We start from the raw sequence: 60,948 nt of genomic DNA, 5'->3' as shown, positions 1-60,948 counted from the left end.
CCAATCCTGCTGTCCTGGAAAGGAAGGCCCCTCTGTCACTCTCCCTCCGAGGCCTGGCAGGTCCACGTTCACCAGGGACGCAAAGGGCTGATGTGAGCTGCTGTTTTCCTGGGAGTGAGGCTGGATGGAGCCGTGCCGGGCAGGCGGGAGGGCCCCAGGCTGGTGATGCGGCACGGGGGTCAGGTGAGGTCTTGAACACGAGCAGTGCCTCAGAGTTCCTGCTTCTGCCCCTGACAGGTGTGCCATCGATGATGTTGGGCATGTGGTCCTTGCTCCTCCTCTGGGGTCTGGCGACTCCGTGCCAGGGGCTACTTGAGACAGTGGGCACGCTGGCTCGGATTGACAAAGATGAACTTGGCAAAGGTGAGCCCAAGACGGGCAGTCTGTGAGGGGCCCAGCTGCAGTGTAGACATCTGCATGGTGATGTTAGAGTGGCTGCTTTAAGGAAGTGCTGGAAACAGGCTGTGATTCTCATCTGCTCGGAGAGCTCAGGGGTTAAAATTTGCTTGCAGGCCCCCTTGGGTGATCAGTTGACCTCCTCCGGAGAGGAGGACTGGGTGAGGCCTGTGAGGGCTGTGTCTGCCTCAGGGATGGGGCCGGGTGGGATGGAGGAGGCTGGCGGGCCCAGCGTCTCTGCCCCACGTTTCCAGGGTGGGGGGACTCAACGAGGCATTGCATGCTCTGGGGCCCAATGGCCCAGGGTGACTGTCTCGGGGGTAGAGTAGGGCAGTCGTGAACAGGAAACTCTTCAGGGAATCAGCCTGGCCTGCCCCAGCCCTCCCAAGGAGGCCTCTTCTGTCCTGCCTTTCTCTGCAGAGCCAGGCCAGGGGGGCCCAGGAAGAGCAGGGGTCACCTCCTCCATTTTGGTCAAGCCCTGGTGGCTATGTGCTCCCTCCTTTGCTTCTGCCCTTTCTTTTGGTGCTATGAGATGGCCCAGAGTCAAGGAGCTCTAGTCATACTATTGGCCCCAAACCCAACTTGCTGTATGAGCTTGAGCAAGTCTCTGCCCTCCTCTGGACCCTACTTCCCCTTCTGTAAAATGAACTTCCCCCTTCAATCCTCCCTGCAGCCATCCAGAACTCGCTGGTTGGAGGGCCCATTCTGCAGAACGTGCTGGGCACAGTCACATCTGTGAACCAGGGCCTCCTGGGCTCTGGGGGACTTCTCGGAGGAGGCGGCCTGCTGAGCTATGGAGGGATTTTTGGCGTTGTGGAAGAGCTTTCTGGGTGAGTCTTCACTGTGGCCTCTCAACTGCCCACATGCTATGTGTCCTACAGGAAGGCTGGTCTTTTTTCTTTCTTTTTTTTTTTTTGCTTCAGGGAAGAGAGGAGAAGTTGTCTTCGATTTGTTGGCAGGCAGTGGGGGTGATGTGGGGAGCCCTGCATAGGGAGTCCCAGGGCCTGAGTCAGAAAATAATGAGTCTACAGTGTACCAGGAAACACAGGAATGACAGCATGTCCCTGCGGTTGAGGGTTCCAGTTCCGGGTTGACTTCAGTTATTCACTGTGCGACCTAGGGCAAGTTGCCTAGTCTCTCTGGGCTAATCTAGGTATCTGCACGGCTCCCTCTCACCTCCTTTGGGCGTTTGCTCCAAAGAGCCCTATGCCGACCAGCCCCTCCTTTTCCCCTCCCGTGCCTTCAAGTTCTCCAGAAGATGTATCACTCCCCTGCACCCCCTATCTTTACTGGTTTGTTTCTTGCCTCCCCTGCTAGGTTATAAACCCCAGGAGGGGTAGGGCTTTCGTCTGACCTGTTCATTGCCATATCCCTAATATCATTAATATCATTAATACGTAATAGATATTCAAAAAATATTTTTGAATGAATGAATGAAATCATATAACAGCTAATATTTATAACTTAATCACCGCTTAGCCGGGTTTTCTATGTAACCATCACTGTGCTGAACACTGTAAATTAATTATCCCATGTAATCCAGAAGAGGACTGTTATCAATGGCATTTAACAGGTGAGATTGAGGCCCCCGGCAGTGAGGGGACCTGCCCAAGTTCACCCAGGTAGGGAGTGGTGGGTGGGGGTTCGGGTGTTTAATCACCGGCCCTACGGCCTGCCCCAGGTGGGTAGGAACCATTCCCTCGTTGGTGGTGAATCAGGGGAAGGTCAATCTGGATAGCCAGGAGGAGTTAGTTAGCCGAAGGCAGATGCAGAGTGGAAGGAAAGTCAAAGGAAAAGTGTTCTAGACAGAAGGAACAGCCTGGGCAGAGGCTCAGAAGACAGAGAAAACAATCAGCTGTCTTGAACACACAAAGAGCTGTGTTCAAGAAGCCACCTGAGTTGCACGTGCGTGAGCCTGGAGATAGGAGTAGGGAGACAATGGTCCAGGTCAGAGACTGAACCAGGACTGAGGCCATGAGGATGGGGTGGGGAGATACACTGAGCCTCTAATGAGGATGATATTACATTTATTGAACACATGCTGTACCAGCATCAGTACCCACATCGTGTTACTTGTCTTTGCAACATTTGAGGTGGGTGTTTGTATCGTCCCACCTTCCAGATGAAGAAACTGAGGCCCAGAGAGGTGAAGTCATTGGGCACACAGTTGGATTTATGAGTTACAGATGGGATCTGGGACACCTCCCCGTCCAGAGGGTCTAGGCACCACCTGGTCTGAGATGGCCCAGGCACTAAGGGACTGACACTGGAGGGTGGCTGGGAATGAGTGGCCCTCCCCCTGACTCCTGTCGCCGTCCCAGGCTGAAGATTGAGGAGCTCACACTGCCGAAGGTGTCGCTGAAGCTGCTGCCTGGGTTTGGGGTGCAGCTGAGCCTGCACACCAAGGTGGGCCTGCATGGCTCTGGGTGAGTGCGTCCCGGGGAACCTCTACCCCACTGCTCCCCAGCCCAGCCCACTGCTCCACTGGGGACCCCCACTCTGTTGTCCTGTCACCCCCATCTCACTGACCCCCCCCATTTCCTCCCAGCCTACTTCCTCCCGAAGGGACACCCACCATATTGGATCTCCCCCCTCTCCCCCCCATTTCCCCTCCCGGAGACCTCCATCACACTGTTCTCCAGCAACTTCCATCTCACTTTCCTGGAGACCCCTGCCCCGTGGCTCAGGGCTCACTCGAGGAGGTGGGAGAAGAGGATGCAGGAACATGAAAATGGGGCAGGGAGTGGCAGGAAGGCGTGGGGACCAGCCAGCTCGATGGGCCCTACTCACTCCTCAGGGCCCTCGCAGCCCCCGGGGGGGCGTGGCCTGGGCGGGCGCTTTCGGGTGGGCGGGGCATCCTGGCCACGCCCCCAGCAGCGGGTCTCGCAGGACCCTGGGGGGCCTCCTGCAGCTGGCCGCGGAGGTGAACGTGTCGTCGCGGGTGGCTCTGGGCGTGAGCTCTCGGGGCACGCCCACGCTCGTCCTCAAGCGCTGCAGCACGCTCCTGGGCCACATCAGCCTGCTCTCGGGGTGAGTCCGCGGGCTCGAGCCCACGGAGGGCGGCTTCCACGCCTGCACGTGCGGGGGTGTGTGTGTGGGGCTCCTCGAGGGGCTCCTCTCCGGGGCGCACACTGGGGCATCTCCTGGGTCTCCGGCTGGGCGGGTCCTGATACCACCCAGCTTCCTGTCGGTCCGGCCAAGTTCAGCCGGCTTCGCGGACCTGCAGACTGAGGCCCAGCACGGACAGGGGGTACTGCCCAGCTCCTAGCTAGCATCACCCACTCCTGGGCGTCCCCCTTCTCCACCCTAGCCACCCTGGCCCGAGATCCTGTCGTCCCCTCTCCCAGATAGAGCAGACCCTGGCCATCTCAGTTCCCCAACTCAGTACATCAGAGACCCAGCTCTGCCTGTGACTTGTGTGACCCCAGAGGAGCCTCCTCCTCTGGGCCCGTCTGTATAATGAAGACCTAAATTTGATGATCCAGAAGGCTCTGGCACTTTTACCTCCCTCTCTTTCCCCAACTGTTCGGGACACAGTGGCCCTCCCTACACCTGTGTTGAACCATCACTCCTATGAGACAACTGAGGCCCAAAGAGGGCAAGAGACTTGTCAAAGGTCTCACACAGATTGCAGCAAGGATGGACACGGGCTGGTCTCTGGACTCATCCAAGGCTTTTCCCCAGGGCTCTGAACCCACCCCACACCCCTGGGGCACCTACCCCTCCCCTACCTCACATTTTGCGCCGCCCCATTAGTTTCTAGATTCCAGGCTGATTCCCACACTGCCAGCTCATCTTTGCTGGGTGGCTGTAGCCGCAAAGGGTAATCAGACAGCTCTGTGTTAGCTCCCATAAATAGGGGGAACCAGGGATGCCTATGTTTCCAGAAGGGCTTTCCAGAGTTTCTAGGTGGGGTCTTTGGGCTCCTTAAATTCCAGTGGCTCCCTCCCGCTCCTCTGGGCTGGAGGAGGCCTTGGAGGAAGTAGAGCCTGGATGGTGTTGGCGACCTGTGGTTGTGGTTCTGTGGTTGCCACCCCTGCTCTCCAGGCTCCCCTAGAATCCAAACAGACTTGAACATCTTCTTCTTATTCATTCAGTCATTCAATCATTCAACAAATGTTCATGAATTCACTCAACAGATATTTATTGAGCCCCCACTCTAAGCCAGGTCCTGTTCTGGACCCAAATGTCATTTGTCTATAAATGTTGGAGGAGATGCAGGGAACAGACATTTACGGAGCACAGACTGTATACCAGACATGAATACATTCCCACTTAATCTCGGCAGCAACAATTCTTTAAGGTGGGCATTGTACAGATGGGGAAACTGAAGTCATCCCCCTGATTTCCATGGCAAGACAGAGCCAAGATTTAAACCCAGGTCTCCAAAGCCTGAGTCAACCCCCTCAGCCCCAGGAGAGGAGACAGGAGACATCCAGAGCCCCCAGTGCCCACTCTGCCTTGTCATCCCAGTTGGTGCTGTCCCTGTGTGGTGGCCACACCCTCACACTTCTCTCTCTACCCAGGCTGCTGCCCGCACCGCTCTTTGGGGTCGTGGAGCAGACCCTCTTCAAGGTGCTCCCGGGATTGGTGAGTGTGTGAGTCACAGGCCAGGCATGCCCCTCCCCATGACTGTGCCTCTCCTTCCTCGGCTTTGAGTAAATCTGGGCGCCAGGCAGGATTAGGCTGTTCCTCCCTTCCACGCCCACTGGGTAATCCCATCCTGGCCTGCCCATGAGTCCCCCAGGTGCCTCCGGCAAGTCTGCAGGTGGCAGGACACAATCCATCCCCAGACTTCCGGATCCTGACTTTATAGCTCCAGATGACCTGAGTCCCCTGCTCCCAAATCCAAGCCCCTTTCTTCCTCCCTGCTCTGTCTTTGCCTCCTACATTATTGACTTAATAGTTTTCTTGATTTCTTTATTTTTTAAAGTTTATTTATTAATTTTGAGGGAGAGAAAGAGAGAGCAAGAGGGGGCACAGAGAGAGGGAGAGAGAGAATCCCAAGCAGGCTCCACACCGTCAGCGCAGAGCCCGGCACAGGGCTTGATCCCACAAACCCTGAGATCGTGACCTGAGCCGAAATCAAGAGTTGGGCGCTTAACCAACTGAGCCACCCAGGCGCCCCTATGGTTTTATTTAAACTAACTTTGAATTAAATTACAGCAGAGCCCTGGGCTTGGCAAACATGTTCAGGAAACTGCATACACATATATTGATACATCAGAAGTTAAATGTGTTATAATTAAGCTGCTCTAGGATGCCTGCTCATGGCCTGCCCCAGCCGTCCTGGTTTCCTCCAGGGGACGTGAGCCACACCTGAGAAAAGCTGGTCTGTCCACAGCCCCCTTTCACTGAGGCCAGTGAGGGGATGGTCTTGCTGGGGTCATACAGCCAGCAAAGGGCGGCCAGACCTCCAGACCCACAGTTCTGGCAGGACCTCTCTTGCGAGTCCTTGTGAGGAATAGCTGTGGGAGCCTGTGGTTGGCAAAACTGACCTGGGCTTGACAAAGCCAGTCGGGAATGAAGTGCAGGAGGAGGAGGGAAGGTCCCGGCGGCAAGGACCCTGACCCAGGCCCATTTCAGGCGGATTTCAACAAGCGGGAGTGAGTACGTTTAAATCACCGTCCCTAGGGACACCTGGGTGGCTCAGTGGGTTGAGCGTCCGACTTCGGCTCAGGTCATGATCTCGCCGTCCGTGAGTTTGAGCCCCCCGTCGGGCTCTGTGCTGACAGCTCGGAGCCTGGCGCCTGCTTCGGATTCTGTGCCTCCCTCTCTCTCTCTCTGCCCCCAACCCACTCGCCTTCTGTCTCTGTCTCTCAAAAATAAATAAACATTAAAAATAAATAAATAAATAAATAAATAAATCACCACCCCTAACCTGGACAACTGACTGCAAAGCAGGATTTGTGTAGCTCTAAGAGGTTTTAAAAATAAGACTTAGTTACTAGCATTTAGAGATTGGAGGTTTCTCGTAGCAATCCAATTTCTGGCTTCTCTGGTGCAGCCAGCCACCCTAGCCGCACAGAGCCTCCTTCCTGCAGGTGACACACGCTGGCACCCAGGAAGGAGTTCCTCCTGCCCGGCCCAGGCCCTCTGGTCTCCTCCTCCTGTTTCTGTGACACGCCTGACCCCAGAAGCCCTGGAGTTGGGGGCTCTGAGTGTAATGAAAAGGCAGCCCTCTCTTGTCTCTCTGTGACCTTCTTGTCTCTCTGGGACCTTGGGCCAGTCACCTTTCTTCTCCTGTCCCAGCTGTAGAATGAAGGGGCTGGACTGGGTCACTCTGGGGTTCCTGCTCTGGTGGACTCAGATTCTATGACTTCCAGACCTGGGATTCTGGAAGCCACACCACTGTCTCTCTGTCCTCAGAGCCCAGCGAACACACAGTGGTGTTGTGTGTGCAGCAGATGCCCCAGGGCACAGGCCTGACTCTCTGGGGCTGCCCCCCCGCCTCAGTGTCTGAATCCTAGGTTGCCCAGTGCCCCCCCGGATAGCGGGAGGGGCCCGAGACCTCAGAGGGGGCAGCTGCCTTTGCTCACAGTAGAGGGCTCTGTCCCCACACCCCAGCTGGCCTCTGAACAGTGCCTCCCCTGTTCCTCCGGCATCCTTCGAAGTTTTCTGAGGGGGCCCATGGAACTGGCCCTCTGTACCACCCCCTGCCCCTTCGGACACTTCAGGCTCCAGTCCCCCCCTTGCCTCCCGCCCATGTGTCCCCCAATCTGTCTCACGTTCTGACTTGCCTTGGTCCCCAGGACCACAGAGCAAATCATCTAGAGAAAATGTAGCCTGTCCCCTGCACTGGGCTGGGGCCACTTCCATTTTCCTGTAACACTTGTCTCTTCCGGACACAGCTGTGCCCCATGGTGGACAGTGTGCTGGGCGTGGTGAATGAGCTCCTGGGGACTGCGCTGAGTAAGCAGGGGCCCAACCCCCTCCCCCTTGCCTCTTCTCCTACCCCTCCCTCCTATCACCCGGGTGGGTGGGGGTACCAAGGGAAACAGGAAGGGGCAGAATTCCGGGACCTTTCACTCCCTCCTCAGACTGATGAGGCCGCCACATGGAAGAGGTCTAATGGTGGGGTTCCGGGCCGAGGCCAGTTCAGCAGGGCTTAGAGGCCCTGAGCCACCCAGGCCTCTCCCTGCCAGGGGCTGCAGGCCACTTGTCCACACTGATGGTGTGTTTGGCACCGTCCGGAGCACGAGGCAGATATTATTATCTGGACAGACCAGATGACTGAGGCCCAGAGCTTAATTTAAGTCAGGAACCCAAAGTCCCACAGCCACAGTGGTCCCCAGTCTCCCTGAGCCTTATGGAGACAGGGATGCCTTTGAAAAATACCAAACGGCAGAACCAGGATAAGGAGAGAGAATTAGGGGCACCTCTGTCTCTATACGTGGCGTTGTGTGACCTTGAGCTGGTGACTTCTCTGCCTGAGCCTCAGTTTCTTTATCTATAAAATGGGGATGACCATAGTGTTCAAGTGAATGCTTAGTGGAAGGCTAGGCACTCAATAAATAGTAGTTGGGCCTATTGTTATTGGGGGCTGGGCTCACGGCGTCTTTCTCCCTCCTCCCCTCCCCATACAGGCCTGGTGCCCATTGGGGCTCTTGGGTCCGTGGAATTTACTCTGGCCACGCTGCCTCTTATCTCTAACCAGTACATAGAGTTGGATATCAACGTGAGTCCCCGCCAAGGCCCTGCCCACAGCCGGGGTGTGCTGGGGCGCTGGCAGAGGCTGGGTAGGGGATGCTGGCTCAGAGCGAGGTGGATAAGCCATTCTGTCTCCTCCCATACAGCCCATCGTGAAAAGCGTAGCCGGTGACATCATCGACTTCCCCAAGCCCCCGAAACCCATCAAGGTGCCCCCCAAGGATGACCACACATCTCAGGTGGTTGTGCCTCTGTACCTCTTCAACACTGTGTTTGGGCTTCTGCAGGCCAACGGTGCCCTCGACATAGACATCACCCCCGAGCTGGTAAGTGTGGCTCCCTGTCCCACTATGGCTTGGCAGTGCTAGTGATGAGCTAGCCCCATCGTCACTGGTCAACCTTGACTAGCCCTCTTCTCTATAGTTGGAGAGGGCTGGACAATTTATGGCATGCATGTGCCCACTCTTGTCCTTGTGGCAGGCATCGCTAATCGATAATGGCCCTCTGCTTGGCTAAATCTGAATGGGACCTCTGAATCCTTCTCAGTGTGGCACTCCAGGAAGTGACCTTCGATTGGTCAGAACTGGCATATGAAATGTAGCTAGTTTTTCATCCCTGTACTTTATGAGTTCTTCTGGAGTCAGAGCCCGATTTTATACTAAAGTGTGAGTGGCTCACATTTCCACTGCTTTCTCAAGAGCAGAGTTGAGTTGGAAAAAAGAAAACTAGGGCTGGATTATACCAAAGGTCACTCGGACATTTGTTCTAAAACTTCTCGGACATCTCTGCTTCCATTCTGGCCCTTTTCATACCCTCACGGATGTCTGGAAGGCCTAATCCCCAGGAGCCCCACCCAGAGACATTTTTCTTGGTCTCACCCTTTCCAAAGGCAGTGAGTCTGAGCCACCTGGGGCCCTTGCCTGCAGCTCAGGCTGAAGGGAGCAAGGGTTGATCACTCACTTCCTGAAGGTAGGGGTCCAGAGAGCACTGTCAAGGCCTGTGGGAGGTGGGAATAGGGCCCTGAGCCGGGAGCCAGGTGTCTTCTAGCTGGGGGGAGGAGACTGGGAAGGCCAGGGAGAGACCGAGTGTGAAAATGTGTGTGTCCGAGCAGCTTGTGGGTGTGCGTGGGTGGCAGGAGAAAGGGACCATAGTGGTTATGTCCTGGTGCTGTCCTCCCCTGTGGGTGATAGCTGTGTGTTGGGTAAGTGTCTGGGAATCCTCTGGTCAGGAGAGAACGTGTGTATATATTTATCCTGTGTGAACAGGCATGTTCTGAGAAGTAGGCACGTGTAGTTCAGGGACCTCAACCATCAGGGCTGGGGGTGCTGGGCCATTATCAGTGAAAGCCTGCCTGATGGGACTGTAGTGAACGAGGGAGTCTGTGCCTGCCTGCCACTCCACTTCCCCAAGGGGATGGGGTACAGGCCCAGTGTGACCAGGTTTTCCAAATTTTTAGCCAGAGCCTGGCATATTTATATGAAATTTCTTGATTTGTTAACACTGGAAGCAAACTCATCATTTTTGAAAATACTGTTTGGATAAAGGGCAGAAATGTCTGGGACCAGATCCCTGGACCTTCAGATTGTGAGCTCTGGCAGAGGAGTTTAAAAATTCTGGAGTTAGCCTGCCCAGGTCAAATCCTGCAGTACGACTCCCCAGCTTATGACCTTGGGCAGGAGCATCAGGCTTCCCGTCTGTAAAATGGGAGTAATCATAGCACCTACCTCTCTGAGTTAATGTCATAGATGCGGAAATGAGCAAAGGCACACAAAACCCTTAGCGTGTGCCCGGCAAGTAGTAAACACTCATCGTTGGCCAATAGGAGGAACATGAGTGTGTGTAAGGTTGTGTGTGCGTAATTGGCAGGGGTGGGGTGGGGTGTGGGCAAAACAGCTTTGTGTGTGCTCAAGAATTCCTGTCTTGTCTCTGTATTCACCCTACACCCCATTTGGTCTTGGGTCCAGGTTCCCAGCAACGTGCCATTGACAACGACAGACCTGGCAGCTTTGGTCCCCGAGGTGAGTGACCCTCTCATGGGCTTTGATCCTTGTAGCTCTTTCCCGATGAGCCTGAATGAACTCCAGAATCTTTCCCAATACAGCTCTCCAGACAGCTGCAATTGAATGTTGAGTCCAAATCCCCACTCAAGTTTGAATCCCTTACACTTAAACTTTCCTGACAGCAGATTTTTGCTTGGAGAGGAAAGGATCAGAGTTTAACTGCCCAGAAGTCAGCTGGGTATTTGTCCTCTCCCTGACAGAGGACAGGAGATTCTTCCCCTCTTTCCACCTGCCCAGCTTCATCCTGGTCTCGGTCTTCTCTGCCCCCAGGGAGAAGACTCTGGGTGCTGGCCTGGAGGAGGGAAGGAAAAGGAGAGGACTCGGCAGGGGGGTTTGACTAGTGCACATCAATCAGTGTGTGGCTTCAGGGCCTGGCTTCAGCTTTCCTGACTGTTCCACTAGGGCTGGACCAGCCACTTGCTAGCCGTGGGCATCCGAACTCATACTGAAGTTGAAATGACTCCTGCAAGGTCCTTATGTAATAGCAGATTCTGATAGAGGTGGGGGTGAGGCCCAGAAGGTTTCCACTGGGGAAGATCGACGGGGCAGCGGAGTTTGGAGACACAGAGGACAAATTGAACTCTTGGTGGTGGTGATTCAGATCAGCCTTGGTGGATGTCGTAGAAGCCTCTGCTTCCTGGAGTCCTTGGCTAAAGGGCACAGGAGTCTTAGGCAGAGGGAGAGATGGGGCTAGACATTCAGAAGAACCTCCTGAGAGCAGGAGTTGTAAGATGGAGAAGACTTGGGGAGGCAGAAGTGGCAGGAATGGGGACCCATGCCTGCAGTAAGCCGGCCACGTCCCTCCAGCTCGGGGAGGCTGGGCCTGTCTCGGGAGGTTGTAGCCTTTGTTCTCACAGCGTCAGAGCCCCATGGCCCCCGCTCTCAATCTGGTTCCGTGGCTTCAGAACATAAGGATGGAATCTGGTGACTCCCTGTCCTTATGACCCTGCGACTCTGGGAGTCTGGGCTTGGATTGGTCCCCAGATCCCAGTATTCAAGTGATTCTAAGCTTCTGTGATTCCGTGGTTCCCAGCACTTCTATCATTCTATGACGTCATGATTATGAAACTTGGACTCTCCTGAGTGTGTGATTCATACAGTCAGTCAACTACCATTCACTGAGAACCTACTAAGTCCCAGGCCCCGTGCTAGGTACTGGGCACACAGACGGAGCAAAAGACAAAAAGCAGACAAAAGGCCTCTGCTTCAGGAGCTGCCGTCCTGGTGGGGATGACAGACAAATGAATAGGTAGAATATACATAGCATCAGAAGGTGGAAGAGAATGGGGCAGTGAAGGCAGATTAGGAAGGTGGGGATAGTGCTTTTAAACAGGGTGCTCTGCAAAGGCCTCACCGAGGTGACATTTGACCAGTAGGCTGAAGGAGCTGAGGGAGGGAAGCACGCAAGTACCTGGGGGAGACATTTCCAGCAGAGGAAACAGCAAGTGCAAAGGCCCTGAGGTAGGAGTATACCTAGCAGGTTGGAGGGACAGCAGAGTGGCCAGTGAGTCTGGAGAGGAGAACGAGGGGCCAGTGGTTGGAGGTGAGATGGAGAGGAGGGCAGAGGACGGGTCATGTAGAGCCTGTGGCTCTTGCAGGGATTTTGACTGCGAGGTGGGAGTCTGATTCAGCTGTCCCATGGGTTGATGTCTCCCCACTTGAATGTTAGCCTCAGAGGGCCGGGAGCAAGACAGTCTGGTTCAGGCTATCACCTTAGCACCCAGCATGGTGCCCAGGGCCCATTAGGTGCTCAGTGAGTGTTTGTTGACTGATTCTATTATCGGGGCATTGAAGCTGCCCTCGTGCCCCCTGCCCGGCCCCTGCCTCTCTCCAGGCCCTGGGAAAGTTGCCCCCGGGCCAGCAGCTCCTGCTTTTGATACGGGTGAAAGAGGCAGCCTCGGTCACTCTCCAGAACAAGAAGGCCACAGTGTCTATCCCAGCTAACATCCGTGTGCTGTCCTACCGCCCTAAAGGGACCCCTGAAGCCCTCTTCGAGCTGAATGCGGTGAGTGCCCGAGGGGGCCTGGCACCGGGGTTCTGAGCAGGGCTGCCCTCTCCGGGATGCTGGGGGGCCTTCCCCCTGATTTCAGAGTGGGACGCCCTGCGTGGCGCAGCACAGGAAGTGCCCCCTGCCATTGTCATCGTCTGGACCAAGCCCCAGCGCCCGCTTAGACTCCTGCCTGCTCCCGTCACACATCTGTCCTGGCCCGAGTCCAATCCGCTCTGCTTTCCTCGGATCTCAGGAGAGACTCCCCATGTCCTCAGCCTCTGTGTGCTCAGACGTCTCTCGGGTGACCCTCGGGCTTCCTCCCGGCCCTCCACCTCTGCTAGTTTTCCCCAAGGCACCTTGGGGCAGAGGCAGGTCCCTCCCCTGCTCACTCTCTGCCCTGCCCCCCCCAGGACCAAGCACCTTCGCCTGGCACTCAGTGCCCTCCTGCCTCATCCTCTGCCTTTCCTTCTCCCGAAGCCGCAGTTACTCGGGGCCGCCAGGTGCCAGCTCCCCACCTTTGTCGGGCAGGGTCCACCACCTGCAGTGCCGTCCCCTCCCCCCACACTTGGCTTCATCTTTCAAGATTCAGTTCAGGCGTCACCTCGCTGGGGACACCTTTCCTCGCTGTAGGCTGGATTGAGGGTCTCTCCAGGCTCCTGGAGGCCCCGAGCTTCCTCTCATACAACGTCAGTCACTCTCAGTCCTCCGGTTTTTGAACACCAGAACCTTCAAGTTACCTCCTCAGAGCCCAGCACGGGCCCTAACACACAAGAGGGCCATAGCAAGGATTTGTGGAGGGGACGGGTGGGTCCCTTGTTGGCCCAAGGGGACCTGCCCTCAAGCTCCTCCTGCTGAATTCATGGGTAACCTCCACCTGCTTTCCCCATGTAGGTTTTGACTTTAAATGCCCAGCTGGCCCCCTCGGCTACCAAGCTGCACCTCTCGCTGTCCCTGGAACGGTAACATTGGGTCCTGGGCCTTGTCTTTGGGAACAAGAATGAGGGCGCTAGAACCGCCTCCCATTCACTGAGCATCAACTAAGTTACCAGCATCTTCCTTGCCTCCAGGACCTGCCAGGGAGGGGTCGGTGTTAGCCCATTTTACAGATGAGACAATAGGGGCTCAGGGAAGCAGGATCCGGAGCAGGCTTCTTCCATCGCACCTGCTCCAAATCTGACCCTGGGAGATGCACCTGCTGCCAGGACACGGAGTCTGAACTTCCGAGTGATCAGCCGCAGAGGCTAGCCACAGAGATGGCTGTGCCGTGCTTTGTTATTCATGCAGACTGCGTACTTCTCTCAAGGGCCCACCCCCGTGGTAACTAGGCCCCATGGTAATCACAAGAGCCGAGACAGCGATGTTGATGGCAGTCCTTCCCGACACACGCCCAGCACTTTACAGTCGGCAAAGCCCAGGCTCACACAGTGGGTTGTCCCCAGAAGCAGGTCTGCGGTCTGGGCCTCCGCTCTCCAGGCCCAGTGCTGTCACGTTGGCCTGAGGCCTGGGGACCTGCCTGTCCCTCCTCTGGGTGCGGGGGATTTCCCAGGGGCCTCTGGGATCTGCCTGTCCTGAACCGTAGGCCCCCAGTGCTCACCTGACCCCACGTTAGTGTCCCCTGCACCCCCCTGCAAGGCTCCGTTACCACCATTTCCAACCTTGCCCACTGCCTGGGTTTGCCTCCCCTTCCTGGTGGCAGTTCATGCCTCAGGCTTCAGGAAATAGAGGCGTGCATCCGGGCTCTGGCCCTGGCCCTGGCCCTGCATTTGGGTCAGCTGGGATCCGTCGGTGCTGCTGTCTTTAGTGCTCGCGTGCTGGATGCGGGGAACCCTGTGCCCAGAGCTTGGTCTGTGGGAGGGCCACTGCTTAGAGAGGTTCAGCCACTGGCCCGGGGCCAGCTGGGAGTGACACCAAGGCTCCAGGGCCAGAGCATCAGAGGGGGCAGTCATGATATCTCAGAAGGAAGTTAGATCCCTTCAGGCCCATTTTACAGGTGAGAAAACTGAGTGTCTGAGTCGAGGCCGGATAGAGGCAGAGTTGGAGCTGTCACCCTGTTTCCTGATCCTGGAGAGCTAGGAGTGGGGTGCACTGGGGGTGTGGTGGGCAGCGGGGCCCCCCAACACCTCTCTTCTCTCCGCCAGGCTTCATGTCAAGCTGGCCTCCTCCTTTGCCCACGCCTTTGATGTAAGTTCCTGGAAGAGTGAGCAGCTTGCCAGTGGTGAGGGTCTGCAAGTGGGGGGTGGAAAGGGGCAGGATGAGCCACGGTCGTACGACTGAGCTGGCCTCAGTCTGGGTTCTGCCCCAGCAAGCCAGAGTGGCCAAACGTCAGAGCAGGTGTGCATGTGCGTGTATGTGTGTGTGAAAGAGTCATCGTCTTAGGAAGGTGAATCTCATCGTCTTGCCAAGTCTTGGAAGCTCACAAATCGTAAACATCCAGAATCTCACAAGGGTTCAAAATTCTGGAACTTTGCACAAGTAATAATGTTCCGGAACTCAGAAAGTTCTAGCGCTTCAGAGCCCCAGAGAGCCCTTAGTGTCCTGCTTCTCAGAGTTCTGAGGTCCCAGAGTCTCTCAATGGTCTCAGGTTCTAGAACATTCTAAGGGCCCCTAAATGAATAAGAATCTAAGAGCAGACCGCTCAAAGTTCTACTGGAGCTGGACATGGGAGCTGGGCATGTTTTCTGCTCTCTTTCGCAGGCACTGCCCCTTCCAGGCCCCACAGACCCTTCCTCTAGGAAGGCAACTTTTCCAAGCTCATGGGGCCTGCGTGAAGCTGTCCTAAATCAGAGTCCCCTTTGGGGTCATTGGCAGCCACCCCAGTGGGCCCTGTGCCCACCAGGAACTGTGTCCTCAGGCTTTGGGGAGGCTCAGAAGCTGGACCTCTGGATTCCCTCCCTGGGGAGGGGTGTGCTGCTCCCTGTGAAGCCACACCTCCCAGCCGTCCCTGTGCTCTGTTGCAGGCATCCCATTTAGAAGAATGGCTCAGTGATGTGGTCCGGGTGGCCTATGTGCCGAAGCTCAATGGTATGGGGGGACTTTGCTATCTTCTTGGAAACGTGGAGTGTCTGAACTCAGGATTGTTCATTGCTCTGATAGAGACACTGAGGCTGGAGGGGGGTTGATCCCCATTTCCAAGATGCAGAAACTGAGGCACCAGTGTTCCATTTCAAACCACATCGATTAGTACCTCCATCACACCAGACCCCGGGCCCTGAGAACTATCTGACCAGTGTCCTGTCCTCAAGCTCACAATCCAGAGGGAAATAGTCACATAAACGAATGACTAGAATATGGACTCAGGGGCTTTTGCGTGGCTCAGTCGGTGAAGGGTCCGACTTCGGCTCATGTCATGATCTCACCGTCCGTGAGTTCGAGCCCCACGTTGGGCTCTGTGCTGACAGCTCAGAGCCTGGAGCCTGCTTCAGATTCTGTGTCTCCCCCTGTCTGCCCCTCCCCTGCTCCCACTCTGTCTCTCTCTCTCAAAAATAAATAAACATTTAAAGAATTAAAAAAAAAAGAATATAGATGACTCAGAGTGTGCAGGGGGCTGACAGAACCTGAGGGGAGACTCTGATGATATAGATACAGAAAAGGAGCGCTTTTGTTTGGGTTTAGTAGGATGGGTATGAGTCCGCCAACAAGGGAAACTGAGTCCCCAAGAACAGAAATGGCTGGCCTAAGGAAACTGGTCCCAGCCTCCACGTACCTTTGCTTTTAACCATTTCCTTTTCGCAGTGGACCTGGATGTTGGAATTCCCCTGCCTAAGGTTCTCAATGTCAATTTTGCCACTGCAGCCCTGGAGATCATAGAGGTGAGCCTCCCGTACAGGTGTGGCCTCGCCAGGCCTTCATCTTGTCTCTGGAGAGCCTCACTTAAAACTCCTGACACTGTCCGTCGGTCACAGAGTCCTTTCCTGTTGAATTCAGACACATGTCTGACCTATAGAATAGACTCTCAGATTCGCTCCCAGAACCACAGCTCTGCTGCCCCAGGGGTGGCAAATACATGTCCTGTCTCTCCTTGACCCTGTGCCTGTGGCAGGCACGGCTAGTAGGTCATGACAGTTTTTTTTTCTTGCTCGATAGCAACATGGCCTCACAATCCTTTTCAGTGTTGAGTCTTGGAATGGCTGTGGGAGGTGGGAAGAGCCAGGAGTTATGGATCCATTTCTCAGATGAGGATCAGGGATAAAGGAGGCCAAATTTCTGGCCCAAGGCCACGCAGGAAATTAGCAGGAGAAATGGCCCGTGAACTTGGGTCTCTTGACTTAAGTTCGAAAGTCAGTGACCTCTCCCGCACTGGATGTCATTCATTCATTCATTCATTCGTTCGCTCATTCATCCCGTTCCTGAGTGCCTGCTGTGCTCCAGGTTCAGTGCTAACTCCAGGGCGTGGGGCCAAGGGGAGAATTAGGAGGACGACACAGAGGTGGCTGCAGGGATGGAGGGCATGGCAGGGGTCTTGGGCACAAGGACCCAGATGATGTAATTGAGAACCATCGCTCCTTGCAGAACGCTGTTGTGCTGACCGTGGCATCCTGAAGCTGAGAGACGGCCACCTTCCCTCCCCGTTCACTGCCAGAGTCTGTACACCTGCCCACTCTGCCTCAGTTTCCCTCCCAGCCTCTAGCCTGTGTCGGTGACAGTATTAGTGTCCCTTACCCACCCAGGACCACCCAGGTGCTCTGGCCCTGCAGCTCTGCCCCCGGCCTGGGGTGGGGACTACAGGGCTGGCCACAGGACTCCGCTTCGAAGAGAGCTCTGGCCTCAGGAGAGAGTTGTGAGCTTTCAATAAACCACTCCTCTATCTCAGTACCTCCCGGCTGGTTTGTTCCCCAGTCACACAGGGGCTGCCTTGGCCTCCGTTTCTGGACCCTCTCCAGCTCCAGTCCAGGGCTCCTGGGAGGTGAGGGACTTGGGGCCTGGTCTTTGTAGCTTTGCGTCCCAGACTTACCCGGTTGGCCTGGGAAGGCTCTGTGTCTTGTCCTGCCTTCCTTCACCTCTGCCTCGAGCTCCTCCTGTCCCCTCCCCTGTCCTCTACTCCCCTCCCCACTGTTTTTCAGGACCTGTCTTTCACCCTGTCTCTCTGAGCTGTCTGATTCTGCGTCTGTCTGTCTCTGTGTCTCTGAGACAGAATGGGACTTCTCTCTGAGCCAAAGGGTGAATAGGAGTCCTCTAGGGAGAAAAGGAGCCAGCATTCCAGGAAGCAAGGGTGACCTGGTCCTGCCCTGGAGGGATCCCTACTGTCTGCACATTGGCGGTGGACTTACCTGGGGACAGAACAAAGCTACACTAAATGCTCATAGTGCGGATGGGGAAACTGTTGGCGGACCCCAGACCATACAGCGGCAGAGTTGGGGTGGGAAACTGGGGGTCCCGCCTCGGTCCTGGCTCCTCCCCGTTGCTCAGGATGGGCCTCCTGGGTCCTGGGGAATGACCTCAAGTTGGCATTTATGGGTGGGCTCAAGGTGCCAATAAAGTTTTGGGAAGTGACACAGGATCTGGGGAGACAGAAGAGTTGGAGCCCATCTCAAAGTTTGTCCACCATAGGAATGACCCCGTGACCACCCATCAACCCTCCCACCTTCCCACCCTCCTTCTCTCTCTCCCTTCTGCCCCCCTTCATCCACTCACCCTACAGTTATGCGAACCTATCGGCATGTATGCCAAGCCCGGTGCGAAGTGGCATGCTGGGATTTATCTTGACTCTTTTCCCACTTCCATTGTCCCCCCACTCCTGTCCAGAGCAGGGCAATGGTTAACTGAGTGGCCCGGGTTAGCTGTCCGAGTTAAAATCCCATCCTACCTGCTGATCAGCCACGTGACTTTGGGCACGTCATTCAGTCTCTCTGACTCTTGGTTCTTCATCAGTAACTTGGGGATAATAGTAATAAGGTTTTGAGGGTTACCCAGCACTTAGCATGGTGAGCTCATGCACTGCTCTGCCCTCTCACCATGGCTTCATCTACTCCCTCCTCTCCGCCTGCACCCCGCACACCCTCCTCATCAATCTGTCCCTCCCTCCTCTCTCCCGTCCCATCCTCCACCAGCCCCCCCTTGTCCTCATCTGACCATCTCATCACCGTTGACAACCCTTCATTGTCTGGATTCTCACTGCCAGCAGGAAATCACCCAAAATCCCAGGGTGGCATTTGAGACCGCCCGTGACCTGGCCTCCGCCGACTCCTCTGGGAGCACGGAGAAGGAGCGGAGTCGTCTCTGTGTCTCAGGCTCCTCATCTGTGAAATGGGAACACTCTCAGACTCACTCAGAGGTCATCTGAGGATTAAATGAGAAAATGTGAAGCACAGAGAAGAGCGCCTGGCCTGTGGTAAATGCACGTGATGTGGAGCCAGGCCCTTGGACGGCATCTCCGTCTTCCTGAGCACCAGACACTCCCCCCAAGTGTGCCTGGCAAACTTGCTGTCCCTCAACACGCAGGGCACCTCAGCCCCCAGCCTCTCTGTGCCACAGGCAGGGTCCATTATTGTACCCACCACATTGGATTGTCACCCCTTGGTCCCATTGTCCCGCTCGACCAAGAGCGCCGCCAGGTCAGGTATCTGCTTCATTATGGTGAGTCCTGTGGCCTCGTGGAGTAGCAGTGAGAGAAGCTTGTCTCCGCTGGGCCCCAAGCGTGTATCAGTCTCGTGTTACATGCTTCACACCCCTTACCTCACTTCATTTTTATCGCGACCATAATCCGTGGACAGGGTCTCTCTGTTTTACATGTGAGGGAACGGAGGCTCAGAGACGCGAAATTGGACAGCTTCTCAGTGGTGGAGCCAGGACTTGAACCAGATCCTTCTGACCCTAGTTCCAAAGCCTGGATTTTTCACTGCTATGCTCTAAAAGTAATACTTGCTGCATTTTTATGTATTTACTGTTCCAAGTGCTTTAGATACACCATGTTTTTGACTCTGTGAGCCAACCGTGCTTCCTAGGAACTGCTTTTACCCTCATTCTATAAGTTAGGATGCTGAGGCACAGAGAGGTTAAGTGACTTACCCACAGCCACACAGCTGGGAAGTGACAAGACCAGGATTTGAACACAGGCCCCCTGGCTCCACAGCCCAGCTCTGAACCTCTGCACTTAGAGTAGAGGCCTGAAATGAGATGTGCAGGGAGCCCCCCCCCCCACCATGGACAGCTCCCTTGCAGCCCTGGCCGCTGACCATTCATGACAGGAACGGGCTGAAGGAGGGGTCAGGAATGGGAGCAGTTCTGTTTCCTGCTCCCTCAGCCCCCCTGCGTGAGCCCCCCACTTGGCCCCCTGCGTGACTCAGTCACCTCCCAGGGCCTGGCTACTTCAGCCCCAGACAAAGGAGCCTTTTGGACACTAAGTCCAGGTGATCTCCCTGGCGCCAGTGCTGTACTAATCCTCTTGGTGCCCCAGGGGACAGGCCAGCCTCATGGCCCCCAGGGTCTGGCTGGTCTTGGGCCTGAGGAGGGCACAGAGCCTCAGGCGACTGAGAGAACCACCTTCCTGTGTGCACCGCCCTCTATAGTTTATAGTGCACCCTGTGGGGAGTGAGAGCATGCGTGGTCCGTTCCCTACACTGGCGTCTGTGCCTGTGCTGGCTGGCGGTGGGGCACACGCCTGGTTCGCCAGAGCCACACCATATCACATGGGCTGTCGAAGGTGCTGGGTGGGCCAAGGAAGGGGCAGGCTTGGGGTTGTCACAGAAAGCTTTGCAGAGCAGCTGACATTTCTGTATGACTATGACCAGTGGAGTCTAGAGAAGGGTGTTCTGTGGCAAATATTGCACGTGCAAAGGCCCAGAGACAGGGAACGGAAGTGGGGAGTGGAGAGAGGAGCAGACCCACCTTGGATGCCAAGGAAGGGACCTGGGCTGTGTCCCAGCAGGTCTTGGAGGGGCAGTGGCTGCCTCTGGAGGCGTTGCCTGGGAAGGGGCAGGAGGGAACATTCTGGGGTGATGGAAAGTTCTATATTGAGACAGGGGTGTGGGCTCCATCGTTGAATAAAATTGTCAAAGTTCAACAAATAAACACTTGGGACTTGTGCATTTCACTGTCTGTAAGCTTTATACCCAAAGAAAACAATCGCAATGGCATACGTATTGAAGTGTTTACGGGGAAATGTACCACTCCCTGAAGTTTACAGTTCTTCCAAATTCACTGTATGTGTGAATAGTTCATAATGAAATATTGGGAGAAAAATCTTCAGGTCAAAAGAAGCCCATCTACTTGTTCTCTTCACACCAGCCCCAAGTTTGGAGAGTCAGATCTATATACATCTCCCTGAATCTTCAAATCAGTCCTGTGAAGCAGATGTTATACCCATTTAGCAGATAGAAATGATGAGAAGCACAGAGAAGGGAAGTGGCTGGCCCAAGGTCATGTGGCGAGTTGGGGGTTGAGCTGAGTCTGAATCTGAGTTAGCCTGCTGCTGAGTCCAGTCTGGGGGCACTTCCTGGCTGCCCAGGCCATCTGGAGTGGACAGAGCCTGACTTAGAGCTGGCAACCAGACGCACCTGTAGGGGTTTTTGGTTCCCCCACGTGGGGGCCTAGCTGGAGTCTCCAGTAACGTGTCCGGACCAGGGGCTGATAAACCTCAGCTCATGTGACACCATCCGGGAGTGAGTGAACGTAGCTCTCGGAATTAGCCACAAACCGCAGCTATTTGTGGTTTTGGAGCTCGATGTCTGATTTGCAGAGCAAATCTGGATTCCAGTCTCTCATAATTACATGGTGTTTCCCTCTCTAGGTCTGGACTCAGACCCAGCTGCTATATAAGGCCAGCCTCTGAATAGACTCAGGCAAAAGCAGAGGGCCTGGTGAACAGGACCTCTCAAAACTGAGCTGCCGGGACCTTGCAGGGTAAGGAGGAGCCCCTTCCCTATTCAGTGTCTGGGCACTGGGGAGGCTGAGGCCTCAGGAGGCAATGAGGAGAGTCTCAGACTGGAAACCTGCCTGCGTAACCCCTCTCTGAGCCTCTTCTGTCTTTCCTATAACATGGACATAGAAAAGCCTCTCAGGGAGGCTCTGAAAAGGGCCTGAGTCACCCCAGTGACCTGAGTTAACAGAGCTGCACTTACACTTCTCAGGGATTTGGGGTATCTGGTGCCTTTGCTGTTTCTCTGAGACTCCTCAGCTGCTTGCCAGATCTCCCTCCATTGGTGCCATCTTTTTAACCGAAAGTGATGATCCCTCTTTGAACAGAGAACTTTCTGGGTAGTGGGTTAGGATGAGGTAAGGAAACCAGAAAAAGATTTTTTTGCACATGTTAACCCTTCATATTCTAGTATAAATGAGTGCTTCCAATATTCTGGGAGTAGATGGAGTGGGGAAAAAACCTGGAGGCTTTGGAAAAGGGAAGAGGGTGCATAAGTGGAGGGGGCTGAAGCCAATGATTTTACAATGTGGCCCAGAGGAGAGTCCGTGGTGCTCTGAAGCTGGTGCTCAGGTAGAGTTGACAGAGAGAAGTGGGTTAGGGCATGGAGGCAGCAAAATAAGGTTTCTTAAAGACTGAGCAGCTTATCCCAAAATGCATGCTTCCTCGCTCCCAATCGATAACACTCCACACCCACTTCTTTTTTTTTTTTAATGTTTATTTTTGAGAGAGAGAGAGAGAGCACGAGTGTGAGCAGGGGAGGGGCGGAGAGGGAGGGAGACACAGAATCCCAAGTAGGCTCCAGGCTCTGAGCTGTCAGCAGAGAGCCTGATGTGGGGCTCGAACCCATGGACCGCAAGATCATGACCTGAGCCGAAGTCGGACGCTTAACCGACTGAGCCACCCAGGCGCCCCCCACCCACTTCTTAGGGGTCTAAAATAATAGTGCCAAAACAGTAACAGTAACTGCTGTTTATTGCCTACTATGTACCAGAAACAGTGTGTTAGTAATTAGGAGGCAGAGGTTCAAAAAGGTAAACTCTCTTGTCTAAGGATTAGAACCCAGATAGCTCTGATCCAGAGCTCTTAATCTCAAGTACCTGGTATAGAACTGTCTCCTTCAAAGAGGTAAGAGTGATTTTTGGCTGGATGGATGCATGAAATTGTGGCTAGATGAATGTGTTGATAGATGGATGAACTGATAGAAGGATGCACGGATGGATGGATGGATTTATGAAGGGGTGGATGGGTAGACAGAAGGATGGATGGACAGATGGATGGAAGGAAGGAAGGAAGGAAGGAAGGAAGGAAGGATGAGTGGATGGGAGGATGGATGGATTGGTGGGTGAACAGACGGGTAGATGCTGGAGAGATTCTCCCTAGAGTCTGTCTGCTGTGAGTTTGCTATTTTGGCTGGAGTCCTCATGACCTCTCTCCCTGATGCTCCATTTGGAAATTTCATCTTGGGGGATAATCAGACATCCATGGCTCTAGGACAGTTTGGTTAATGGGTCTGCTCTGTGTCTCCGGATTCATTTCATTCATTCAACTTAGAAGATGGTATTGGGAATTCTGGACCCTTCCCCGTATGTCCCTGGGCCTCGGGATCCCGATATGATTCTTGGCAGGGAGTGCCTAGCTCCACCTGCTTCCAGGGTGGTGACTCTGATGCACTGTCTCCTCAGCAGGGAAGCAGTGCCAGCATGTGGACAGCCTGGTGCGTGGCTGCTCTGTCTGTGGCAGCTCTCTGTGGCACCCGCGCAGAAACAAACACTGTCCTCAGGGTTACCAAAGACGTGCTGAGCAATGGTGAGTCCAGGCCTGCGGCAGTCAGGGGTGACGTGGGGTGGGCAGGGCAGTCCAGCCAACTCTGAAGTCCCAAGGACCCTCTTCACGTCAGGCGGGTGGGTAAATTATTCCCCCTTTTGCTTTTGGTTACCATTCCCTACACACTTACACCATGTTGAGGACTTCATGCCTGAGGCGGTAGAAGCAGTGACTAAGAGCTTGGGTCCTCGAGTCAGCCTTCCCAGGGTTCAAATACTGACCGACCTTAAGTCCACAACTTGAATTCTCTGAGCCTCAGTTTTCTCGTCTGCAACATGGATGTGATTGTGGCCCCCGTCATAGAGGACTGGTTTGAGAATGAATGAGGTAGCCTTCTGAAAACGTGGTCCCGTTCCTGGTACATACATTGAAGGCCTTCAAATGTGGGGGCTGTAATTATTCCCCCCTTTAATTCTTGGGAGCTCATTTTTGTCATCTGGCAAGCAAAGACCTGCCCTGATGCCATCCAAGCAGGTTTATAAGCTCTAAAGTGTGGAGCACTTGAAAGGGAGTAGAAGGAAGAAAATCTTTCCAGGTTCGGTGAATGATGTTGAAATCTAGTTAAAGCAAGAGCAGGTCCAGGTTAGCAGTCAGTGAGCCCACCTGAATGTCAGGGCTGGATTGGTCTGGGGGAGTCTTCCCATTCGACCTTGACATTCTACTGGTGGGAAAGGTGGGGCCCAGAGGTGGCGCCTGGGGGAGGAAGCCCTCACTAATGCCTTTGCTTCTCTGCAGCCATTTCAGGCACCCTGCAGCAGAGTGATGCTCTCCGCTCAGCCCTGAGAGAGGTGCCCATGGGTAAAGCTGGTGGTGATGGTGGAGGACCTCTCCTGGGGGGTCTGCTTGGTGGAAGTGGAGGTGGTGGGGGCGGTGGCCTTCTGGGGGGCCTGCTTGGTGGTGGGAGCGGAGGGGGTGGTGGTGACCTGTTGGGTGGGGTTGGGGGAGGCTTATTGGGTGGCGGAGGCAGCAATGGCGGGGGGCTTTTGGGTGGCAGTGGCGGGGGGCTGTTGGGTGGCGGAGGCAGCAATGGCGGAGGGCTTTTGGGTGGCAGTGGCGGGGGGCTGTTGGGTGGCGGAGGCAGCAGTGGTGGGGGGCTCTTGGGTGGCAGTGGCGGGGGGCTCTTGGGTGGCAGTGGCGGGGGGCTGTTGGGTGGCGGAGGCAGCCATGGCGGAGGGCTTTTGGGTGGCAGTGGCGGGGGGCTGTTGGGTGGCGGAGGCAGCAGTGGTGGGGGGCTCTTGGGTGGCAGTGGTGGGGGGCTGTTGGGCGGCAGTGGTGGGGGGCTGTTGGGCGGCGGAGGCAGCAGTGGCGGGGGGCTCTTGGGTGGCGGAGGCAGCAATGGCGGGGGGCTCTTGGGTGGCAGTGGTGGGGGGCTCTTGGGTGGCAGTGGTGGTGGTCTCTTGGGTGGCGGTGGTGGTCTTCTGGGTGGTGGCCGACACCATTACGATGACTACAGACGCGTTGAATTCCCCCGAGGTGTCGGTGGCATTCCCTACAACGATTTCCATGTTCGAGAGCGCCCCCCCAAATATACCAATGGCAAGCAGCTTGGTGGTAATTACAAGTATGGTCACATCGAGACCAATGACAACACTGCTCAGCTGGGGGGCAAATACAGATACGGTGAGATCCTTGAGTCAGATGGAAGCATCAGGGACCTCCGAAAAGGTGACTACCGCAATGCTGACAATGCATATGGCGGCCACAGGGGCCGTGGGCAGTACAGGTCGGCCGAAGGTGCAGCAGCCGTGGGCAGGCTTCACCGGAGGGAGCTGCGGCCCGGAGAGATACCACCCGGTGTAGCCACTGGGGCGCTGGGCCCAGGTGGTTTGCTGGGCACTGGGGGCATGCTGGCAGCCGATGGCATCCTGTCGGGCCAAGGTGGCCTGCTCGGAGGAGGTGGTCTCCTTGGTGATGGAGGACTTCTCGGAGGAGGTGGAGTCCTGGGCGTGCTTGGCGAGGGCGGCATCCTCAGCACCGTGCAGGGCATCACCGGGTAAGAAGGGGCCAGGCTCTCCCTATCAAGCCCAAATGATGAACTTAACAAACATGGTGATCACCCCAGGGGCCTAGAGTTGGAGGGGTGACAGTCTTCAGAGCCCCATGCACTTCAAGACTTGGCCTCAGGACTGGACATCTTGAGAGTCCCAAGTTGTGTGGCTTGGGGTCTAGTCACTAAACAACCCTGAATTTGAGTCACAGCTCACCTTTTTATGTATGTGTGTGAGTTTGGGCCATTGTTTTCATCTCTCTGAGTCTCAATTTCCTCATCTACAGAATGGTCATCATCATAGTTAAAGTAGAAAATGTGCAAGGATTTAAAACTACACACATATAATTTCAGCTATGCCCAGTCTCCTTCTCATATTCTCATAGTCACTATTTAATTCAACAAATACTGAGAACGTCTCCTATGTGCAGGCCACTGTGTTGGCACTGGGGACAAGGACACATGGTTAACCAAGAAAAGACACATCTCTAGTCCTCACAGAGCTTGCAGGCCGATGGGGTATATGGGCTTTGATAAAGACGCCTGAAAATAATCATGCAATTATAACACTGGTTAGCAGCTCATGGAGAAATAAGGATGTGTATAGTGGGGGAGGTCAGGGAAGGCTTCCTGGAGGAAGAGGGTCTTAAACTGAAAGCAGAGAATTTGTAGGAAGGAACCAGGAAAAGAAGGGCAAGGATAAGCAGGGAGAATGGCATCTTTACGAGAAAAAAATTCAAAGGAAATACAAGGAAATGTAAACAGTGGGCCTCCAGCCAATGAGAGTGTGGGTCATGGCATTTTTTCCCTGTCACTTCTCTGTGTTTTCCAAGTTCTATCCACAAACCTCAGGTCTCGTTAGAGTTAGGGGGAATGAATGTGGCACAGAGAAGGGGGTGTATGACACAGGGCACCCCCAGTGAAGCATGGCAGACCCCGGGGATGACCATCTCACCAGCCTGGGTCCTATGCAGGCTGCGCATCGTGGAGCTGACCCTCCCCCGAGTGTCCGTGCGGCTCCTGCCTGGTGTGGGCGTCTACCTGAGCTTGTACACCCGCGTGGCCATCAATGGGAAGAGGTGTGTACCCTCAGCCCTGGAGGGGTCCCCACCACCCGAGGTCCTGGATGAAAGATCTTGAGCAGGTCATTTCCCCTGTCTGCACCCCAGCCTCTTTGTCTGTAATGTGAGGAATACTAACACCGAATGTGTTACCGGCACCTGACTTATACCCTTGGGCTCAGGCCATCTTCCGGTCCCGGTCAGCAGTGAAGGTAGCCTGCATGGGTGTTAAGATCTGGGAGGCTAGAGACAGGTGACAGCCTGGCTTTGAATCCTGACTCTATTACAAGCTGTGTGACCTCTGGTCAGCCCCTAATGTCACCAAGTCTTAGTGTCTTCACCTGCCACGGACATAGTGACATCTCCTTTTCCAGGTGGCTGTGGCCGCAAGGGAGGGAAAGCAAGAAAATGTCTCCCTGATAGTGCCCGCCACAAAGTAGGTGCTTAGCGGAGGACTTTAGAGAGTGGACTTTTGTGCTGATTTCTCCCCATGGGACGAGGTCCTGTCTATAAGGCTAGGTCAGTGGGTAGTCACTTTGAAAACCAGAATTTATGTGTAGAGTTCATTTATTGACTCCTGTTCCCAGCCTTTGAGGCTCTCTCATTGACTAAGTGGGAGATGGATTTGTTCATGGATGTAGAGGGACCTGGGAAGCCTTCTGGTTTGGGACCCCTAGAGATGAGCAAGGCGCAGAATAGATGCACGACAGCAAGGGGCAGGGACAGCAAAGACAGCCCAAGGTGCAAGGTGCTGGGTAGAACTGAATGAGGCTGGAGGCCTGGAGGCTGAGGTTGACTAGCCGTCTCCCTGGCCCCACGACCTCCTCTAGTCTCATTGGCTTCCTGGACATCGCGGTGGAAGTGAACATCACGGCTAAGGTCCGGCTGACCATGGACCGCACAGGCTACCCTCGGCTAGTTGTAGAGCGATGTGACACCCTCCTGGGGGGTATCAAAGTCAAGCTGCTTCGAGGGTGAGTACCAGTGGGCAGTGGAATGCCTCGGTGGACGGTGGAGCGGTCTATCTTTGATAAACATGTGGTCAGGAGCAGAGGCTCTAGAAGCAGCCTGCGGTTCAACCTCCACGATTCCTTGCTGTGTGACTTTGAGCAACTCTGCTGCCCTCTGAATCTGAGCTCCACTTGCTGTGTCTGTGAAATGGGCTAATTCTCTTTCCCTTTGGAATGGAGATAATGAATGCAAAACAGTACAGAACCTGGCACATTTTAAGTTTTCTGAAGAGGGGCGCCTGGGTGGCTCAGCTGATTACACCTCCAACTCTAGATTTTGGCTCACCTCATGATCTCACGGTTTGTGGCTTCGAGCCCCGTTTTGGGCTCTGTGCTGACAGTGCGGGGCCTGCTTGGGATGCTTCCTCTCCCTTTCTCTGCCTTTTCTCCCCTCTAAAAATAAGTAAATATTTTGAAAAAGAGTTTTCTGGGACGCCTGGGTGGCTCAGTTGGTTTAAGCATCCGACTTCAGCTCAGGTCATGATCTCGCAGTTTGGGGGTTCAAGCCCCACGTTGGCTCGGTGCTGACAGCTCAGAGACTGGAGCCTACTTCAGATTCTGTGCTTCCCTCTCTCTCTCTGCCCCTCCCCCGCTCATTCTCTCTCTCTCTCTCTCTCTCTCTCAAAAATGAATAAAAATTAAAAAAAATTTTTTTAAGAGTTTTCTGAACATATGTCTAGCAGGAATTTTCTGTCCCTTCGAGCCCCAGCTCATGGGGAAGTTTCCCAGTTGGTTCTATTCAATGCAACCTTGGTTAGGGGTTGGGTTTTTTTCTATCATAGCCTCCCCACAAAGTGGCCAACACAACCAGAGAGGTTTCAAGTGTGTGTGTATTGAGGGGTATGCTGCCTCCAGGTGATGGTCTTGGATGAGGGCGCACCAGGGCAGCTCAGAGCTGAGCCCCTTTCTCCTCCCTCCCTGGCCTTCATCATGGGAAATGTGTCTTTTTGGCTTCTCCCATTGAGGCCTCTGGCTGCCTGCTCCTCCCCCTCCTGTCTTATCAATCTCTTTGCCCCTGTCACTCCAGTGCTCATCTTATCTAGACTTTGGGAGCAGATAACCTCACTGTACGACTTGACCCCAAGAATTTCTGATTCATGTGAGCTTCTCTGAGTCTTTGTTTCTGCTCTAGAGTGGGTCAGGACAGAGAAAATTGGCCCCTGATATTTTGGTGAGAAGAGGAGGGGAGAGAAGCACCCAGAAACCTCAAAGATTGATTTTTTAAGTTTATTTATTTATTGTGAGTGAGAGGGTGCGATGCTTGAACCCATGAACCGTGAGGTCATGATCTGAGCCAAAATCAAGAGTTGGATGCTTATTCGACTGAGCCACCCAGGCGTCCTAAAACCTCACAGATTTTTTTAATTTTCTAGGAAATATTTTTGGTAGTACATGGTTCAAAGATATAAAAAAAATACAAAGGCACAGACTGGAGAGCCCCCTCTCACCCTGTCTCCCATCTCCCCGCCCCCCCCAAGCTCACTGTGCTTGTTTCTTGATTCTCCTTCCAATTCTTTTCTACAAATGAAGCAAACATGAACATAGAGTCTCATTCCCTACCCTCCTTTTAACACAAGTGGACACATACTATAAACATCACCTTGCACTTTTTCATTTACTCTATTTGGAGATTTTCCTGTATTTGGACATCGAGAGCTTCCTTTTTGTTTAACTTTTTACAGCTGTGTGGTATTCTGTTGTCTGGATGAGCCATCATGTATTCGTCCCCTGGTGTGGGGACATTGCAATTTGTCTAATCTTCTGCTCTGATGAATAGGTTACAGTGAATTATGTACATTTTAAACATGGGCCGATGTATCTGTTGGATAATTTCTCAGAAGGAGACAACAGTCTGTGCCCTGAATGGACATAGGTTAAATTCAAATTACCCCCCACACACACATATGCACACACACGCACACACGCACCTATGCATGGATAAATTCTCAAGGGCCTTATCATCCACAGAGCATTGGAACCAACACAAGGTCCCTTAAGCTGTGAATCCACCTAAGAAGGAGACCAAAACGTGTACAGAAATGTTCTAATTAGGACATGATCTCAAGAAATGCTTTGCTCTGTCAAACTGGCAAGCGTTGGACACAAGCTGGGAGGGTGCAGGCAGGGCAGTGTTCAGTGGGGACAGAAGGGCGGATTTTTAAGGGGCCAAGCTATCGGTGACACTGCATGAGGATGACCATGTTTCGCTCACCTTCTCATCACTGCGGGGCCTCGGGAAATAAACCCTTGCCCTTCAAGTCTGTCTGTCTGTCCATCTATGTGTCTTGCCTATGCATCAGTACTATGATCTCTTTCCCCCCTTAGCCAACTGGTTAGGACGGTTTGTTGATGCACTTGGACCACTTCTCCAGAGCTGTTTCCTTGTCTGTAGAACCAATCCCATCTCCCAGACTTTCAACAGCAACAGCTCGTTTTCTCCTGTGGACCCCATGAGCACATTTTGTCGGCCAGTATTTCTCCTCCCCTCCCTTCCACACACATTTATCGAGCACGTACCGTGCCCCAGGTACTGTGCTGGGTGCTTGGACAGAGGAATATGTTCGTTTTCCTGCAGCAAGCAGCCCGCTAGAGGGGCAGATGAGCAGGAGGGAGTGACTTCTGCACACAGGAGCATCCCAGCCTGGGCCTAGCCCAGTGCAGAGTTCAAGGAGCATCTGTTGAACGAACGGATGGATGGATGGATGGATGAGTGAATGAGTGAATGAAAAGCCAAGCAATTTGCCTGGGCAGCCTGTCCGGCCAAGTCTGTGATGAATGTACATTGTCTGGCTTTCGGAACAATTTTCCAGTACTCAGGGGTTCTTGCTGCCCAGGGCCTGGCTCGGGACGCTGCGTGGACAAGCTTGGTGAGCTCCCTCCTCCTCCCCCACTCCTCTCTCCTCAGGCTTCTCCCCAACCTCGTGGACAACTTAGTGAACCGAGTCTTGGCCAACGTCCTCCCTGACTTGGTAAGAACCTATCCTGGGATGGGGAGCAAGGAGCACAGACTTTCCCCAGACGGAGGGAGCGCAGTCCAGCCTCCATCCCTGCGGGCGTGCAGGTGACCCAGAGGAGCCAGAGTCCTGGGGCCTGTTCTTGGAGGTCTGGGGAGGACCCTGACGAATGTGGAGGGACAGATGAGTGACGGGATAAGGAAGTGGAGCTTAAGAGTCATGCAGTTCTGGTTTGAATCCCAGCTCGGGCACTTCCGAGCCAGGTGACAATCCTATCACCTCTCTGATCTCGGTTTTCCCATCTATAAAATGGGGATCAGGAGAGCGCCTTCCCCGCAGGGCTGTGGGGAGGACAGTGCCAGGCACAGAGCACGCAGGCAGTAAACGCAGCTATTGTCATTGCTATTCCTGCGCCCCGCACCCCAGCGCCCAGCCCCGGCTCCAGAACCTCATGCCATCTCTCCCCCCACAGCTCTGCCCCATCGTGGATGTGGTGCTGGGTCTTGTCAACGACCAGCTGGGTCTCGTGGACTGTAAGTCCTTCCTGTTTTGCTTCATTCAGCCAGCGTCTTCCAGCCCTGATTTGGGCCCAGCCAGGGAAGGCGCCGGGGGGCATAGCATGTCTGGGAGGAAGGTCCAGTGTGGTGGGGGCACCAGGCCCCTCTCGGGCCCTTAGAGCGCGGTGTGGCTGATGTCACAGGAGAGAGGCTACCTGGCCTTCCCTCTTGGTGCCAGACATGCCTCCGGAGGGAGGAGCATCCCACCTGGCCCGGTGGCTAAGTCTCTGGACAGAGACAGTGAGGCTGGTCAGAGCCCTGGCTCTTTCCTGACAGCTGTGTGGACTTGGAAAGACTCCTTCCAGTTTCCTCAACTCTAATATGGGGGGCTGGCTTCAGCCCACAGAGGGATTGGAGAGTGAATAACAGGAGACACCATGAATACCGTTCAGGTCCCTAGAACCAGGCTCTGATACCAGCCGTGGTCCACGATTTCTGAGTGAACATTCCTGGAGGCAAGCCTGCCCCGTATGGTTGTGCGGTTCACGCACAGCAGGATGGCAGGGACCTCCTTTCCCATAAACTGCAACATAACGGAGGCACCTGACTTGTGAGGGACACAGTATCTATAGCCATACAGGGCGGCCCTCTTGGGTGGCGCTCCCGTCTCTCTGGGACCCCAGGAAGTTTGGGGATGGCTTTTGCAGACAGGTGAAATTCTGTCCTTTTGTGGCCAGGAACAAGGGAGGGAGAGCCCAGAGGATGGGGCTGTTGGTCATAAGCAGTCAGGGAAGTGCCAGCTTCAACTAAGCACCACGTTGTGGAACCTTAAAACTTCCTCCCTGGTCACAGTACTCCACAGTTTACAAAGCTTATCAATATGCAGAATCCCACAGACCCCACAATATAGTCCAAGGAGTTATACAAACCTATTTTACAGAGGAAGCAACTGAGGTTCAGAGAGGCACAGTGTCTTGCCTGAGGTCACACAGCAAGGAAGAGGCAGAGGTGGGATTTGAACCCAGAACTCTTGCTCTTTTCATGCTGCCATCTGGAGCTGGCGCCTTGCTGCCCCGCCCCCTTGGGGCATAAGAAGGGAAGGCATCTGGGAGGATGAAGGGGACTCCCTGTGACCCCACCTTTTCCTGCAGCTCTGGTTCCTCTGGGGATATTGGGAAGTGTTCAGTATACCTTCTCCAGCCTCCCGCTCGTGACCGGGGAATTCCTGGAGCTGGACCTCAACGTGAGTGCCGGGGCCCCAGGGAAGGGAAGGCAGGCAAGGGTGTGAGCGCCAGACCCATGGGCTTCTACTCAGTGTCTGGGAAGCAGTGTTGGACCAGGACCCTCTTCTGATTACTTGAAGACCTTCCAGAAGCCACATCAGGAAACGCAATCGCAGCCAACACTTACCAAGTGTTCGCTGCGTGGCAGGCACGTTCCAAGTGCTTTATGTAGATCGACTCCGTCTGTCTTCACAGCCACTGTATGACATAATAAGGTGACCTCCGTGCTGATGTCCATGCTCTAAAGACTCCCACCATGGCCAGTTTCAAGCTACTAACTTTATATCACATGCGTGGAGCTTTTGCTCTTCTGAGCTAGCGTGAGTGGGTTCCAGCACACCACTGAATCTGACCCCTACCTGTGCACGGGGCATACACACACGTTCTTTCCCCCCAGCCTGTACCAACATGGGTGCTTCCCCCGCTGCTCTATCAGCTACAGAACTGCGGGTGAACCCCACGCTGCCACGTACACAGGATACGTGTGAACACATATACGTACCCCCCAGTCTATTCACAAACAGTAGTCATTCAAGAGGTGTTTGTCGGTTACCTGCTGTGTGCCAGACTCCGTGCTGGGGCTGGGGGTGCACCGTGAACAAGGCAAGACCTCTGCCTTAATGGAGCTTACAATCCGTTGGAGGGGCTAGGCCATCCAAGAGTCACTCAAACAAATACACAATTAAAGATCATCAGTTCTGTGCAAGAGGGTCCCAGGATATCAGAGCCTAAAGCAAGGAGTCAGGCTGTATCCAGGGAGGTCATGGAGGGCTTCCCGGAGGAAGTGACATGTAAGCTGAGACCTGCCAGTAAGTGGGCCATAATAAGAGAAGAGCGTGGGTCAGGGAACAGTATGTGGGAAGGAGCCACGGTGGGAGTAGTGAGGTGGTGGCAGGGACTGACCAGGGGCAGTAGGGACGGAGTGGCTCTCAATGAGGCGGAGAAGTCCCCATGGGCAGACCACACAGCATCTGTAGAGCAGGGAGAGGGGTCTGGTCTTCAGGGAGTAGATACGCCATGGGCACTGTGCGGACACGTAATTAGCTCCTTTTGGCAGGGCGGAGGGGCAAGAAACCATGTTGGACACGTATTTAAAATAAAGGGCGATAGCTCATGGCTGTAAGTGGTCATAAAGTGAGAACTACAGGAGGTTCCATGCCATCACAAACGAAGAAAAGCCAGGGACCATAAAAGAAAGGGTAACTCAGACCCAGTGGGTTTAATCGAGGAAGGCTGCCGGGATGTCACCCCAGTCTCAGCCTCCTCCGCTCATCTCCCTGTAACCCTCCCTGTGACCCCTTTCCTCCCTGCTTCCCCAGACTCTGGTCGGGGAGGCTGGAGGAGAGCTCATTGACTATCCACTGGGGCGACCAGCCATGACTCCCAGACAAAAGATGCCAGAATTACCCCCCATGGGTGACAACACCAACTCCCAACTGGCCATTTCTGCCAACTTCCTGGGCTCAGTGTTGGCCCTCCTGCAGAAGCAGGGGGCACTGGATATCGACATCACCGACGGCATGGTGAGTCATGGTCCCATCCGGAGGTGGGCTGGGCTGGGCAGCAAACAGCTCCCCGTTGGTCCTGTCTAGTCCCCACAGCCTTGGGCAAATTGCTTTCAAGTGAGAACAGTAAGCAGATAGTGCACCCCTGACTCATTTCCCACTCACGGGCACGTATTGGTTATGTCAGTGTTTACCAAAGCACGGTGACTGAGATGATTTTAGGTGATTCGTAGACGTGGCATTAAAGAACATCAAATCATATGATGATGATCTCTATTCAGTTCTATTTAATTTTATGTCACTCCTTCTTTAAAATCATAGTATATATTCTTACATACGTATCTCAATATAAATGCTTAGGATCCTTTTACTTGGTAAACATTAATATTAAATAACTAAAAGATACATAAGGATAAGGTATGCTCCAGGATGATTTTCTTTCCAAACGTTTTCTTTTAAAAATGTCAAGCCTTCAGAAAAGTTACAAAATAGCACAATCAGTGCCCAAATATCCTTCACCTAGATTCACCAGTTAATATTTTGCCATATTTGCTTCATGTCTACAGATCCATCCATCTGCTCACCCACTGATCTACCCACCTACTCATCCATGCTTCCTTCCTCCCTCCCTTCCTCCCTTCCTCCCTCCCTTCCTCCCACCTACTCATCCATGCTTCCTTCCTCCCTCCCTTCCTCCCTCCCTGCCTCCCTCCCTTCCTCCCACCTACTCATCCATGCTTCCTTCCTCCCTCCCTTCCTCCCCTCTTCCCTCCCTCCCTTCCTCCCTTCCTCCCTCCTTCCTCCCTTCCTCCCTTCCTCCCTTCCTCCCCTCTTCCCTCCCTCCCTTCCTCCCTTCCTTCCTTCCTTCCTTCCTTCCTTCCTTCCTTCCTTCCATCATTCCATTCATCCACCTATCCAACCTATCTATCAGCAAGCTAGCTAGCTATTGTTGAACAATTTAAGTTTTTAGAAACATGACATCCCACTCCATAAATTTGTGTGTGTCTCCTAAGAACAAGCTATTCTCCAAAAAACCACCGTATGAATTATGTCCATCTTGATTCCACCAAGAAGTCTCCATTTGGTGCTAGTATATAGTTAATCCTCTCTTGTACTTTTAAGTGTCCTCTTTGTAACTCAGAGAGAGCAGGACTCACCCCCCTCAAAGCCCTCCACAGACAACAAGATCCATGGAGAATATAATGGCACTGTTTCATTTTTATTGCATTTACTTTCACAGTTGCCATTTCTTTCTGTCAAATGGTACTGACTTTTCATTTTTTAGTATTTGAGGTTTTCAAAAGCAGATCTTTGGATATGGCAGAATTATGCATTTAGTGGACACTGGGTTATGCACATGGACTCACCGATGTTCACCTTGTTTTGATAAAGAATTACATTTAGGCACGCCTGGGTGGCTCAGTGGGTTAAGCATCTGACTCTTGGTTTTGACTCAGGTCATGATCTCACGATTTGTGGGTTCAAGGCCCACGTGGGGCTCCAAGCTGGCGTGCAGAGCCTGCTTAGGATTCTCTCTCCTTCTCTTTCTGCCTCTTTCTCTCTCTCTCTCTGAATGAATGAATGAATAAATAAATAAATGAATGAGTAAATAAATAAATCAACAAAAAAAGTTAAGAATTACATCTAGAGGAGAAAGAGTCAGGTCTTTTCTTACCTCCTGCCCCATAAAGTCATGCCTATAGTAAGCTTAAGTGGATGGCCCTGTCCCCTTAACCACAAAACGGCTGCCGTGATCAGTATGTGGGTTGCCATTGGACAGGCAGGACCTCCCAAGGGGTCTTTGAAGGGAAGAAGATGCCCCTGCTGGTTGCCTGAGGGTGTGTAGGCGTTTAAGCACTGTGTTAGCAACTCCTGTCTGTCCCTGCAGCCTCAGGGACTCACATGCCCCTTCTTGCCCTGCAGTTTGAAGAACTTCCTCCTCTCACCACGTCCACGCTGGGAGCTCTGATTCCCAAGGTACGTAAAGCAGACGCGTCCCCTTGTCTTCAGCCCTCCCCTCCTTCCAGGTGTCCCAGGAACTGGGTCAGAAGGGGAGACGCCCACAACCAGGGTGGGGTGATCTGAGTGCAGTGACAAAGGTGTGGTGTCCAAATCCCCATGCCAGGAGGGCATGGAGGGTTGAGGTGGAAAGACCCTGAGCTGTAGCAGTGGACTGGTCTGCACATTTCTAATCCTGGCTACTTCAGGAAGTCTGGCTACTTCATCGCTGTGTGTCTTCAGGCCAGAGTCTTAACATCTCTGAGCCTTGGCTTCCTCATCGGTAAAAAAAGGATGCGAGCTCCTACTCCACACCTTCGTCTAGGAGAGTGAAGGAGATGAAGGTGATGGTTCACGTAAAGATGCTGACATGCGCAGGTGCATGGTGGCTCAGATGGGAGGAGCCAGATTTTTGGAGCAAACATGAACTTGAATTCCAGCTAAGCATGTCTCAACCATACTACCATAGGCAAATGACATCTCTCTGAGCCTCCGTTTTCTCCTCTGGGAAATGGGGCTAACAATGCCCACTTCACCGTGTGGCTGTGAACCTGGGAGTTGAACATAAGCACAGAGTAGGCATTTGATAAATGTTCACTATTATTGTTCTTGTTCATAATAACAAAATCTTTTTTTTTTTTTAAAAGGGCAAGTGTGCTCTTGTCAGATTATTAGGTATATACGATTGGAACAAAGGCCTTTCCGATCCCAGTTCTTGTCCCAGGGCTGGTCCAAAAACTGTTAGCCTGCACCTGGCAGGAGAGAGCTTCTTACACAGTAAGCGCTATGCAGGTACAAAGGATTGCTGTAACCTACGACCATTTTAGACATTTTTCATCTCTTTTCTACCTGTTCTGCTCCTGGTTCAACTTCAGAAGCAGGAAAGGAGACCCAAGTCAACAAATGATCACTATCGCCCTCATGCGGTTGGAAGCTGAATGGCATAGCACCATTATCTGAGGTCAAAAACAGCGGCAGGTCCCAGGGGCAGGTAGACTTCTATCAAATGGACCTTTTATTTACTGGACCACTTCTATGTCCACTGCACTTTACAGTTTATGAAAAAAATTTAAGAATTCCCTCTTTTATTTGGTTTTAATCATCCCCCTCATTCATGGGGCCGGAAAAGGGGAGCAATCCATTTCACAGACAGGGAAACAGAGGCTCAGAGAAGTCACACAACATGGCAAATGCTGTGCTGGCACAAAGACTCAGACCTTGAAATGGGACTCTGGGTCTGCAGCAGCGGAGATTCAGGCTAGACACGGGAGAGTGTCCCCTGGAGATCCAGGCTTAATCAGAGCTGGGGTGTGCATCCTGGGTCTCCTGCTGCTGTGGGGAGAGTTTGAGGTAACCTCTCCGCGTCCCTGTGAAGGAAGGTGTTGCTAATTATTGGAGACCGTGTATGTTGGGGTTGGCTCCTCCAGGTATCCCCAAAATCCCCTTGTGAAAAGCCAGTTACCAAATTATTGATTTGTTGAAAGCCAATTTGCCAAAGGGTGAATTCGCTCAGTGGTCATTTGGCTAAATCTACTAGATTTGCCAACAGATCAAGAGTTTGTTTAAAAGAATTTCACCTTGGGGCGCCTGGGCGGCTCAGTCGGATGCGGTTAATTAAGCATCTGATTCTTGATTTTGGCTCAGGTCATGATCTCTCCGTTCGTGAGTTTGAGCCCTGCATCAGGCTCTGTGCTGAAAGCATGGAGCCTGCTTGGGATTCTCTCTCCCTCCCTCTCTGTCTGCTCCTCCCCTGCTTGTGCTCTCTCAAAATAAATAAATAAACTTTACAAAAACTTTTTAAAAATAAGTAAGAATAAATAAAAGAATTTCACCTTGACAATGTGTTCAAGAACATGAGTAGAATCTTCTTAGTTCCAGGATCCACACTGCTGCATTGCCTGCGGAGAAGTTTCCATTTACATGGATTTCTTTTTAAAGTAGCTTTGTAGTTTTTCCCATATAGTTAAATTCATTTAATATATATTTTTAAAAAAATTTTTTAATGTTTAGTTTTGAAGGAGAGAGAGAGACAGAGCGTGAGTGGGGGAGGGGCAGAGAGAGAGGGAGACACAGAATCGGAAGCAGGCTCCAGGCTCCGAGCCGTCAGCCCAGAGCCCGACGTGGGGCTCGAACTCACAAACCACGAGATCGTGACCTGAGCTGAAGTCGGGCACCTAACCGACTGAGCCACCCAGGCGCCCCCATTTAGTATTTTTAAGAAAAGTGTTCCTTCGGGGCATCTGGCTGGCTCAGTCAGAAGAGCATGCAACTCTTCATCTTGGGGGTCATGAATGTGAGCCCCACGCTGGGTGTAGAGATTAAAGTCTTTTTTTAAAAAAAGAAAGAAGAAAGAAGAATGTTCCTTAAAATAAAGTTTTTGGTAAAGCAGTAATTCAGCACATATGGGAACTGACTTTTTGATGAACCGTCCCTTTAGCTCATTAGCTTTTGGGGAGTCCATTCACAGCAAACGGGCTCAGATTCCTCCCACCTGGGGGGCTCCAGAGACCCCTGCAAACCCAGGTAGGCTGTGCCTTGCTCTGAGTTTTCACTGTGAGGTGCCCCAAAATACAAACTTTCTCATTCCAGGTGGGGTGTCCAGAGGCAGCAGGAGGGGAGATGGGCCCTGGGCTTCTGAGTGACACAGCCCTGGGCTGCCATCTCAGCTCGCCTGCTGACTTTGGACAATTTGCTTGAACCTCAGTTTTTTAATTCTGTCACACGGAGAAAAAAATACCCTATGGATTTGTTGTAATGATTCGATGCAACCGTGAATGTCCGGACAAACCCATCTTGCGCAGTCGCAAATTCTGAGCATTTCCATGCATCGGACATTGAGCTCGAGGCTTTGCCGGCACCCCCACATTTAATTCTCGTAGCAACACCTTGTGAGGGGCTCGGAGAGGGCAGCCCCCTCCCCAAACGCGGCAGCAGGTGAGAGCCCTCACATGCATGCAGGGCTTGGGCATTGCTGCAGGTGCCCAGGGTGACACCCTGTGCCGTGTGTTTAGAGTTGGCTGCTGACCCCGCTACCCAGGGCCCCACTCACTCTGGCCTGGTGTCCCCCCTGCAAGGTGTTCCAGCAGTACCCCGAGTCCCGCCCACTCACCATCAGGATCCAGGTACCGAACCCGCCTTCAGTGACGCTGCAGAAGGACAAGGCACTGGTGAGGGTGTTTGCCACCTCCGAGGTCATGGTCTCCCAGCCCAATGACGTTGAGACCACCATCTGCCTCATTGATGTGGTGAGTATCAGTAGGGGGGTGAGGCACCGAGTGGTCTTCCGGAGTCCCCAGACCCCCTCAGATCCCCACGAAACCAACCGTAGTGACTATAAGCCCAACTTGGGGCCAGATGATCGATTCAAATTCAACCTTTAGCACTTTTAGCTATGTGAGCTTGGATGCGTCTCTCTCTCTCTCTCTCTCTCTCTCTGTGCCTCTCTTGCGTTACTTGGTTTGTAGCCTTAACCTGACACTATAAAATGCATTTGTTAGTTTATTTCTGGACAGAGATGTAATTTGTCTTATTCACTACAGCATCCTCAGCCTAGCCACAGAGTGCTACACATAGTAGGTGCTCAGTAAAGCACCTATTTGTTGAAGCAATGTGCTGTGTTAAGTGCCATTTCCCCCTTGGTGCTTAAAGCTTAAGATTCAGACACTTAGGGTTCTGCCCCATCTGCTATGTCTTCTCAGTCTTTCCTCCCAGGGCTCAAGACCAAATGAGCCACTTCTAATCCGGGAAGTGGGTATTCTCAGCTAGACCATGCCAAGCCATGGTGTATTGGGGGTCCTTTCTGGGCATCATCAGATGTCAGATTCAAAGGGCTGGTTCTCACCCGGGGAGTGGACATGGCTGTGCCTGATTCAGTCCCCTGTTGATCAGCCCCTGCTGTGTGGAAATTTTTCCATCAATAGCCTAAATGTCTGTATGATCCAGTTCAGAGTCCTGCCATGGCTCTCCAGTGCCTCCAGGATGCAGCCTTGATTTTTCTGGCCCTGCCCGATCTGGCCCCTTCCCACTCAGTCTCCTGCAGCCCTCTTACCTCCTTGCTCTCCGGCTTTCTCTCTTCCATCTAACGCCATCCTCTTTCCTGCCCCAGGGCTTTGGCACATACCCTTCCCACTGCCTGGATCACTCTCACACCTTCTTTTTCATCTGGCCGAGTGAACGTTACTGGGGCCTCGGCCGGCCCGTAAAAGGAGCTTTGGCCAAGACCTCGGGGAACAGCCTGTGTTACGCTGAGTGCTGACGCAGCACCCAGCCAGCGCCTGGTGCACAGACCGCTCCCAGTGGCGACACTTCATTCTCATCCCTCTTTCCTCCAGGACACAGAACTCTTGGCCATGTTTTCCGTGGATGGCGATAAGCTGATGATCGACGCCAAGCTGGACAAGTAAGGAGGTTGCAGACTCGGGCCCCTGTTGCTCAGAAAGGCCTCCTTGGTGCTGCCGTGCCTGGTGCCAGCTCCTGAAGGGACATCTGGGAGGTCACCGGAGGTCCCCCAGCATGGCTGTCAGGGTTGGGTAAATCCAAGAGGCTGCAAAGGTGAAAATGGGCTGTGACCGCCAAGGCCGCTGGCGCGAGCTGGGCAGTGGGGGTGATGCCGTGAGCTTGCTAGAAGGAACCTACCGCCGACAACAACTACCATATCAATAATAATGATGACGGCCGGCCGTGATGATGGGCCAGGCTTTGCACTAGGTATTTATGTGCATTCTCTTGTTCAGCCTTGCGATGGCCCTGCGGCATCTCCATCTTAAAGAGGAGACAACTAGGGCTTAGAGAGGCGGGTTGCCTTACTCAGGCCCACACAGCAGGTCCAGAGAGGGGCTCTGGGCCAGCCCAGGTCTGTCTGAGCTGGAGCTGCATCGCGTGGTTACAAGTGCAGGCTTTGGAGCCAGGCCATATGAGCTCAGATCCTAACGTGACCACTGACAGGCTGTGTGACAAAGGCCAAGTGACTCTGCCTCTCTGAAACTCAGCTTTCTCATCTGAAAATGGGGATAATAGTCCCTACCTCATAGGACTCATAATAACACTATGTGCCAGGCATTCAGCTAAGCCCTGAATGTGTCTCAATTCATTTCATTCTTGACCTCAGCCTATGGCAGTAAGTACTATTCTCATTCCCACTTCAAGATAAGTGAGACTGTGTGTAAAATTGTCAGCGTGTGCCTCGTTCATTATCACTTTTTCTTCTTAGGACAGTTGATCAAGCCCAACAATGGGAATTACTCAAAATAAGACATGACTCAGAGCCATCCAAGAGTTTCTAAGGAGGTGATGCCCGACCTAAGTCCTGGATGATGAGAAGGGGCCAGTGGGGGCTTGGGGGCAGCCAGAGCAGTGCAGGCAAACTTTAAAGGGCAGGAAAAAGCTGCGGTGTTGTGGATGGAGGGGCTGAGGGAAAAGGAGGGAAGGGAGTGGAAGTCGGCAGTAAAACACTGGTTTCTGTCCTGCTGGATGCCCTACGGCCCCAATGGCTTTGCCCCATGGGTGAGTCTGGTCTGGCCGCAGGTAGGGCTGTGGGTTTGCAGGTGAGATTCGGGTGCAGTGAGACTGAGACCCTCACAGCACAGACAGGGACCTCAAACCCAGGCCTCGAGCCACCCTCCTCAGAATAGCCCAGCAGCCAAAAACGCACCTCAGGGCAGAGTCCTGGGCTCTCCCTTCTGAGCTCTGTGGCCATGGCCAGTTACCCCGGGAGCCTCAGGTTACTCCCTGACGGGGTTGCCGGAAGGATCCGGCGAGGTAGGGATGATTGCTTATGTGTGCACGGCACGCACTATGTACCAGGCACGGGATTGACTTGGATGATTCCTTTAGTCCTTGCAGCCACTCACTTTGCAGATGAGGAAACTGAGGCATAGAGAGGGTAAGTACTTTGGCCAAGGACATACAGCCAGTAGGGGTCACAGTTATGATTTGAGCCTTATGTACAGACAGTCCCTCCTTATCCGCAGGGGATACGTTCCAAGACCCCCAGCAGATGCCTGAAAGTGCAGACGGTACCGAACCCCACCTCTACTGGGTCTGGGTCTTCCTGTACAAATGTACCTGTGATAACGTTCCATTTATAAACTAGGCCCGGTAAGAGATTAACAGCAACCATAATACAAGAGGACAATTATAACAACACCCCATAATAAAATTTACGTCTCTCTTTCTCAAAATACTGTGCTGTACTCACCGGCCTTCTGGTGATGATGCGAGACGATAAAATGTCTAGGTGCCGAGATGAATGAAGCCGGGTGAATGATGTAGGCACTGTGATGTAGCATTAGGCTACCACTGACCTTCCGGCAGCACATCAGGAGGGGGATCATCTCTTCCAGACTGCAGCTGAGTGCGGGTCACTGAGACCACGGAAAACAAAACCTCCGCTAAGGGGCTCCTGTGTAGAGTATAAAAGCCTCCGCGTCGCGTCTAATACATAGTTGGTGCTCAATACGCGGAGATCAACGTCGTTCTTACTGACTGCCCCCCGGGTCAAGCAAGGTCTTTGTGAGGATGTTCGCGGAGGGGCTTTCGATAGTTTATGGGAATATAAACCCCATATGATTCTCAGGCAATCACCACTTCTAACAGGCCGTTTGCTTTATTGGCAGGACTCACCTCAACCTCAGAACCTCAAACGTAGGCAACTTTGATGTAAGTACTAAGCGCAAGCTCAAGGGCAAGATATTCTGGGAACGGTGTCCCCACGTGGCTAGCTGGGGCCGAGGGAGTCTGTGAATTCCAAAACATTGGCACCATCTCTGCCAGGCCTCCTTTACAGGTGGGGAAACTGAGGCCCCCAAAGCCAGTGAGGGGCAGAGTACAGACTCACAGCTCCAACTCTGCCAATGAGGCTGTCCCATTTTAATGGTTTTTATTTTTTATTTTTGAGAAAGAGAGAGAGAGCACCAGTGGGGAGGGGCAGAGAGAGGGAGACACAGAGAGGCAGGCTCCAGGCTCCGAGTGTCAGCACAGAGCCTGACGCAGGGCTCAAACTCATGAACCGCGAGATCATGACCTGAGTCGAAGTCGGACACCCAACCGACTGAGCCACCCAGGCGCCCCAAGGCTGTCCCATTTTAAACCACCTGCTCCCATGGAGGCAACCTGGCCCAAATCCCTCTGCTCTGAAGCGGGGGGGCGGTAGGGACAGCCATGTCCCAGGACCCCTTCCTTTCTGGATCTGGAGGCTTGGCTTTGCCACTGACTCCTATGTGACTTTCAGCAATACCAACTCACTCCGAGCCTCAGTTTCCTCATCTGTAAAGCAAACAGTTCCGGATATGTTTCTAACCACCCCTTTACCACCACGTTCTGAAATTCTGCCTTTCTAACCGGAGAAGCTCAGATTCTAGGGGTGGGTCCCGTTTCATCTGTTTATTCTTGGGTCCCCCCACACCACCAAGAGTCTCCAGAAATGCCCCTCTTCTCTTTTACAAATTGACAACAGATGTTTGCTTTCTAGAACAGTTGTGGTGAGACTTCCATGTGCACAGAGAGAGTCAAATACCTACCGTGTTGCCTATTTTTGGGTTTTTCCACCCCTAGCCTCCACAACCCATGTTGCTGGTGTCACCAGCTGCATTTTATAGATGGAGAAGCTGGGGCCCAGGGCTGGGCAGTGACGTGCCTCACAGCTGCCTGGGGCACAGCTGGGACCAGAACTGGCATCTCTGGACTCCGAGAAGAAAAGAAGCTCGCACAGTGTGAAATTAGAGACTATTTCTGGGGCCACAGAGACTGGCACCAAATTAAGCTTTTTTTTTTTTAAACCAAATTTCTCTCGTTTAATCCTCACAACAAACTTATGATTTGGGTAGAGCTATTAGCCCATTTTCCAGATAAGGCAGCCCAATGCAGAGAAGCTGGGGGGCTTGCCCAAGGTCACAGCGCTGGGATGAAAGTCCCGTGCTCTTGTCGCGGCCGCACCATGCGGTTCTACAGCCAGGCAGGGACTTTACATGGAGGAGTTTACATTCGGCTTTTACAACCGCTGTACAAGAAAGGAGTATTCACTCCTATCTTCAGCTGTGGAAACCAGGGCTTAGAGAAGTCAAGAGCATGCGCACATGAGAAGTCTCAAGGCTAGGTATTTTACCTGATCTGCCTGTGATCCTCGCCGCATCCTTGCAGGCTGGGCTTGCTGGCCCATTTTACAGCTGAGGAAACTGAGGGTCAGAGAGGTGAGGGAGACTTCTCAGAGGCCCACGGAGACTGAGCTGGGATGGAACCCCAGAGTGTTAGCTACACAGCCCGAGGGCCTTCCATGACACCAGGGTGGCTGCAGAGTGAGCCACGGTAGACCAGTGCTCCGGGCCTCCCCCAGTCCCTGCCTCACCATGAGCCTGGGACCGGCGCTTGCCCTGCTCTGGGCCTCAGTCTCCCCAACTACACCAAGAGCAGGTGCACAGATGAGCCTTGCGGCTGTCCACCTAGGTGGTTCTAAAGTCACGGCAGCTCCCAGATTCTCCCAGAGCAGCTCTGCGCCTTCCAGCCACAGGGCAGGGCCTCAAGGGGCCCCCGGGGATCTGAGCGAACCAATGCCTGGGTTGAGTTCTCGTCCTTCCCCTGCAGGTTGGCCTCTTGGAGGTGCTGGTGGGGAAGATCTTTGACCTGGCGTTTCTGCCCGCCATGAACGGTGAGAGCGGTGCCTGCGCCTCCGCGGGGGTGGGGGGTGGCTTGGGGACCTGGTGGCTGCTGGTTCGTCGGGCATGTTTGACACACAGCCATTCTACCTCAACCGTATTCCTGAGAGCTTCATTCTAAGCTTATTTATTTAACCCTCTGAGCGCAAATATTGCCCCAAGGGTGCATCAACTTCCATATTTGCTGCTTCTGCCGCCGCCTTCTCTCCTTCTCCTCCTTCTCCTTTTTCTGTCCTTCTCCTCCTCCTTCTCCTCCCCCTCCTCCTCCTCTTCCTCCTCCCTTTCCTTCTTCTTCACTTATTTGGCTGATTTTTCTGATTATCCATGTGAAATTCTGATCACACATGAAAATTATATGTGTGTAAGTTTTAGAAAGTCCTGAACAGTTTAAAAGGTAAAATCCCGAGACGCCTGGGTGGCTTGGTCGGTTAAGTGTCCGACTTCGGCTCAGGTCATGATCTCACGGTCCGTGAGTTCGAGCCCCACGTCGGGCTCTGTGCTGACAGCTCAGAGCCTGGAGCCTGTTTCCTTCTCTCTCTGCCCCTCCCTGTTCATGCTCTGTCTCTGTCTCAAAAATAAATAAACGTTAAAAAAATTTTTTTTAATAAATAAAAAATAAATAAAAGGTAAAATCTCACCTCCCAGAGGCAGTTAATCTAGACCCCTGGTTATATTTCCTATTAAACTCTTTTTTCTCCATTAAAAAAAAATATGGCCTAAAATATTTCCTGATATCTTTGAGGTTTATTTTTAATCGTGGTAAAATACCCATAATGTGAGATTTACCTTCTTAACCATTTTTAGGTATATAGTTTAGTATTATTAGGTATATTGACATTGTTATGTCCCTGATTGATTTTTGTTTTTGTTTTTTGTGTTTTGTGTTTTGTGTTTTTTTTTATCTTTGATATCACGTATTTAATTTTACATGCAGCGACAGTGTGAATACATTATTGTTGTAGAAAGTTTCGTCAGTACAGATAAAGCTAAAGTTGCTCTTACCGATCTCCCCAGCCTCCTAACCCAGAATCCGCCCCCTAGGCAGCCACGTTATCATGAGAGGGTTTTCTTGCCCAACTTCATAAAAAGAAGGGACGGAGCATGATTCCCCCTCTCTGTGGTGCCTCAAGGATGTTATCAGGAAGCCACCTGACCTGCAGGGCCACTGGAGGCTGGGGTAGCTGAACCCCATTTTAACTGGAAACCTCGCCCCCAAGGCCTCCGCCGGTCTGGCCGCACCCTCCCTCTCCCTGCGTCTGCATCATGGAGAAGAGGACAGAGAGGGGCTGCTGTGAGCTCTACCAGCGAGGGTTCGTTGGGGGTGCTCTTGATGTCAGATGGACCTTTATCCCGAAAACTGTCACCAGAGGAGGCCAAATCTCAATCACAGAAAAGCCCTGGCCACCAAGGCCAGGCACGTTCGCCAGCGGAGAAGACGACGTCAGGAGCTAGGCTGGGCTGGGCTGACCTGTGAGGCAAGAGGTGGAGACTCTCACCCTGGCTTGGTCACTAAGAGGTGGTGTGAACCTCTTGGTGGAGGCCCCTTGGTCTCGCTGTAATGCAATTTACCATTCTCAAAAGTGAGAGATTGGATGGGGCGCCTGGGTGGCGCAGTCGGTTACGCGTCCGACTTCAGACAGGTCACGATCTCGCGGTCCGTGAGTTCGAGCCCCGCGTCGGGCTCTGGGCTGACGGCTCAGAGCCTGGAGCCTGTTTCCGATTCTGTGTCTCCCTCTCTCTCTGCCCCTCGCCCGTTCATGCTCTGTCTCTCTCTGTCCCAAAAATAAATTAAAAAAAAAAAAAAACGTTGAAAAAAAAAAAAAGTGAGAGATTGGAGAAGAACCAGGATTCTCAAAGTGGGTTCCATGAAAAAATTCATCCCATAAGATACTCTTAAGGAAAGGGTTCCGTGGTGCCAAGCAAGTTTGGGAAATTCTGAATATACTACTCTGGGGTAGGTTTACAATGTCCCTTGCTCTCTGAAAAGTCCTGCTGGAGGCAGAAAATCTGTTTGACTTCATTTAATCCAGATTCCTTCACTTGTCTTTTCATCCCTCTCTTCGTTCTTACGTTCTTTCCTCCCTTCCTTCCTTCTTCCTTTCCTTCCTCCCTTCCTTCCTTCCTTCTCTCCTCCCTTCCTTCCTCCCTCCCTTCCTTCCTTCTCTCCTTCCTTCCTTCTCTCCTTCCCTCCTTCTCTCCTTCCTTCCTTCTCTCCTTCCTTCCTTCTCTCCTCCCTTCCTTCCTTCCTTCTCTCCTTCCTTCTCTCCTTCCTTCCTTCTCTCCTTCCTTCCTTCTCTCCTTCCCTCCTTCTCTCCTTCCTTCCTTCTCTCCTCCCTTCCTTCTCTCCTCCCTTCCTTCCTTCTCTCCTTCCTTCCTTCTCTCCTTCCTCCCTTCTCTCTTTCCTTCCTTCTCTCCTCCCTTCCTTCCTTCCTTCTCTCCTCCCTTCCTTCCTCCCTTCCTTCCTTCCTTCTTTCTCTCCTCCCTTCCTTCCTCCCTTCCTTCCTTCCTTCTTTCTCTCCTCCCTTCCTTCCTTCCTTCTCTCCTCCCTTCCTTCCTCCCTTCCTTCCTTCCTTCTCTCCTTCCTTCCTTCTCTCCTTCCTTCCTTCCTTCCTTCCTTCCTTCCTTCCTTCCTTCCCAGAACATGAATCAGTATGAATCTACTTCAGTTCTGCCAATCTAAAAGCAAACAGCACATCCCATGGCAGTCACTTGTTGGGGCCCCATGTGTATCCTTCCATACCTCCATTCAGCAAACATCTGTCCACTCCTCTGTGCCCAGCCCAGGGCTGGGTGACACCGGGGACACAGTCCTTGCCTGCAAGAAACTCACAAGACGGGTAGAGGTGACAGATGTGGAAGCAGAGAATTAACATTCTGTGATTTCAATAATGGTGGGGGGGGGGCAGTTCGAGGGAGAGGCAGGAGCCCAAGGTTCCTCGGCCTGGGGTGGAGGAAATCTCTTAGAGGGCATGACATCCAAACAGTCCCGGGGAAGGCTCAGAGCCTGTCAGGCAGGCAAGGGTGAGGGAGTGTGCTCTGGGTGGGAGAATCTACAAGGACAAAGGCCTAGAGACATAGGAGAAATGGCTGGTTTCCTTGAAAATATTGGTAGCCTCCTGTGTGGCTGACACCTCTTAGCCACGCTGACTGTGCCTGACCGTTTTGTTTTGTCTCTTTTCACAGCCGTGCTGGGCTCTGGCGTCCCTCTCCCCAAAATCCTCAACATCGATTTCAGCAATGCAGACATCGACGTCTTGGAGGTAAGGGAGGAAGAGCTCTTTTCGCTCTCCACTCCATGCCCAGGAATTGGGAGGAGGAAGAGAAGGGAGGTGAAGGGTGGGGCAAGAGGGGCCTGTTTCCTCAAAGGGCGGGGCTGGGGGAACAAGACACCAAGCTTAAGAACCCTTAAAGTTTTCCGACCCACCATCTCATTTCGTCCTCATGGCAGACGTCCTCGCCCCCATCTCGCAGATAGGAATACTGAGGCTCAGAGCAGTAAGGGGCTCACCCAAAGTGGAAGTGTGATGTAGTTGGTTGGAAAAACTTTTACTGAGCACCTTCTGAGTGCCAAACAATATGCAAGGGGCTGGGAATACAGCAGCGAGCAAAATGTACAACCCTGACCCTTGCAAAGCTCGCCCAGCCAGTGGGAAGATGGGCCTTTGGATAAATATTCCTGAAGTAATTGCTAATTATAATCATGGCAGTTGCCTTGAAATTCAAATGCAGGGGGTCTTTTTCCACTATAAAAACCACATATGCTCATTATCTGCAATTTGGAAAATACAGAAGAGATTAAACAAACACCTGTTTATCCTCTTAGACATATTTGCAACCTAGAAATGAACATTTAGAGCATTTCGCTGTTTTCATCCCAGTCTTTCTGGAGTTTTATTTTTAAACACAATTTTGATCAGTAAGGCACAGGCATTAAAGAATGAGGATGCTAGAACCCAACAGCCTGGGTTCAAATCCTGCCTCTGCCAGTATCCTGCTGGGAGACCCCAGATAAGTTACTTAACTTCTCTGAGCCTGTTTTCTCCTCTGTAAAAAGGGGCTAACCATAGTACCTAACTATAAGGCTACTTTTAGAATAAAGTGAGATTCTACGTGTAAAGTGCCTTAAACAGCCCCTGGCCCACAGTGAGGAGTCTAGAAGGGTCCATCATCCTCAGTGTCCTCATTGTAATAAAGATCCTGGTGCACAAAGGTGTTTCTGGGTCTGGGATTCAGTATGCTCCTCAGAACACACTCCCAGAAATGGAAAGAATGGGCTTTTCCCCCAGAACAACCATTTCTTTTTCAAAAGATGGCCCCGTCCACACCGCCTCCAGCAGCGTACAGAGAGCCCAGCTCCTCACACACCTGCCGGGCTTGGGTCTCAGCCCAGGCAGGGATGGCCCTCACCACCACCTCACGGGAGCAGTCAAAGGAGGCGGGCAGTGACCTTGAAGGGGCAGTGCGGACAGAGGTCAGATGTAGGCGCTGGGATGGTCCTCAGTGGTGCGTGTCCTGGTCCCATCTCTTGAGCTCCTGGAGGGCCTCCGTGCTGCCCTGAGCCTCAGTTTCCTCATCTGAAAATGGGAACGGTAATGCCCCTCTCATAGGGTTTGTGATGAGAAATTAAATGAGATACAGCATTTTATTTATTTATTTATTTATTTATTTAGAGCGCCCGCATGTGAGCAGGGATGAGGGGCAGAGGGAGAGGGAGAGAGAATCTTGAGCAGGCTCTCACGACCGTGAGATCCTGGCCTGAGCTGAAATCTACAGTCAGATGCTTAACCGACTAAGCCACCCAGGCGCCCCAAGATACAGCATCTTAGTGTTAACTACTCTTCACTTTTAAAGGGGGGTTAGGAAATACGGATGGGATTGGCACAAATTTATCATCACCGTCACCATCATCATCATATGCCATTTCCCAAGCACATCCTGTGTCCCATGCACTAGTTCGTATGCATTTGGGCCCTAGCACAACCCTGGCTGCTGTTTGCCCTCATGTCATAGATGTAGGACCTGAGGGTCAGAAAGGGTAGGCCACCTGCCCGAGGTCAGCCAGCTCCTGAGAAGTAGGTTTTGCACTGAAATAATGGAGGTGGCGCCAACCAGTGATTCTCGACGGGGGCTGTAATGCAAGCCCCCTCCCCAACCTGAGAGCCCTTTTTAAATTACCGGGGATGATTTTTTCTTTCCTAGATAATCATGCTTGAGTATTTCACATCAAAATACATATTATTTCATTATAAACTACTTATCTTTTATTTCTTCTTTATATTCTAGTAAGGGATGTAAGTAGATTATATAGGTTATGAATTTTATTGCAGAATAATAAAAGAGAAAAAAAGAATAATAAGAGAGATAACACAAATACCTGTAATAAAATGTAAAATGGAGTGTTGGTTCTGAAAGGTATAGAACCACTGAGTTATTTACTTTTTGTGCATAAACATTTTATTTTTTATTTTTTTAATATAATTTATTGTCAAATTGGCTAACATACTCTGTGTAAAGAATGCTCTTGGGGGGCACCTGGGTGGCGCAGTCGGTTAGGCGTCCGACTTCAGCCAGGTCACGATCTCGCGGTCCGTGAGTTCGAGCCCCGCGTCGGGCTCTGGGCTGATGGCTCAGAGCCTGGAGCCTGTTTCCGATTCTGTGTCTCCCTCTCTCTCTGCACCTACCCCGTTCATGCTCTGTCTCTCTCTGTCCCAAAAATAAATTAAAACATTGAAAAAAAAAATTTAAAAAAAAAAAAATAAAAAAAAAATAAAAAAAAAAAAGAATGCTCTTGGCTTTTGGGGTAGATTCCTGTGGTTCATCACTTACATACGACACCCAGTGCTCATCCAACAAGTGCCCTCATCAATGCCCATCACCCACTTTCCCTTCTCCCCCACCCCCATCCACCCTCAGTTTGTTCTCTGTATTTAAGAGTCTCTCATGGTTTGCCTCCCTCCCTCTCTGTTTGTAACTATTTTTCCCCCTTCCTTTCCCCCATGGTCTTCTGTTAAGTTTCTCAAGATCCACATATGAGTGAAAACATATGATATCTATCTTTCTCTGACTGACTTATTTCACTTAGCATAATACCTTCCAGTTGCATCCATGTTGCTGCAAATGGCAGGATTTCATTCTTTCTCATTGCCCAGTAGTATTCCATTGTATATATAAACCACATCTTCTTTATCCATTCGTCGGTTGATGGACATTTAGGCTCTTTCCATAATTTGGCCATTGTTGAAAGTGCTGTTGTAAATATTGGGGTACATGTGCCCCTAAGAATAAGCACTCCTGTATCCCTTGGATAAATTCCTAGTAGCAGAACCACTGATTTAAAGACCCAGTCCAGTCTTGGTCTCATACAACCTCTGTAAATAGTAGCTAATTCTTCTCCTTCTCTTCTCCTCCTTCTTCCTCTTCTTCCTCTTCTTCCTCTTCCTCTTTCTTCTTGTTATTATTATATGGGTCTAGCCATGTATTTTGATTTTTCATTTTCTTTTTTTGTTGTTGAGAGAGAGAGAGGGCGCAAGTGAGCAAGGGGCAGAGAGAGGAAGAATCCCAGAAGGGGAGAGAGAGAGAGAGAGAGAGAGAAGCAGGGATCACCCGAAGCAGGGTTCATCTTTTACCTGAAGTGGGCTCGTGTTCACCCAAAGCAGGGCTTGAGCTCACCCGATGTGGGACTTGAACTCACCAACTGTGAGATCATGACCTGAGCCAAAGTCAGATGCTTAACAAATGAGCCACCAAGGCGCCCCTAATTTTTCATTTTCAAACAATTTTAGACTTACAGAAGAGTTGAAAAAATAGTACACAGAGCACTAGAACACTCTTCACTCAGTTTCCCCTAATGTTGCCATCTTATATACCCAGAGTATAATGATCAAAACCAGGAAGTTCACACTGATACAAAACTATTAACTGATCTACGGGCCTTCCTTGACAGTTTTCCCACTGATGTCCTTTGTCTGGTTTAGGATCCAGGATCCCACTTTGCATTTGGTCATCAGTCCAAATCTGCGACAGTGTCCTCCAATGTGTGACAGTTGCTAAATTTTCCCTTGTGTTTTATGACCTTGACATTTCTGATGAGTCTGGCCCGTTGTGTGGAGTGCCCTACAATTTGGATTTGACAGATGTTTTCTCATGATTATATTGAGGTTATGTATTTTTGGCAAGAACACCACTGAAGCGATGCTGTGTGCCTTCTCAGTGCACCGTATCGGGGGCACACAATGTCAATGCCTTCTTCCCAGGGATATTGACTTTGATCATGTGGTTAAGGTGGTTCCTGCCAGTTTCCCCACTGTTAAGTTATGATTTTTCCCATTGTAACTAATAAATATCTCACAAGGAGATACTTGGAGATGACCCAAATATCCTACTTCTCATCATGCTTTCTGCCACTCATTTTAGCATTCTTTAATGGTTCTTGTCTGCAACAGTTATTAGTGCGGTGTTTGCCCAATGAAGACTCTATAACTCCTTTCACATTTATTAGGTAGAAATCTCCTACGAGGAAGAACCATCCCTGCTCACCTATTTATTTATTGCTCCAATAATTTATATCAGTACAGACTCATGGGTATTTATTTTGTTCTGTGGGTTAAACCTATTATTTACTTTGTTGTAGATATTTTTAGTTGTGGAAATTGGATTTGGGGAGAGTGTGGACAGAGGCCCAGGCCTGCTTCTCTTATTTGGGAGAAGAAAGAGATGAGGGGTGGGGAGGGAAGTGTCTTGCCCAAGGTCCCCTGTACAGGGCAAGCCAATGACATGGCCAGGGTGATCTTCAGGCCCCTTGCCCCCAATTGTCTCCTGTCTTCAGAACTGCTCCTTCCCAGAAATGTGACTTGCCCAATCCAAAGGCAGGTGACTACTAGGCTGCAGGCAGAAGTCATCTCATCCATTAACTGGATTCTCTCTTCTGTTCTCCAAGGACCTTCTGGTGCTGAGTGCCTGAACAACAGAGGCAGAGATGCTGCCGAAGCCCTGGAAGAAGCCAGAACCAGCCCTGAAAAGACTTTGCCTAACACAGCCCCTGGCCCCGAGTCCCTTCAGCCCCCTATGACAGTCCTTCCCCAGTCCTGCAACTCTCTTCCCACATGCCCCCACCCAAAAAAGGAACCAGCCATTAGCCCTGTGGGCAAACAGTCCCATCCACGGTTAGCCCTACAGTCAGCACCCACAGGGGGAAGGAGGTCACCTGGAGGACTGAGGCCTTTTGGACTCCATGCCAGACTCCACACTGCATACTTTACACTTTCAATAAAAGATTCCAATTTCCCTGCAGTTGGGGCAAGTCTCCACAAAGACCTTCCCTCAGGGTCTGGGTGTTTCTTCCCTCGATGGCTGGCCAGGGGCACCTGGCAGTTGTAGCTATGACCTGATGGAGGATGGTTCAGGTCATGAGTGAAAAAAATATCAGATACCTATGAGGACCCTACAGATGGACAGGAGGGGATTTAATTCAGTTCTCACTGCCTTGGTTCAGGGCTCAATTTGGCTGATTCCTCTTGCCTCGGTTTCCCCCACCACTCCTCAGCACACAGGGAGGGCCCAGAAGCAACAAGTTCAGAATCATCAGGCTCCACACTGCCAGAGGAACTGCCATCTAGCCTACCTCCCATGTGCCATGATGACAAGGGTCTCCTCTCCTTCCTCAGCTTTCAGCTGGTTTCTCCCTTCCTTTCCTCTTCTGTGTCCCCAGCAAGACTTTCCCAGGTCCTAAAGGGTGGATGGCTGTATCCCAGGTCCCAGGGGACAAAAAAAAGATACCCTTCTGCCCCATCTTTCTGAGAGCTCATGTCCATCAAGGGCTTAACTACCTGCTGAGCCCTGCACTCAGGCTTTGTGTCTTGATCTCATTTAACCTCATGAGAGCACCATGAGGTAGGTACCAGGTAGGTCCCTATTTTGCAGATGGGGAAACCGAGGAACCAAGAAATGCAGGGACTTGCCCAAGGTCACACAGCTGCAAAGTGGCAGAGCTGGGGTTGGAACCTGACAAGTGAGCTCCAGAGCCCATGTCTTAACCACCCACCACACTGATTCTGTTCATAAGCTGCAGGGAGAAGCCCCACTGAGTTTGGCCCCAAAACTGTGTAGTCCTGAGCAGAAAGAAAGCACAGAGAGTCACACACCTGTACTGCTCCCATGCATCTGCTAGGAAGAGAGGCATATCACTTCTTCTCAAATTTCATTGGCCAAAGCAGGTCGCATGACCCTGCCTGACCTCAAGGGGTAGGGAAGTGTGATCCTTTCTTATGGCAAGGAAGGGGAGGAAAACCAGACATATTGCTGAGCACAGGCACTGTGTTCCACGCTCTCCCATGTCCTCCTGGGGAGATGAGGCTAGGACAGGGGGATAGCGAGATTCCTGTTGCACAGAGATTCTACAGAAACCCAAGGCACCTCATGCCTTCAGGTCCAAACTGGGGAGGCCCAGATGCAGCAGCAGCCCAGAAAATGAGGTTCACAAGCTGGTCCTTCTCATGCATGCCCTTGGTTTCTAGAAATAAAGCCCAATGACTCCAGGTTCGCTGAAACGCAGACCCTGCCAATGTATTGTCAGTTCAGAGTACCTGTTTGGCTATCCCACACCCAAAGGCTCCTGGAAACCCTGTCTTCCAGACAGCGAGGGGAACAGCCAGCGTCTTCATGTTCAAAACAATCACACGGCATTCTACAAAGAGGTTCCCCTGCCAACAAGACAGCTTTGTGCGTCACTAAACTCAATTCTGGTGTCAGGAGGTCACTAGAGAATAAGCATCTTGGCATCAGAAGGATGGAGCTCTTCCCTCTCTGCCAGTTGGTTGACTTGGTGAGACCCTTAGCCTTCTGAACTTCGGTTTTCCCATCTGTAAAATGGATAATAATAATTGTTATTACACTCTAAGTGTGAAGCTATTTAAATGAGATTTTTTTTTCTGAAGCGTTTGGCACTAAGGCTGGCACACAGTTAAGCACTCAATCTGGGCTTGCTGTGGTTAGTGCTAGTGTCGCAAGTGTGAGCCCTCGGGGCCCCTTGCCTCTGATCAGAGGTAAACTGAGAACAAGGAAGGGCATTTGACATGCTGGCAATAGAGTGCCCAAGGAACCCCTCCCAGAGCTAGGCAGAGGCTGCTCTCCCAAACGGCTCCGTGGCTATGTTTAGAGCCACAGGGCACATTCAGAGCGGTTTCAGCAGAGCTATTTGATCCCAGCTTCCAGCCTTGAGAGGGCACAGAAACACTGAAGTCCCTTTTACATAATTAAGATAGCTTTTCCTCCCAGGGATTTTTTTTAAAGACTTTTTTTGTTGTTTTTGTTTGTTTGGTTTGGTTTTTCCCAATAGTTTATGTAACTCAATAGTGTATTGGGTGTATTCCTGACTGCATCATTCCTTCCTTCCTTCCTTCCTTCCTTCTCTGAGTGCCCATTCTGCCCTCACGAAGTTTAGAAGCTTAGATTCTAGTCCACAAGACACACCTTAAATAATAAGGCAGAAGAAAACAATAAGCAAATGACCAAAAAGGCTATTTTGAGATTGTCTTGAGGGTCATAAAGGGAGGGAATAAACAGGAACACGTATCAGAGAGGGAAAGGAGAGGGGGAGGCACCATTGGGTGGTCAAGGAAGGTCAACCTCTCCAAAGAGGAAACACACCATCATCAGACAGACCTCTCTGGGGCAGAAGTTTAATTTCTTCTGCCATTTAATTTTCTACGGGATTTTTAAAACTTTTTTTTTTTTTTGAAACTTTTGTATTATCACTCTTCTTCCTAGCGGAAGGATCTAGGGTCTCTTTCTCCCCTGGTCTCCTTGGTAACGCCCAAATCCTAGCCCCAGAGATGGGGGGGAGGGGAAGCTCAGAGAGAAGTGGGGCAGGACTTCCTGTCCAGTCTGTTCTGGGAAAGGCTAGAGGAGAGGAAGTCCCGCCTTAGAGGGCGGTGTCTGTGAAGAGAATCCGGAACTTGGTTCCCAGGCGGATGGGTCATGCATGGCTTTGCTGTTCTTACTGCCATTGTATTAGAACCAACTCCTGTAATTCCCATGAATTCGTCCATTTGTTTCTATTTCTACCTCCACCTTGGTTCCTCCCATCATCTCTCTTCTGAACCACTCCAACTTTGTCATTGGTCTCTGCTCTTCCAGGCTGGCACATACTATCCATTTTCCACTCAGTGGCCAGAAGGTTTTTGTAATTACAGACATCCAATCACCTTCTTTCCCTGCTTCAAGCCCTTCTATGGGCTTTTCATGGCATCCAGAGCAAAATCCAAATCCCACATCACTGTCCACAAGGACCCCTGTAGGGTCTGCCCCCAGCCATGTGTCCCCTGGTCCTCCCTGGAGGAGGGACAGTGAAGCTCTCCATAGGCCCCTTACAACCCTTCCTCAGACATTAAAACACACACGTATGCTCCAACAAGTTTAATTTCTTCTGCTATTTAATTTTCTAGGGGATTTCTAAAACTTTGGGGGGGGTGTAGAACTTTTGGATTATAAATAATTCGTTTCATTTTCCATCGACTGTGGTTTCTCAACATTCAAAGGACACGTTCAGTCATTCTTTAAAGTAGGAAGACGGAAAGATTTGGAAGAATAGGGAAGGAGGAAGGGACAAAGTTGGATCATATTAGAATTTAGGCAGAGTAGCACGGGGTTGAGGGTCCAAATGATGATACTTGGTCCAGAATGCTTGGACTTCTGGGGCACTGGCGGGTGCTAGTGGAGGAGTGAGGCATGATGGGGTTAGATTAGTGCAGCTGATACAACAGGAGAGGATCATCAACACCTGGCCGGATTGCTCAGGCCTCGGACCACGCTGCCCCATCCTCCTTCAGCTCACAATGATATTGACCCAACCACCAAGTGAACAGTTGTTTCATTTTACTTTTTAAGATTTTATTTTTCAGTGATGTCTGCACCCAACGTGGGGCTCGAACTTACAACCCTGAGATCAAGAGTTGCACGCTCCACCGACTGAGCCAGCCGGGCGCCCCTAAACTGCTGTTTTAAGTTTAAAAGTGAGAAGAGCCTCTATTAAGCAGTTCCACAAGCTTCGAGGCAAGTGGGGCTGCTTGAGCAGGTTCCTGGCGGGACATGGCCATGAGACTTGCCCATGTAACTTCACTGGTCTTCTTCAGTCATAGCTGACGAATAGCAAACTCTGGAAGCCCCCGCCAGGAGCTCATTTAGAAGTTTCTGCTGCTAAGCCTGAGTAACAAGCCATCTCAAAACTTGGTGACATAAAACACAGTCTCAGTTTCCTCACAGATTCTGTGAGTCATGACAGCTTCTCTCTGCTCCAAGATATCCGGGCCTCAGCTGGGAAGAATGGCCGAGAGTGACTTGAGGGCTGCAGCTGGAATCATTTGGAAGCTTCTTCACTCACCCGTCTGGGGGCTGATGTTGGCTGCCAGCCAGAACACCTCCACGCGGCCTGTCCATGTGCTTGCTGGGTTCAAAATGTGAGCCTCCCAAGGGCACAAAATGGAACCTGCATGGCACTTTATGATCTAGTTTTGGAGGTCATGTAGTGTCACTCCTGTTGTACTCATTTATTTTTTTTTATTAAAAATTCTTTAAGCTTTATTTATTTTTGAGAGAGAAACAGAGTGTGAGCAGGGAAGTGGCAGAGAGGGAGGGAGACACAGAATCCGAAGCAGGCTCCAGGCTCCGAGCTGTCAGCACAGAGCCCAACGAGGGGCTCGAACACACGAACCGTGAGATCACGACCTGAGCCGAAGTCGGCCGCTTAACCGACTGAGCCACCCAGGCTCCCCCCTGTTGTACTCAGTCAAAGCAGTCACAAAGGCCCTTCCAGGTTCATCAAAACGGCTACTTTGTCACAATGTCATGGAAACCGGTGAGCGTCCCTGCTGCCTGTGAAGTTCACTTCGTTGCCTCTTACCTTCACCACCCTCACCTTCAGCCCCACACCTAAAATCCCACTTGTAGGCCCTCCACTAGAACCAATACTATTCTAGTCTAGCGCTCCCACTTTTCAGATGAGTACGGGGAGGTGCAGAAAGGGGAAGGGCATCCCCAGGTCGAAGTAGCAGGCACAACACAGGATGCTGGTGTGTTCAGTAACATTGCTTTTGAGGCTGGTGATTCCTAGGAAATACTCTGTTTCAATCGTTTATTATTATATCACAAACCACTCCAAAACTTAATGGCTTAAAAATCCCAACAATTGATTATTTATCCTGCTTCTGTGGGTTAACGGGGCCATTTTTCTGCCATGTGTGATGTTGACTAGGCGCTAGGGTGGCCGCAAGTTCCAGTGTTGAGCCTGAGGCCTTTCCTTGCACCTGCTCAGTTTTCTGGTGTCAGTCAGGCAGCCAAAGAGGTTGGGCCCTGCCAGTGTCCTCCCGTAGGACCTGTTTGTCCCAGGCCATTTACACTGGCATTTGTCTGACACCCTTGCAAGTCCTTCCAGTCTCTGCTTGAGCCCAGGTCCCATCTGGGGAGGTGGGGAGTGCCAAGACCCTATCGCCAATCCCAGAGGGGGTCACTCACTCCCCATTTAAGCAGATGGTTCCAGGGGCGCCTGGGTGGCTCAGCGGTGAAGCGTCCCACTTCGGCTCGGGTCGTGATCTCTCGGTTTCTGAGTTTGAGCCCCACATTGGGCTCAGAGCCTGGAGCCTGCTTTGGATTCTGTGTCCCCCCCTCTCTCTCTGGCCCTCCCCTGCTCTCTCTCTCTCTCTGTCTCTCAAAAATAAATAAACATTAAAAACAATTGTTTAAGCAGATGGTTCTGACCTAGAAGCACTGTGAAGTGGACTGTAGTCCCTAAGGGCACCAGACCACTCCTTGAGTCCCACGCTGAGCCCATCTGGTCTGTACTGTGGAGTCTCGGCCTTTCTCTGACAATTTGAGAAGGTACGTCTTTTGAGTCAAAAATGGGAAGACATCGTCGTCATCAAAGTCATTGCCATAATAGCAGCCATTTATTGAGCACTTACTATGTTCTGGGGATTGTGCTAAGCACTCACAACTACCATCATGCAAGTATGATTACTTCTCCTTCCCATTACACAGATGAGGCAACTGAGGCTCTGAGAAGCTAAGTTCCCATCGTCAGACGGTATGCAGGTGGCAGCACTGGGATTCTTTCCCAGGCCTAGGACACTCTGAAGCTGGTGCCCTGCTGTCAGATGAAGACCTCCCCAAAACTGCCACATGGGATTGTCATGAGGTTTAAACACGGTGAAGCCATTTAATCCATCATCCAACCTGGGACAGCTCTGTGAGTGAAAGGGGCGCTATTAACACGTACATAGGACGACAGGCACCGCCGGAACCGTTCTTTGCAGAAGGGACGTAAGATCACCCTAGTAAACACGCACCAAGTGGGTACCCAGTCCCGAGCCAGGCACAGAGAGGACATTCGTTCAGCCCGTAGCTTGTCACTCCCAAACATGGCCAGAACCCCACATCAGCCATCCACCTCCCGCCACCGCATCACGAGTCTTCACTTGGGGAGAGACCAGTATCATCACTGGGTCTGTCATCAAGCATCTGTACACTGGGAGGGGTCATTCTGAGGAGCAGTTATAAGGACGTTTGGGTCATCGAACATAATTGTTTTGGAATCTGCCCAAACCAGAGATGTCGTATATCCCTAGGCAGGATGGTGCTTGGATTCCTTTTTTTATCACAATCAGGCGAACTTCGGGACCCTGGAAGACAGAAGCCAGCCAGGGAGACTTACGGGTTTTTATTCCCCATTAAGTAGAGTGCCGGGAAAACCCAGGTGTTATTGACAAGATGCCTCACTTTGGCCTCAAGCCGGCATCCTCAAATTTTGAGATGTCCAAGCCCCAAAACCGACTCGGTTCACTTAGATTTGGGGGAAGACGAGAGCTGGTATCGGCCGTCACACTTGGCCTCGGCCAGCTGGACTGGGGGAGGAGGTGCTCTGATCCCGTGAATGGCTTTCCCCAGAGCAGACCCTGCGGCCTGCGGTGACAGCCCATCCCACCTCTCTTAACTCACGCAGGACATTAAGAGACTCAGTGGGGTTCCTGGTCTTCCTTAGAAACATTACAATCTGATAAGCACAACTCCCCGCAGGTAAAGATGTTCTGTGGAGGACACATGCGTGCGTGTCCCACATTCTCCTTTGTCTCTGACACAGAAAGGGATCCGACACAGGGTGGAGCATGGCCGTGAGTAAGGCTGCCTGGTCTAATCCTGCCACCCCTGCTGTGTGACCACAGGCAGGCTCCTTAACCTCTCCAGGGCAGTGTAAGGGTTAAATGCATGAATGTGGAGAAAGTGCTCAGAACAGTGCTATGTGCCACACACAAGTTTTGCTGATTTAATATCTGGGCAAGGGGCGCCTGGACAATTACAGGAGTGGCGTAAGGACAGTAGACAATCGACCGGCCCCACGGCTTCCCGGAGCTTCTAGCTGGTGCCGTGTGGTCTTTGGGGGGGCGGGGTGGTGACAGCTGGGGAGGCGGTGGTGGTGGTCTTACGAGGAGTAACAAGCGGTTGGCATAGCAAGAAAAAGGCTGAAAGGAAAGAGAGAGAGACCCCACGCATGCTTCTCGGTGTATTGGTTTTTTTCTGGAGGTGGTGGTCATCTCTGTTGTCCAGTGGTCCATTTGGTGGAGCACCCACGTTGGGTCCCCTGGAAGGGTTGCTCAAAGATGGTGATGTCATCTGAAAAACAAGAAAACGCACAATGAGCCACACACGCTGGCCTGTGGCCCGTGGTCCCACACTCCCCACGGCTGGAGCTTTTCGGCTCTGAGCGTGGCCCTCCCCTGTGGCAGCACCAACCCCGCTGAGAGAGCCTCTTCTTTGAATACAAACCTCCCAAGGCCCCTTCTGCCTGTCCATCCCCACACCTCTGGTCACGGTCTTCTCAAAGCCATCTGGGAATCTTTGAGAAGGCAGCACCCAGGGCCCCACCCTGGGGCTCCTCAGGTAAAAGGAACCTTGATCCTTCTGGTGTTATTGGGTTGGTCTTTGGGTCGGGCAACGCACGGGAGGGAGACCGACATTCTGAGTTTATACCCACTAAGGCAGGTCGGGTTAACAAAGGCAGAAGGATGGAAGGGGAAGTTCTAGCAAGTTCCAGGAGCAGTGACAGGCACTTCCTACCCATTATCTCGCAAAATCCTTGAAACCATTCTGGGGGACAAAGGGGATGATCCTCACTTCATAGATGAGGATGTGATGCTCAGAGGGCTCAAGGGACTTGGCCAAGTTAGCACAGCAAGTAAGTAGAGGGACAGGAGCATGGCCCAGGTCTGACTTCAGAACCTGCTCCTTTTCACTTCACCAGAGAGCAAAGGCCAGAAAGAGGAAAGCCCGGAGACTCTGGGGAGTAGAAAAACGACTAGTCTGACCAGAGCAAGTGAGCAGTGGAAGGTGGAACTTACTAGCAGGAAGCTCACAGCAGATTTTGGAGGCCTGCAGGTTTGGCTGAAGAGTTTGGATTTCCTCCCGTCGGCAGTGGGGAGCTATGGAAGGTTCTTGAGGAGGAGAGGAACCTGATGTTGGTGTTGGCTATGCTAGCGTGGACAAGGTAGCCCACAGTGGGAAAGGCTGGAGCCTCAGTCAGGGCCTTGGAGGAAGAGAGGAGACCACTGGTATGGGCCTGGTTAACCGGACATTGACATTTCATTTTCCCAGGACCTCCCTGTGTGAAAAGGACGCCCACCCAGTCTGAGGCCTAGACCCCTGCGATGTCCCTACCCCCGAGCCCTGAGGTCTGAGCTTAGGCAAGAGGGCCGTCCTATGCCCCCAACTTCCCGCTGCCACACTGAGGCTCTCTGACTGGACACAGGACTTCACCAACGTCACCAAAGCTTGCCCTCAAATGATTCAACTTTCCATTTTTCGCACAATTCTGGGGGAAGAGTCAATGTCTGCGATTCAATGATCCATCAGCCTAAAAGCCCCAAAGGTGGGGTTCTGGACACCTGGCGGGTGCTCGAGAAATGCAAACCCCGCCCCCACCCCTTGTGGATCATTAAGTATAGCCTTTCCCATTTTGGAGATGGGGAAACTGAGGCCCAGAGAGGCAAAGGGGCTAGCCCAGGGCTACGCGCCAGTAGTGTGGCAGGGTCAGGACCAAGTCTCTTGAGTTCACATCAAAGCCCCTTCCACTTCATCACTGTGACCATCTGTGTCACACCCTGGTGAACATAGAATCCCCAGGGCAGCATGTAAAAATGCAGGCCACCAGGCCCCCTCTCAGTGCTTCTGACTCAGTAACTTCAAGATGG

At 52.2% G+C, this 60,948-nt stretch overlaps 2 protein-coding genes across 2 annotated transcripts; both read left to right on the top strand.

Moving 5' to 3' along the window:
* Nucleotides 1–245: 245 nt before the first annotated feature.
* BPIFB3 (BPI fold containing family B member 3) lies at nucleotides 246–16,635 on the top strand. The gene is made up of 15 exons (XM_047067738.1): nucleotides 246–363; nucleotides 1,070–1,226; nucleotides 2,718–2,822; nucleotides 3,286–3,426; nucleotides 4,923–4,986; nucleotides 7,248–7,308; nucleotides 7,983–8,074; nucleotides 8,193–8,372; nucleotides 10,011–10,064; nucleotides 11,941–12,111; nucleotides 12,988–13,055; nucleotides 14,235–14,277; nucleotides 15,054–15,117; nucleotides 15,829–15,905; nucleotides 16,606–16,635. The coding sequence occupies exons 1-15, from the start codon at nucleotides 249–251 to the stop codon at nucleotides 16,633–16,635; spliced, it is 1,422 nt and encodes a 473-aa protein (XP_046923694.1). The 5' UTR covers nucleotides 246–248.
* Nucleotides 16,636–22,650: 6,015 nt separating this feature from the next.
* On the top strand, nucleotides 22,651–51,677 carry BPIFB4 (BPI fold containing family B member 4). The gene is made up of 16 exons (XM_047069875.1): nucleotides 22,651–22,756; nucleotides 23,510–23,572; nucleotides 24,248–24,767; nucleotides 25,736–25,840; nucleotides 26,653–26,796; nucleotides 29,738–29,801; nucleotides 30,259–30,319; nucleotides 31,435–31,526; nucleotides 32,886–33,089; nucleotides 34,995–35,048; nucleotides 38,144–38,314; nucleotides 39,401–39,468; nucleotides 41,684–41,726; nucleotides 43,647–43,710; nucleotides 46,901–46,977; nucleotides 51,654–51,677. Exons 1-16 carry the CDS (start codon nucleotides 22,651–22,653, stop codon nucleotides 51,675–51,677), a joined length of 1,860 nt encoding a protein of 619 aa, XP_046925831.1.
* Nucleotides 51,678–60,948: the final 9,271 nt, after the last annotated feature.

This window comes from Lynx rufus, unplaced genomic scaffold (assembly GCF_022079265.1).
Source record: "Lynx rufus isolate CCGP_SWC_20201006 ecotype Redwood Valley unplaced genomic scaffold, mLynRuf1.p SCAF_8, whole genome shotgun sequence".
NCBI classification, from domain to species: Eukaryota; Metazoa; Chordata; class Mammalia; order Carnivora; family Felidae; genus Lynx; species Lynx rufus.
The sequence above is the reverse complement of the archived record's forward strand: the minus strand, read 5'-3'. Positions and strand labels throughout refer to the sequence as shown.

Coding starts and splice junctions, on each gene's coding strand:
- BPIFB3 (XM_047067738.1), top strand. CDS start 249: ATGATGTTGGGCATGTGGTCCTTGCTCCTCCTCTGGGGTCTGGCGACT. Junction 8,075..8,192: donor ACATAGAGTTGGATATCAAC/GTGAGTCCCCGC, acceptor CCTCCCATACAG/CCCATCGTGAAAAGCGTAGC. Junction 15,906..16,605: donor CAGCCCTGGAGATCATAGAG/GTGAGCCTCCCG, acceptor CGCTCCTTGCAG/AACGCTGTTGTGCTGACCGT.
- BPIFB4 (XM_047069875.1), top strand. CDS start 22,651: ATGTGGACAGCCTGGTGCGTGGCTGCTCTGTCTGTGGCAGCTCTCTGT. Junction 33,090..34,994: donor TCGACATCACCGACGGCATG/GTGAGTCATGGT, acceptor CTTGCCCTGCAG/TTTGAAGAACTTCCTCCTCT. Junction 46,978..51,653: donor CAGACATCGACGTCTTGGAG/GTAAGGGAGGAA, acceptor CTGTTCTCCAAG/GACCTTCTGGTGCTGAGTGC.